The 72089-nt window shown below is 40.9% G+C and overlaps 2 protein-coding genes and 2 pseudogenes across 2 annotated transcripts; 3 read left to right on the top strand and 1 right to left on the bottom strand.

Annotated features, from left to right (window-relative positions):
* The first annotated feature begins 21320 nt into the window (after positions 1-21320).
* LOC122435600 lies at positions 21321-21875 on the top strand (annotated as a pseudogene).
* A 14043-nt stretch (positions 21876-35918) lies between these two features.
* LOC122435373 (melanoma-associated antigen B2-like) lies at positions 35919-39722 on the top strand. The gene is made up of 2 exons (XM_043459513.1): positions 35919-36012; positions 38273-39722. Exon 2 carries the CDS (start codon positions 38334-38336, stop codon positions 39612-39614), a length of 1281 nt encoding a protein of 426 aa, XP_043315448.1. The 5' UTR covers positions 35919-36012; positions 38273-38333; the 3' UTR covers positions 39615-39722.
* On the top strand, positions 35941-66070 carry LOC122435375 (melanoma-associated antigen B3-like). Its single transcript, XM_043459515.1, has 3 exons — positions 35941-36012; positions 49548-49625; positions 64585-66070. Exon 3 carries the CDS (start codon positions 64638-64640, stop codon positions 65616-65618), a length of 981 nt encoding a protein of 326 aa, XP_043315450.1. The 5' UTR covers positions 35941-36012; positions 49548-49625; positions 64585-64637; the 3' UTR covers positions 65619-66070.
* LOC122435376 lies at positions 42141-42666 on the bottom strand (annotated as a pseudogene).
* Positions 66071-72089: the final 6019 nt, after the last annotated feature.

The following is a 72089-nucleotide window of genomic DNA, read 5'->3' as shown; positions in this document are numbered from 1 at the left end:
GATTTCATCTTTTCCACATATATGCTCAGGAGTGGGATTGCTGGATCATATGGTAGCTCTGTTTTTAGTTTTTTAAGGAACCTTTATACTGTTCTCCAAAGTGGCTGCACCAATTTACATTCCCGCCAACACAACAGTGTAGAAGGATTCCCTTTTCTTTACACCCTCTCTGGCATTTGTTACTTGTAGAGTTTCTTTTATATATATGTATATATAAACTTTTAATTTTATATTAGAATGTAGCTGATTAACAATGTTGTGATAGCTTCAGGTGAACAGCAAATGGGGACTCAGTCATTCATATACATGTATCCATTCTCCCCCAAACTCCTCTCCCATCCAGGCTGTCAAGTAACATTGAGCAAAGTTCCCTGGGCTATACAATAGGTCCCTGTGGCTGTCCATTTTAAATATAGCAGTGTGTACATGTCTATCCCAAATTCCCTAACTATCCTTTCTCCTCATCCTTCCCCTGGCAACCATAAGTTTGTTCTCTAAGTCTGTGAGTCTCTTTCTGTTTTGTAAGCAAGCTCATTTGTATCTTCAGATTTCATATATAAGGGATGTCATACAATATTTCTCCTTCTCTGTCTGACCTACTTCACTTGGTATGACAATATCTAGATCCATTATTAGTATTTCATTCTTTTTAATGGCTGAGTAATATTCCATTGTCTATATGTACCATATCTTCTTTGTCCATTCCTCTGTCAGTGGACATTAAGGTTGCTTCCATGTCTCATCTATTGTAAACAGTGCTTCAGTGAACATTGGGGTGCATGTATCCTTTTGGATCATGTTTTTCTCCAGATATATGCCAAGGAGTGGGGTTGCAGGATGATATGATAGCTCTGTTCTAGTTTTTAATGAACTTCCATATTGTTCCCCATAGTGGCTCTACCAATTTACATTCCCACCAACAGTGTAGGATGGTTCGCTTCTCTCCTTACCCTCTCCAGCATTTATTGTTTGTGGATTTTTTGATGATGGCCATTCTGATAGGTGTGAGGTGATATCTAATTGTAGTTTTCTTTTGCATTTCTCTAATAAAGATGCTGAACATCCTTTCATGTGCCTCTTGACCATCTGTATGTCTTCTTTGGAAAAAGGTCTGTTTAGGTTTTCTGCCCATTTTTTGACTGGGTTGTTGTTTTTTTTTTTTTTTTAGTATATATTAGCTGTATCAGCTGTTTGTATATTTTGGAAATTAATCCTTTGTTGGTCGCATCATTTGCAAGTATTTTCTCCCAGTCTGTAGGTTGTCTTTTCATTTTGTTTATGGTTTCCTATAATATGTACTTTGTAGTCCACACTAGTCTGGACCTCTGAAGAGAAGGAAATTCCGAGAAGCATAGTTTTGACCTGGCTAAGCTGACATAGTGCACATACACCACAGCCTTTAAGGGCACTTGCTCAGGTGTCTGTCTCTGCCCCTAGAACGTGGCTACTGGAGAGCAGGGACCATGTCTGACATAAGGTATCTCCAGGGCTTCATGCAAAACCTGACACATAATAGGCACTCACAGATTTTTGTTGAGTGATGAATGAATGAAGAGACAAATGAATGACTAGGAAAAGATGTTGAGCATCATGAGACATTATACAGATAGTAAATATCTGCTCATATAGCAAGAGAATTGACTTGTTACCAAAAGCAAATACTTAACATAGCTTACACAGTCTAATCCCTTTAGGATGAGATGAATATAATTAAGCCTATCAAAATTTTATCATGTATATAGAACTTCCAAATTTATAGATTATGTTTATAGAGGCTCACTTGGTAACTTATTATTTAGTTAAATATAACTGAATCACCACTTTTCTGGACATATATGACAACAAAAATATTCTTTAAGACAAGCCACAATTAAATTATAAAAATAAGAATAAACGTTGACTTACTAGTTAAATACCAATGTTTTTATTTAATTTCTTTTCATTTATATACCTCATATTTCGGAATCCACTAGCACAGAAATCACTGAAGATAAATATTGCCAACCTATCTCTGTCTGCATTTCTATTTATCACAACTTCTCCTGGCATCAATTCAATCCCAAGTCCTATTTTTCAGAGTGTTTTGGCCTGTTTTAAGCTCCAAACCATCACTACTATGATCATTCCTTAATTTTCTATCTTCAAAGGCATCATCATATATAGCCTACACTCATCTGTAATCACATGATTAATAGGCTACAGCAAGATAGAACCCCAGTTCTACATAGAACTGTATCCTTCATAGAAAGGCTTTAAGAAGAAGCATAGAAGTTAAACTTACTCTGATCCCTATGGAAGCAAAATCCAAACCTTGCCTTGCTATCATTATGCGTAGGATGCACAAATATGTCTCACTAATAATCCCCAGAATATAAGTAATCTTTCACTTTTGCTATTGGCTCATTACAAAATAATAAAAATTTAAAATAATAAAAAACTTATTAAAATAAAAACTTGATCCTTGACTTTTGTTTATATCTTAAGGTATGTGAAAACTTTTACAGATATGACAAACATATAAGAAATTCTATTTTACTAAGAACAGCCTAACTCTAATCTTGGTTATGATGGAATCCTCTTTTTTTTTTTTCATTTCTCTAAAAGCCTATTGTATTTTTTTTTCATTTATTTCTATTAGTTGGAGGCTAATTACTTTACAATATTGTAGTGGGTTTTGTCATACATTGACATGAATCAGCCATGGTTTTACATGTATTCCCCATCCTGATCCCCCCTCCCACTTCCCTCTCTACCCGCTCCCTCTGGGTCTTCCCAGTGCACCAGGCCCGAGCACTTATTTCATGCATACAACCTGGGCTGGTGATCTGTTTCACCTTAATTTAATGAATCAGTTGTTCTAACCCCTGGACAACTTTTCAAAATCCTTAGCAAGTAAACTTCTTTCCTAAAAGTTTGTCTCTGCATCTTCAAATAGCAAGAGGAAATAAAACTTATGAGTGACAATTCTGTGCTATAAATAGGTTATGAGGCAGTCATTCTTACTCTCATTTACAAGTGAGAACATTTATGATTAGAAATGTTAAAAATTTCCTTAAAAGTAAACAGGTAATAAATTCCAATTCCAGGATTTTAACTTAGGATTTTAACCAGTTGAAGAGGACAAAGCTTAAATTCCCTCCATTATGTCATAATGCTTCCCTACCCACCATTACTATAAAGTGATTTCCAGAATTGAGGGTAAGTTTTAAGGAAGCATAGCATTTCCTTTCCTAATGTTTCACATTATCCTTGGGCACAGTCATTATTCATTCATTCTTTGATTCAACAAATATTCATTGAGTACCTTATATATACCAGTCACTTCTCAACATGCTAGAGACATGTCGATGAACAAGACAAAATCCCCCATCTTAATTGAGTTTCTGTTCTAGTGAGGAATACACATATAACCACAGAAATATAGTGTCAAGTAACTAAAGAAAAACATCACAGGGTTAAGGGATGAAAGATGATAAAAGTTAGGGTGACAAAATGGGCTTTATAAATAAGGGGCAATGGGGTGCCTATAAATATCAACACAAGTATAATAATGTAGCTTCTCCAATTATATAGAAATAAGATGAAAAGGATATTCCAAATAAGATTTTCATCTATGCTTAATTGCTTTAAAAATGGGGATTAATTACTGTTACCATGAAATAATCAAGCTAGACTAGAAAAGTATGAGATTTCAGAGTAATAATAATGAAAAGTCTTTCAAGACTTCTATTGACCTGTCAGTATTCTGCCTCCAGTATCATCTTAGATCATATTTAAGTGTAAGAACTCTGGCCTTCCAAGTTCAGATATCCTCACTCTCCAACTTTTACAGCCATCTTTCCCATTGATCCTGTCCTGAAATACGATTCCCTTTAAAAAATTTAAGGACACTTTCTTTCTACTTCTGTTACAAATGACAGATCCCTAAAAGTCAGACACATTTTTTATTTTCCTTTTTTCTTTCCATAACATTCTAAATATTAACACAGAGAACCACATATGAATTAAACATTATTTTCATCATGACTGGGCTTAAAAGGGATCAGGAAGAAAAAGAAAAATATAACCTTGACACTGTAGAGGAAAGAAGATTGAAAACAATTTTTATTTTAATGTTGTTTACCAAGAAGGCAATAGAGCGAAGTGATCAAAAGTCAAGTGAGTCCTAAAGTCAGATTGCTGCTGCTGCTGCTGCTAAGTCGCTTCAGTCGTGTCCAACTCTGTGCGACCCCATAGACGGCAGCCCACCAGGCTCCCCCGTCCCTGGGATTCTCCAGGCAAGAACCCTGGAGTGGGTTGCCATTTCTTTCTCCAATGCAGGAAAGTGAAAGTGAAGTCACTCAGTTGTGCCCGACTTGTAGCAACCCCATGGACCACAGCCCACCAGGCTCCTCCGTCCATGGGATTTTCCAGGCAAGAGTACTGGAGTGGAGTGCCATTGCCTTTTACCTGTGTTCAAATCCAAGGTCTGGAGTTGACTTCTTAAATAATTTGAACAAATTACTATACCTTTTAGATTCCTCATTTCTCATCACAATTATATATAGGCTCCATATGTTCATTGTAATGAATGAGTAAGGCAAAAATGTAATATTCTTTTTTTAAAAAAACATATTCAGTATAATATTTATTTTTTAATTTTTACTCACTCTTTATAACTGGGGTATAGTTACTTTACAGCATTGTGTTGATTTCTGCTGTACAATGAAGGGAATCACTATACGTTCACATAAAGATGTAATATTCTTACTGCAGTACTAGGAACTTATACCACACTACAAACAGATATTGTGCTGTACTTAGTCGCTCAGTTGTGTCCAACTCTTTGTGACCCCATGGACCGTAGCCCACCAGGCTCCTCTGTTCATGGGGATTCTCCAGGCAAGAACAATAGAGTGGGTTGCCATGCCTTCCTCCAGGGGATCTTCCCAACCCAGGGATCGAACCTAGGTCTCCCACATTGCAGGTGGATTCTTTACCATCTGAGCCACCAGGGAAGCCCACAAATATATTAGTTAATATTATTTTCACCATTGATAAATGGATGGATTTAAAGACAAAATATATCTTTCCCCTCTCTTCTGGAAAACTCCTTTGTACATTTCAAAACTGTTTTTAACATCACCTTCCCTATCAAGTCCTCTGGGGTTCCCCAGGAAGACTTCGGTGTCCTTTTCTTGTGCTCCCATCATATTTATTCCTAATTCTATGTTCGAATTCTAAAGAGATAAAGGTCCATCAAGTTAAGGCTATGGTTTTTCCAGTGGTCATGTGTGGATGTGACAGTTGGACTATAAAGAAAGCTGAGCACAGAAGAATTGATGCTTTTGAACTGTGGTGTTGGAGGAGACTCTTGAGAGTCCCTTGGACTGCAAGGAGATCAGTCTTGGGTGTTCATTGGCAGGACTGATGCTGAAGCTGAAACTCCAGTACTTTGGCCACCTGATGCAAAGAGCTGACTCATTTGAAAAGACCCTGATGCTGGGAAAGATTGAGGGCAGGAGGAGAAGGGGATGACAGAGGATGAGATGGTTGGATGACATCATCTACTCAGTGGACATGAGTTTGGGTAAACTCTGGGAGTTGGTGGTGGACAGGGAGACCTGGAATGCTGCAGTTCACAGGGTCACAAAGAGTCGGACACGACTGAGCGACTGAACTGAACTGAACAGGAAACTCTCTTTCCAGTGGCTATAAAATCAATTTTCTGAAGTTTCCTAAATGTAAACCCTAAGATAAAGATTTCGGTGCAGCTGGTTTATTTAGGGAGTGGTCCTGAGAGAAACTCGAAAAGGGCATGGAGAGACCAGAAGAGGCGAAGCCAAACGAAGGTGTGATTTCAGGTGATGTGTCCCACTCAGTCTGATCCCATAGTAAGCTCTGGAGCTTGCATCATAACTCAAGAGCTCAACATCCCATAATGTGAGAAAGCCGGGCTTTCATGCCACCCTATCAGTCCGTCATTGGCTCAGAGGTTGGTATGGGGCATAAGCTCAAAGGTACTTCTGGCTTTCTGCATGCAATGCTTTGAAGAGTATCTCAGGTGAGAGCCATCAAAAACAAAGCACACAGAACATGAGACATAGGGGCACACAAGTTAAGGAGGGAAGGAATCTGGGTGTAGGACCAGCAGTATCCTGACTCACAGTCCTTTCTTAATGAACTCCCACTATTTTAATGACTTAGCTCCCCTATACCACCATATTATTTTTGGTTCCTGTCTCAGGGCCAAGAGGGATTGGCTTTAGCAGCCCCTTTGTATAGTAAATAGCATTCTAACTTAGGGTAGTAACCAGAATGCCTGTGGCCTCAGCCTTAGAATAAAGCTGACACAACACACAGGAGTCTCCGATGGCTGGCTTCACTGTTGTTGATACTGAGCAGCAGCCATGGCCTGATATTATTGCCCAAGTGTCACAATCCTTAGACAGGCACTTTGCCACTCCTCCTGACCTACTCCACCTCCTTTCCAACCTCTATATCTGCGTCTATGGTAACCATTGCCTCTTTTAATCTACAGTAGCTTACACAAGTTTGAACGTCTGATTTCCTTCCAACCCTACTAACCACATACACCGAGAGAGCCACTTACCTCATCTTTGTTTGAAGACTTGCTGCCCAGTACTTCTTCCTAAATCATTCTATCCATTTCACTTTAGCAGTTCCACTGGGGAAAGAGAAATTGCCTTTGTCCCTTCCAATTAAAAATTTAAAAGCTCTGTCTCCTTTTCTTATGTTCTTGCCATTCCACATGGGGTTGCATCATCAATTTCTCAGAGTACCAAACTCTGTCACCCATGTCTTCCATGTCACAGTTGGAACCTTTCCTACTAATAGAATATTCTTATAGTTAGACAATGTTTTAAGAATGAAAATTTGTGTTCATAATTCCACAGTACTGTTTTCATATATATATTGTATCCATATTCAAAAGTTTTTGTCAATACTATTCAAGATTCAATGAAATTTTCCCACTATGTCATGATTCTTTATTATAAAATTAGAGACTCTCCTTAATAGTTTGTAAGAAAGAATAGAGCTGTTCAGTGACAGAAATTTAGTGTATAATTTTCAAATACCAAAAGGAGAAATCTTATGTGATACTTCTGCTTGAATCAGATTCTCTAGTCAGACATAGGTAACTTCCTGGTGGCTCAGATAGTAAAGAATTCGGCTGCAATGCGGGAGACCCAGGTTCAATCACTGGGTTGAGAAGATCCCCTGGAGGAGGGCACGGCAACCCACTCCAGTATTCTTACCTGGAGAATCCCCATGGACAGAGGAGCCTGACAGGCTACAGTCCATGGAGTTGCAGAGTCAGACACGACTGACCAACTAAGCACAGCACAGATAGAAGGGTAGATTAGATAGATTGATGATTTATAGGCTAGATTATGATCATTTCTTTCTACTTTGTTGTTCATTTATTCTTTAATATTTATTGATTTCCTACTACAATGATAGGCCCTGGGAATAAAAGATGATAAAGAAATCAGAACTGCCCTTAAGACATCTAGTGGGAAAAACAGACATGAAAAGAAATAATTATCTTACAGTGCTAATGAAAAAAAAAAAAAAGCAAAGACAAGAGGTAGGAATGCCAAACATTTTCCAAAACACCTTTGTCTTGAATTTGCACCATACTCTGTTCAATTACTGAACTAATTGAACTGAACTGATTCTGAATCAGATCAAACCACCCAGGCCAAGTTAGATTCTCCCTCTTTGTGACTCCCTTAGAATTCATCACATAATCCTTTATTTTTTGCTTGTCTGCCTCCCTAACTAGACTCTGAGCATCTTGAACACAGGATTTTATCTAATTATCTTTGTATTCAAAGCATCAGTTATATTTTTGGCACATGGTTGCTCCTCAATAAATGCTTGTAAATGGAATGAATGAATGAATGGATAAACTAAACAAAAGATTCGAAGGGAAGAATTTCTTTGAAGTCTTTGTATATAAATTGATATTTAAACTACTAAGGATCTCATATTGTGCAGCTAAAATTCTGAAACTGCAGGTGAGGTTGAGAGGATTATCTAATGTCATGTGCCAGTCTCAATTTTGTTTTCTTGTCTGAAACTCCAGACTTCGCAAATAAGATAGCTGTCTTCATCCACCATGCTGAAGCTCTATAGGGTCAAAAAACAGCTGCACATTCCAGAGCAGCTTGTGAGATGTACTGAAAAGAGCTGAATATTTTTTATATCAAGAATATACTTATTGGATCTAATTCAGTAATGTTTGTCGTTGTTTTTTTTTAAATCTTCTAGATGGTTATTATTTGCTGTCTCTGTAGTGCCATTACATGGCTGCTGCCTCAGCCTTTTGCAAGCAATTATGGTGAGTTTTAAAATCAAGTAGCAGTGCAGGGGTACAATTCTCCTGGTTCTCTAATGTAGTTCAACTTCATGTCTTAGTATTTTTTAAATCCATTGTTATGTGATCCTTTTTGGGCTTTTGAAATAGTGTTTAGGAATAAGAGTCTCCTGCTGTTGACTTTCAACATTCGAATATTTACCCCCATTTTTTGAAATGCAATCTAAAAATTCGGACTCCTCATTAGAATTAACTCTATTAACTTCAATATTCCCTTTGCAGATGCTTATACAGATAAGCATCTGGTCCCACTAGTTCCATAAACTATATTTGCCCCAGATGCCTCTTTAGAAGGTTCTAGAAAAGTGTTACTTTGAAAGACAGACACCTTCCTGAAATTTTTTCTTAATGACTCTAAAGGGGAAATTAAGTTTGAGAACAACCAGATAACTCTTCTTTCCTTTCCCTCCAAGATAATCAGGATGTGGATTCCAAAAATCTGGAGGTTTAGTAATCTCAACTAGAGACAAAGCTGCCTCGCATTCTTTCTGGGGCAGCCGCTTCTGGGATACCCACATGTGCAGTATCAAATGGAGCAGAACTCCAACTAGCTTGTCCTTGACTCATTCTCCTGTCACTTCTGAGTGCTTCATCTCCTCTCTTTCTCTGTATTCTTGAGCACCTTCATTTAACCCTGCCACTCTCCTGCTACTAAGCTCTATCTTTCTGTGAAGAAGTCAGTTTGACTTCTTTCAATTCTTGTTTGGCAGAAGAACTTCCAAATGTTCAAAAGAAACAATGGTCTAACTTTCCTAAGAAGTTCAGTTGGATCATTCCTCTGGTGCAAGTGACCTGCTGTTATTGTATTCCAAGCTGCTAGGTTGTCTCCTTGTTTTATAAAAAATAAAAATGAGTAGAAAATAAGGTAAGATCTAAAAGTTAAACGCAGACTAAAATGTTATTTAGGAACAGCTGGTGTTCACATGGGGATTAGAATGCAATTAGCACCTGTCTTCTAAATATTTGGTAAGCATAAATTGAAATATGTATCTCATAATCTGTAAAATGGTCTGTTGCTTTTTGTGAGAAGAAACTTAAGGATAAAATTAGGAATACAAGTAGAAAATAATTACTTCAGTGATAATGTTCTTTATTGGCTTTTTAAGTAGAAACATAGCATGTAACAGTTAACTAAAAGGGACCTAAAAGATAATTTAGACTCATGCCTTTGAGGAAGATCATAGTATTTTTTCATGATAACACAGTCGAACTGAGAGAAGTGAAACTAGGACTCAGGACTCCTCATCCTATTATGCTCTTCTCAATTTAAGTGTCAGGTCAAGGAATTCACAGGCTGTTTGCTACATTAGGGCTTCTTACACTGGGCTCTTTGGAAGGGATTTGTAGATCTTCCCTAATTTCAGGTAAGTTTCATTGTCAATGTGCACTTTCCTCTGGGTGGCTGGCAGTTGGGGAGCATAGCTTTCAAAAGACTTAGAACAGCCCATACTATACTCTCCCTGCAAAAAAAAAAAAAAAAAATGAGGTATAAAAACCTTTGAACTAAATAAATATTTGTCTTCTCTTAATGTAAAAATCATGGATAAATGTTTTAGTGCTATATCTTCCTTCTCTTAGTTCTCCACATATGAAGTTAGTATAGTTTCAGTTCTGGTTCAGTCGTCCATGGAGAAGGCAAAGGACCGTGGAGTGGGGAAAAAAAATGAATCTTATACCTAGACCTTACATAAACCATCTATTCAGAGATTTTTCATTTACACACTCTGTATATATATGTGGTTTCCATTTCCTCACCACTTATCCCACTAACCTCCCCCCCCAACTCCTTCCTGGGGGAACTATCAAAGTATCTAACTTACAAATATAATATATCACAGTAAGGCAGCTCTCTTAGGCAACCTAAGACCTGTTGGAAAAAAATAGTAAAGGGGTTTGTTTGCCATTTTTAAGTTACCCATCTAGATTCGTCATTATATGTTGTTTATTACTGTAGTAGTATGGTTTCCTTTTTGACAATTTTCTTTTCTCAGCTAATATAACACTATTTTCTCTTTTGCTGACTCAGATTCCACCTTCTTCTCCCATCTGCTGACTCCAGATATCCTAAAAATCTTTAGTTTTTGATCTTCATATACATAATATGTTATACACATTTCCTCAGGGGACTCATTCATTCTGAAGATTTAAATCTGTTCTATCTAGGAATCCCCAATCTGCATCTCCAGCTTCTTTCCTAACATCTTATGTTTCGAACCAGTTAGATTTTTTTAATTTATTTATTTTAATTGGAGGCTAATTACTTTACAATATTGTAGTGATTTTTGCCATACATTGACATGAATCAGCCGTGGATTTACATGTGTTCCCCATCCTGAACTCCCTCCCACCTCCCTCCCCATCCTATCCATCTGGGTCATCCCAGTGCACCAGCCTCGTGCACCCAGTCTCATCCATTGAACCTGGACTGACAATCTATTTCACATATGGTAATATACATGTTTCAATGCTATTCTCTCAATCATCCCACCCTTGCCTTCTCCCAAAGAGTCCAAAAGTCTGTTCTTTACATCTGTGTCTCTTTTGCTGTCTCACATATAGGGTCATCATTACCATCTTCCTAAATCCCATATACATGCATTAATATACTGTATTGTTTTTCTTTCTGACTTACTTCACTCTGTACAATAGGCTCCAGTTTCATCCACCTCATTAGAACTGATTTGTGTATCCTTTTTAAAGCTGAGTAGTATTCCATTGTGTATATGTACCACAGCTTTCTTATCCATTCATCTGCCAATCAACATCTAGGTTGCTTCCATGTCCTGGCTATTGTAAACAGTGCTGCGATGAACATTGGGGTACACGTGTCTCTTTCAATTCTGGTTTCCTGGTTTCCTTGGTGTGTATGCCCAGCAGCAGGATTGCTGGGTCGTATGGCAGTTCTATTTTCAGTTTTTTAAGGAATCTCCACACTGCTCTCCATAGTGGCTGTACTAGTTTGCATTCCCACCAACAGTGTAAGAGGGTTCCCTTTTCTCCACACCCTCTCCAGCATTTATTGCTTGTAGACTTTTTGATAGCAGCCATTCTGACCAGCGTGAGATGGTACCTCATTGTGGTTTTGATTTGCATTTCTCTGATAATGAGTGATGTTGAGCATCTTTTCATGTGTTTGTTAGCCATCTGTATGTCTTCTTTGGAGAAATGTCTGTTTAGTTCTTTGGCCCATTTTTTAATTGGGTCGTTTATTTTTCTGGAATTGAGCTGCAGGAGTTGCTTGTATATTTTTGAGATTAATTCTTTGTCAGTTGCTTCATTTGCTATTATTTTCTCCCATTCTGCAGGCTGCTCTTTTCACCTGGCTTATAGTTTCCTTCATTGTGCAAAAGCTTTTAAGTTTAATTAGGTCCCATTTGTTTCTTTTTGCTTTTATTTCCATTACTCTGGAAGGTGGGTCATAGAGGATCCTGCTGTGATTTATGTCAGAGTGTTTTGCCTATGTTTTCCTCTAGGAGTTTTATAGTGTCTGGTCTTATGTTTAGATCTTTAATCCATTTTGAGTTTATTTTTGTGTATGGTGTTAGAAAGTGTTCTAGTCGAACCAGTTAGATTTAAGCCCAGTTTATTTTATATTCCTCCTACAAATGTGGGCCATCCCCATATATTCTCAAAGGAGTTGAATCTCTCATACACAAATTGAATCTCCCTTCTGCATTCCAAGCATCTGACAAAAGCACCAACTTTTTCATAACCTCTAAATTGAGGCATTTAAACTAGTTTTTGACATCCATTTGACATTCTTTTTTTTATTGACAGCATCCAAGAACTACCTACATTCTATTTGTTTTTTTCCACTGGATAGCATTCGCTTTCAGTTTATTTAATAAATAAATGGTTTTTGAGAATCCACTAGGTGCTAGATGAATTGCTACAGTGCTATGGGGGAACCAAGATGAGTGAGATTCTGTTTTAGCCCTCTAAGGAGTTGCTAACAAGGAGTACAAAGCATATTTACAAATAGCTACAATGCAAGGCCTTTATAGCATTGGTAGTGGCTACCCTTGACTCTAATTATACCGTGCTATTATTGACTTTTGTCTGAATCCATACCCATCTATAGGATTTATTTCAGACTTTTCCATTCTACACACCCGACTTCATTTTTATTTTCTTACTTTTCCACCCATGGTCATTCCAACTACATGACTTTTTATTTTCTTTTCTCTCTTCTGGGCCTATGTGTAGAAGAATATGACTCCATAATCCTCCTGTTGATCCAGTGAAAATTTTGGGGGCTGTGCCCTTTGGCTCCCGGCATCAACCAGAGGATAACCTAGACATTCACATTCCTACCTGAAAAGCTGATTTTAATTAACCGGAGCTCCCTTTCTCCAAGTCTCATTGCCTTTGGAAAACTGAGATCATTTGCTGCTTCAGTTCCAGCCACATTTCTCTCACTGCAGGAGACCTGCCTTTTGTAGTTATGCTTAGGATGACCTTCTAGGCCTTGTAAAACACCTAAATCACTTCTGAGTATCCTTCTTTTCCCACCTGAACACTTTGATATGCTACAAGCTATGATAAAGTGATCCCTAGGCCCAAATTAATGAAAGGGGACACGACCGCCCAATAAACAAAATACTGGGCCCAGCATTTGGATACCCAGGGTGAAAACTACCAAAGTCTTAACACCCATGCCCATTCATTTCCTGATCTTTAGATATTCATATTCTACTTCAGGTAATGTAACTGAGTACTCCCTCCCCTGAAATTCCTATACTGCTCTCAGGAATGTTTTATACAGCTTCCCAGCCTGGATGCTAACTGCTGTGTCACACAGTTGTGTGCAAAGAGGACAACAAATCACTCGTGCCTAGTTTTTGAGCTTTGGCCTGTTCCAGTTTTCAGGCAAAAGCTGCCAAAGCAAAAATACCTATTCTTAAAACTAGGCATCTTTAAAAAAAAAAAAATTTCTTCTGTCATTAATTAATCCACGAAAGCATCATTTTCACATTCTTTAAAAAAAAAAACAACAAGAAATCCATTTTATTCAACTCCTCTAAGATCTGATGAGAGAACAGTTGTTGAAACATGATTTTCTTCATTTTTAGGCTAAGATTTTATAGCTCATTTGTAAATAGCGAAGAAAAGAGAGGTAGTAGTCACATTCCTGCTTTGATCATGTTTCTAACCTGAAAGGTTATTCAAGTGATTAATGAAACATAGGTGGTAAATATAATTTTCTACCTTTGAAAGCACTCCCTTTGTTGTATGCGTGTGTGTGCATGTATGTGTACATTTGTCTGTCTGCTGTCTGTCTGTTTCTCTGAGATTGCTTGATTTGCAATTTTGTATTTTACATTCCAAGAAACCTCACCTTTCAATGCTCTGTTTAGAAAACAGAAATTCAACATCTCTTCAAATATTCATTCCTGTAACTGTGAGGTGGGGGGTATGGAGGGGAAGGAATAGGTCACTGCACTGAGAAGAATTATGAGGACATAGTGACATCTACAGGTGGCACGGATGTTGTTAACTAGCATGTGTTCGCCGTCTGCTGAAGAAAGGACTGTTCTAACAAGCCTCTCTTTGCCTGAAGTTTGTCCAAAATGCCTTGCCCAAGGTGATCAGCAGGAAAGGTTAGAACAATTAATCTGGAATAGCTGATGTAAGGGGATTTTGCTAAAATTAAAATCTCTGTACTAAAGGGGCCTTATTTTACCTACTTTCTTAAACCTTCATTTTTGGCTCTCAATGACAAAAGAGCCAAAATAAAACCTTTCTGTTCCAGTAGTAACAACTCAGGTTAACATGATGTCAGAAATTATTCTTACATTTCCTTAATGAAAGGAGCGAGAACAGTGACAGTAGGGGGTGTGGCTAATAATAAATTATCATTGAATTAGGCTCATTAGTATCAATTATTTTGCTATCTGTGGAAAAACACAACCAATCAGGAAAAGGGAAAGATAAAATTAAAGCTCCTTATAGGGTGACATTATGTTACAATTTTGTATTTCTCATGGTGGTTAGACATACACAGTGAATAGTTGCTCAACTGAGAAAAAAATAAAAAGTTGTAGAATTGTTAGTTTCTCAGTCATGTCTGACTCTTTGGACTCCATGGACCATAGCCCACCAGGCTCCTCTGTCCATGGGATTTCCAAGACAAGAATACTGGAGTGGGTTACCATTTCCTTCTCTAGAGAATCTTCCTGACCCAGGGATCAAACCCTTGTCTCCTGAATTGCAGACGGATTCCTTACCACTGAGCCACCAGGGACGCCCCCAAAAGATGTAATGCTACTTTCAAAGCTCTTTATTCTAATATCTATTAATTGGAATTTAGCAGTCATGTTGCTAAAACATCTTTTCACTATCCACTGTGTGCAAAGTGCTACACAAACCTGCTTAAAGGTTTAAAACCCCAACTGCTTAATAAGTTCCTTGTCACTCCTTCATGCTTTCTTTTTATTTCTGTACTTTCTATTTCCAGTATTTACTTTAACATTAAAGAGGGATATGCTATATATATAGAGAGAGAGATAGATATAGATAGATAGATATAAAAATAGAGATATAGATTTAAGTTATATATATATAATCTATATATCTCTTTCCCCCAACAATTTCAAATGTTTTTTCCATTTCAGTGCTTTTCTTTGTATGTTTTTGTTTTATAATCTAGAATATCTTTTCTTTTTCTGAATATACAACTCCTACCCAGTTCAAATGTCCTGTTGTCTAAGTCTTTCCTGGATAAATCAAAATAGAGTTATTTATTCCTTTTTGAATTTTCTTAACACTCTCTTCGCATCTCCTACCATCTTGTGGGGGCAATTCCTTTGCCCTTGGACATGGGGTATCTTTTTTTGGTGGTATTCAACATTCTTCTGTCGATGCTTGTTCAGTAGCTAGTTCCAATTTTGGAGTTCTTGCAGAAGAAGATGAGCACATGTCCTTCTATTCCACCATCTTAATCACAGCAAAAACAGTCAGCAAAAACAAGACAAGGAGTGGACTGTGGCTCAGATCATGAACTCCTTATTGCAAACTTCAGACTTAAATTGAAGAAAGTAGGGAAAATCACTAGACTATTCAGATATGACCTAAATCAAATCCCTTACGATTATACAGTGTAAGTGACAAATAGATTCAAGGGTTTAGATCTGATAGACAGAGTGCCGGAAGAACTATGGTCAGAAGTTTTTGACATTGTACAGGAGGCAGTGATCAAGACCATCCCCAAGAAAAAGAAATGCAAAAAGGCAAAATGGTTGTCTGAGGAGGCCTTACAAATAGCTGAGAAAAGAAGAGAAGTGAAAGGCAAAGGAGAAAAGGAAAGGTATACCCATTTGAATGCAGAGTTCCAAAGAATATCAAGGAGAGATAAGAAAGGTTTCCTCAGTGATCAATGCAAAGAAATAGAGGAAAACAATAGAATGGGAAAGACTAGAGATCTCTTCAAGAAAATTAGAGATACCAAGGGAATATTTCATGCAAAGATGGGCACAATAAAGGACAGAAATGGTATGGACCTAGAGAAACAGAAGATATTATGAAGACATGGCAAGAATACACAGAAGAACTATCCAGAAAAGATCTTCATGACCCAGATAACCACGATGGTGTGATCAGTCACCTAGAGCCAGACATCCTGGAATGAGAAGTCAAGTGGGCCTTAGGAAACATCACTATTAACAGAGCTAGTGGAGGTGATGGAATTCCAGTTGAGCTGTTTCAAATCCTAAAAGCTGATACTGTGAAAGTGCTGTACTCAATATGCCAGCAAAATTGAAAAAGTCAGCAGTGGCCTCAGGACTGGAAAAGGTCAGTTTTCATTCCAATCCCAAAGAAAGGCAATCCCAAAGAATGTTCAAACACAATTGCACTCATCTCACACACTAGCAAAGCAATGCTCAAAATTCTCCAAGCCAGGCTTCAACAGTACATGAACTGTGAACTTCCAGATGTTCAAGCTGGATTTAGAAAAGTCAGAGGAACTAGAGATCAAATTGCCAACATGCATTGGATCATCAAAAAAGCAAGAGAATTCCAGAAAAACATCTACTCTGCTTTGTTGATTACACCAAAGTCTTTGACTGTGTAGATCACAACAAACTGGAAAATTCTGCAAGAGATGGTGATACCAGACCAAATGACCTGCCCCCTAAGAAATCTGTATGCAGGTTAAGAAGCAACAGTTAGAACTGAGCATGTAACAACAGACTGGTTACAAATTGGAAAAGGAGTACATCAAGGCTGTATATTGTTGCCCTGCTTATTTAACTTATATGCAGAGTACATCATGGAAAATGCCAGGCTGGATGAAGGACAATTGGAATCAAGATTGCCGGGTGAAATATCAATAAACTTAGATATGCAGATGACACAACCCTTATGGCAGAAAGCAAAGAAGAACTAAAGAGCCTCTTGATGAAAGTGAAAGAGGAGAGTGAAAAAGCTGACTTAAAACTCAACATTAAAAAATGAACATCATGGCATCTGGTCCCATCACTTCATGGCAAATAGATGGGGAAACAATGAAAACACTGACAGACTTTATTTTTGGGGACTCCAAAATCACTGCAGATGGTGACTATAGTCATGGAATTAAAAGACGCTTGCTCTTTGGAGGAAAAGTTATGACCAACCTAGACAGCATATTAAAAAGCAGAGACATTACTTTGCCAACAAAGGTCCATCTAGTCAAAGCTATGGTTTTTCCAGTAGTCATGTATGGATGTGAGAGGTGGACTATAAAGAAGGCTGAGTGCCAAAGAATTGATGGTTTTGAACTGTGCTGTTGGAGAAGACTCTTGAGAGTCCCTTGGACTGCAAGGAGATCCAACCAGTCCTTCCTAAAGGAGATCAGTCCTGGGTGTTCATTGGAAGGACTGATGTTGAGGCTGAAACTCCAATACTTTGGCCACCTGATGCAAAGAGCTGATTCATTTGAAAAGACCCTGATGCTGGGAAAGATTGAGGGCAGGAGGAGAAGGGGATGACAGAGAATGAGATGGTTGGATGGCATCACCGACTCAATGGACATGAGTTTGAGTAAACTCCAGGAGTTGGTGATGGACAGGGAGGCATGGTGTGCTGCGGTTCATGGGGTTGCAAAGAGTCGGACACCACTGAGCAACTGAACTGAACTGAACTGAACTGAACAGGAATCTCTCTTTCCAGTGGCTATAAAATCAATTTTCTGAACTGAACATTCTCTTCACCTATCATCTTTTCCTTTGAGATTAAAAATATTTATATATCTGTTTTAGCTCTCCTTAGATATATTTTTAAAAATAATTTAACTTATTTATTTTTGACTGTGTTAGGTTTTTGTTGCTGTGTGAGATTTTCTCTCTTTGTGACAAGCAGGGGCTACTCTTCATTGTGGTGCACAGGCTTCTCATTGCAGTGGCTTCTCTTACTGAAGAGCATGGTCTTTAGGCATATGGGCTTGGTAGTTGTGGCTCCCAGCATCTACAGCACAGGCTCCATAGCTGTGGCCCACAGACTTAGCTGCTCAGTGGCATGTGAGATCCTCCTGGACTGAGGAATGAACCTGTGTCTCCTGCATTGGCAGGCAGATTCTTCACCACTGAGCTACCAGGGAAGCCCCTCCTTAGATATCTTGAAAGTAGGAACAGTCTTGGACATTTTTATTTATGTGCCTTGAGCACCTTGGGTGCTCAGAAAATATTTATTGAATGAAGCAAAAGATTTATCCTGTGGGTGTTGAATAATGATTTAAGAGTTAGAGGATAAGGTAATATTTACAAAAATGAGTCCACCAGGTCATTAATTGGTCTCTGTTTTAAGAAGTCTTCATTATTCCTAAAGATTTCTTTGAGTATAGATTAAAACCTTAAACATAGTGTTGAGTTTCATTTGTGTGCTTATGTTAGAAGGAAGAAGAGGGTTAAGCACAGATGGATGGCTGAAGAGACAGGGAGGCAATTGAGTGGCCTGAATCCCCTCCTTTTGGCATGGGGAAATGTAGGAATTTCCAGTGGTCATGGCCAGGATTACCTGGCTAGAGCAATTTTGCTAATAACCCAATCAAGGAGGCTGGCTATCAGATGAGGCACCTTAGCAACAAGAGGCGACAGGATGTTCTGCTACATGGGGGCCTCTTTTGTCAGAGAGCAGCAGAGGAATAAGGCTTCTTGGAGACTCATGAAGAACTTCAATGTATGTCCAACAAGCAGATCAGTATTTAGGCATTGTCGCACAGAGGGCATCTTCAGCCTGTCAACATGAGAGAAACTGGAATAGCCACAGTGAGGATTAAGCTTTAAAGAGAGAGGAAGGGGACTTCCCTAGTGGTCCAGGGGTTAAGATCCCATGGTTTCAATGCAGGGGATCCAGGTTTGATCCCTGGTCAGGGAACTAAGATCCCACATGTGGCGTGGTGTGGCCAAAAATAATTCTTTTTTTTTAAAAAAAGGAAGGAGGTGTCTCAGAGCCAGACCCTGCCAACACCTTTCATCTCAAACCCCATAGTCAGGACCACCACTCAAGCCTCACCTGAAGATAAGAAAAGATGATGAGATTTTTTTTTTTAAACTTGGAAGTTAATGCTTTAATTCAAACCAAATTTTAAACCCCAACATGGCCACAAAACTAGGGAATCTTCATGAGATCATATTGCTGTACTAGAAAGGGAGATTCAACAATCCCCTAGAGAAGACAGTACAGTAACTGGCAACACTGCAGCCACTTTATTTTCAGATTCCACCAAGCTGAAACTTCTCAGTAAAGCCAGTTACATTAGTCAACAAAGGACTGTCTTAGTCTTCTAGGGCCATACACTGGGTGACTTAAACAACAGATATTTATTTTCTCACAGTTTTTGGAGGCTGGGAAGTCCATGATCGAAGTTCTGGCAGGTTTGGTGTCTAGTGAGGGCTCTTTCTGTTTTGCAGAAGGCCACCTTCTTGCTGGTGGGGTGGGTGGGGGTATGGGATGAGATGAGATGAGGTGAATCTCTAGAGTTTTTACCTTTTTTTTTAAGTCACCAGTTCTATCAGATTAGAGCTCCAACCTGATGACCTCATTTGACCTTTCTCACCTCTTTAAAGGCCTTATCTCCAGTACAGGCTCATGGTGGGTTGTAGTGCTTCAACATATCAACATATGACTTTAGGGGTACACAATTCATTCCACAGCAAAGACCTCTTACCATGAGGCAGAAACTATTTACCAAGACAACAGAACAGAGCAAACCAGGCTAAAAATGATTTCCCATTCTATCCCAAATGCCTGTGTGCTAAGTTGCTCCAGTCGTGTCTGACTCTCTGCAACCCCAAGGACTGTAGCCCACCAGGCTTCTCTGTCCATGGGATTTCCCAGGCAAGAATACTGGAGTGGGTTGCCATTTCCTCCTCCAGGGGATCTTCCCAATTCAGGGATTGAACCTACATCTCCTTTGTCTCCTGCATTGCAGGTGGATTCTTTACCTGCTGACCTATCAGGGAAGCCCCAAATATCCCAAATGCCTGGATATTGCAATGTCAAATGGAAGCAAGAGCTTTCAGACCTTCATTAAATAAATCTTGGATATATGGTCATGATTAAGACCAAAGGAACTAAAAAGCTGATTGGAAATTCAGAGGCTCAGTCATTTGTCTCCAATGCCAAGGTAGTTGATGCTGCCAAATACTGGGCGACTTGGGGGAGTGAATTTTCAGAATAATTTATCATGGCTTAAAAGTCAAAATATGTTCTTCAAAAATTAACATGTGCCATTGGCAATCTAGAACTCAACAGCAGCAAGCCAAAACCTACAATCAACAATACATTGGAGAATACAGATAGTAGGAGTTAAATTGAAATTTTAAGGCCAAGTCCCCTCCCACCTAAAAAGGTTGCAACTGAAATCCACTTGTTAAGTCGGAATAGAAAGTCTGCTCTTAAGAGATGTTTCTGACTTCCAGTTTTAGGTCTGACATGTAAAGAGCTTAGAAGTACTCACAACAAGAAAACAACTGTTCTCAAGGAAAAAATCAACAATTTTTGTATTCATCAGAGAATGGAGCTCCTTAGCAAACTCCTGCCCTCCCAACTGGCGAGACAGAGAAAAAGCCATAACACTAGAGGAAATTTTAGCCGCTGACATCACAATTACAGCAAAAAGTGTACACAGCCTACCCCTTCCTAGTCAGATAAATTTAAATTTCACACTCTCTCAGATCCTTTTACCCAATACATCATGTTTGGCTTTCAATTTTTAAAAATCACAAGTCATACAAAAAGACAAAAAGCACAATCTGAATGAACAAAGGAAGCATCAGAACCAGACTCAGATATGGCAGAGAGTTTGGAATTATCAGACTGAGAATTTAAAATAACTACGATTAATATGCTAAGCGTTCTCAAGGGAACAGTAGACAAATGCAAGAAAAGATAGGGAAGGTAAGAGACATGGAACTTTAAGAAAGAATCAAAAGAAAATGCTAGAAATCAAAAACACTGTAACAGAAATGATGAGTGTGTTTGATGGATTCATAAAGAAAAGAATCAGTTAACTTAAGGATATATCAATAGAAACTTTCAAAACTGAGAAACAAACAGAAAAGAATGAAAAAAAACTGAGCAGAATGTTCAAGGACTGTGGGACAGTTACAAAAAGGGTACATATATGTAATATCAATACTGAAAGCAGAGAGAAAGGAACAGAAGAAATATTTGAAGTTTTAAAGGCTGAGAATTTTCCAAAAATAAAGACAGACACCAATCCACGGATCCAGGAAGCTCAGAGCACAACAAACAGGATAAATAACCCCCAAAATCGATATGTAAGCATATCATATTCAAACTGCAAAAAAATCAAAAAGAAAATCATGAAAGAAGTCAGAGAAAATAATGCTTACCTATAGAGGAATAAGAACAATTCAACTGGACTTAACCTTCAGAAACCATCCGAACAAAAAGAGAATAAGGTAAAATGTTTAAAGTATTGCTGACTGTGAGGATGGCGGGAAGGGGAAAGCTAATGGCAGTAATGGGAGATGAGGACACCATGACTGGCTTCCTGCTGGGTGGCATAGGAGTGCTTAACAAGAACTGCCACCCAAATTTCCTAGTGATGGACTTCCTTGGTGGCTCAGATGGTAAAAGCATCTGTCTACAATGCGGGAGACCCAGGTTCAGTCCCTGGGTCGGGAAGATCTCCTGGAGAAGGAAATGACAACCCACTCCAGTGTTCTTGTCTGGAAAATTCCATGGATGGAGGAGCCTGGTAGGCTACAGTGCATTGGGGTCGCAGAGAGTTGGACACAACTGAGCAACTTCACTAGTGAAATTGAAGACACAGACACTTTCCAGCAGTTTCTAAACTGGGATGACATCAGCAGCATCCTTATCCACCAGTACATTGCAAAGATGGTGCAGGCATGCACTTGATGCCCTCTGGCACTGCATGCCAGCCATACTGGAGATCCCATCCAAGGAGCACCTCTGTGATGCTGCCAATGTCTCCATCCTGCACAGGGCCAGGGGCATGTTCATGGCTGAAAACCCGCACTAAGGGATTCTCCGCAGCCATGTAGCCTCTCCCTAGGCTTGCTATCAACCCTTGTCTAAGATGTGAGCCTCTGAGTTCCAATTCCCTGCCCCTTCCCACTCCACTGAGAGGCTAGGTGAGGTGCTTCCAGGTACCAGGGCTCTGCCATTAAAATCAAGGCTGGTTAGGGTAAAAATAAATAAATAAATGAAAATAAAGAGAGGAGACACAAATTACTGGTGTCAGAAATGAAAGAGAAACCAGCACTACTGATCCCATGGACAGTAAAATGATAATTAAAAAATACAGTTGACCCTTGAATGACGCTGGTTTGAACCATGAAAAAATTTTTCCAATAAATACAACAGCACTACATGATCCACAGTTCATTGAATCTTGGATGCAGAACCATGAATGTTGAGGGCCTACTATAAAGTTGTGCATGAATTTCTTACTGCACAATGAATCAGTGTCTCTAACCCCCATGTTGCTCAAGGGTCAACTATGTTTTGAACAACTCTACAACCACTAATTTAATAAAAGATGAAATGGGCCAATTCTTTGAAAGACAAAATCTGCCAAAACTCACACAAGGGGAAATAGATAATCTGAGTAAATCTATAACCATTAAAGAAATTGAAATCAGTAATTAATAACCTTCCAAAACAGAAAACACCAGGCCCAAATGGTTTCACTATTTTTTTTAATAAAAAAATTTTAACACCAAAAACATTTTGTATTGGGGTATATATGTACCACATCTTCTTTATCCATTCCTCTGTCCATGAACATTTAGATTGTTTCCATGTCTTGGCCATTGTAAACAGTGCTGCAATGAGCATTGGGGGTACATGTATCTTTTTGGGCCATGTTTTTCTCTGTATATATGCCCAGGAGTGGGATTGCAGGGTCATATAGTAGTTCTAACTGTAGTGTTTTAAGGAGCCTCCATATTGTTCTCCATAGTGGCTGTACCAATTTACATTCCCACCAGCAGTGCAGGTGGGTTCCCTTTTCTCCACACCCTCTCCAGCATTTGTTATTTGTGGATTTTTTGATGGTAGCCATTCTGACTGGTGTGAGGTGGTATCTCATTGTGGTTTTGATTTGCATTGTTCTAATAGCAATTTTGAACATCTTTTCATGTGCCTATTGGCCATCTGTATGTCCTCTTTAGAGAAATGTATATTCAGATGTCTGCCCATTTTTTGAGTGGGTTGTTTGTTTTGATGCTATTAAATGTCATAAGCCGTTCATAAATTTTGGAGGCTAATCCCTTATCAGTCACATCATTTGCAAATATTTTCGCCCAATCTGTGGGTTGTCTTTTTGTTTTGTTTATTGTTTCCTTTGCTGTGCAAAAACTTTTGAGTTTAAGTAGGTCCCATTTGTTTATTTTTGCTTTTACTTCCATTATTCAGAGAGCTGAATTAAAAAAGATGTTGCTGTGATTTATATCAGAGAGTGTTCTGCCTATGTTTTCCTCCAAGAGTTTTACAGTATCCGGACTAACATTTAGGTCTTTAATCTATTTTGAGCCCATTTCTGTGTATGGAGTTAAGGAATGATCTAATTTCATTCTTCTACATGTGACTGTCCAGTTTTCCCAGCACCATCCATCAAAGAGACTATCTTTCCAACATTGTGTAGCCCTGACTCCTTTGTCATAAATTAATTGACCATAGGTGCATGGGCTTATTTCTGGGTTTTCTATCCTGTTCCATATCTCTATTCTTGTGCCAGTATCATACTGTTTTGATGATTGTGGCTTTGTAGCATAGTCTGAAGTCAGGGAACCTGATTCCTCTAGCTCTGTTTTTCTTTTTCAAGATTGCTTTGGCTATTTGGGGTCTTTTGTGTCTCCACACAAAATGGTTTCACTATTGAATTTCATCAAACGTCTAAGAAACAAATGATACCAATTCTCTGCAGTCTGTTCCAAAAGATAGATGCAGAGTGAACACCTCCTAACGCACTTTATGAGGGTCAGCATTATCTAATACCAAAACCAGGCACAGACATTACAAGAAAGGAAAACCACCAATCAGTATCTCTCATGGGCATAGATTCAAAAATCCTCAGCAAAATATTAGGAAATCAAATCCAACAATGTATAAAAAGGATATGACCCCACAACTCAGTGTGTATTCTAGATATCCAAGGGAAGTTCAAAATTTTAAAGTCAATTAATGTAATCCATTACATTAATAGGTAAAGAAGAAAAATCACATGATCACAGTAATAGATGCAATAAAAGCATTCAGTAAGATACTACACCCTTTCATAGTAAACTCTAAGTCAACTAGAAAGAGAGGAAATTTCTTCAACTTGATAAAAGAAATCTGCAAAATGACTACAATTAACATAATTCTTAATGATGAGAAATTATAAATAGATGCTTTCCCCCCTAAGATGGGCAGCAAAGCAGGTATGTGCCCTCTCACTGCTCTTTATCCAAATTATACTGTAAGTCCTATCTAATGTAATAAAGATAAAAAGAGTAAGGAAAAGTGTACATATTGAGAAGAAGGGAATAAACTCTTTGTTTGTAGGTGATATTATTGTCCATATACAAAATGTCAAAAAAATTAACAAAAAAACCCTTTCTGGAACTAATAAGCAATTGTTGCAAGGGCGCAAAGTCCAAGGTTAATATATGAGAGTCTGTTACTTTCCTATATGTCAGCAGTATACATTTGGAATTTAACAATAAAAAGCATAATATCATTTATGTTAGCAGCAAAAAATTAAAATTAGTCAGTTAATACTTAGGTATAAATCTAATAAAATTTTATAAGGTCTATATAAGGAAAATTGATGAAAGAAATCAAAGGTCTAAATAAACGGAGAGATATTCCATGTTCTTGTACAGGATGACTTGATACTGTTAAGGTGTTAGTTATCCCTAATGTAATCCAAAGATTCAACTCTAAAATCCCAGCAGTTTACTTTGTGGATATCAACAAACTGGTCGTAAAGTTTATATGGAAAGGCAAAAGATCCAGAACAACCAATTAAACACTCTAAAGAACACAGTTGGGGGACTGAAAATCCTCTAATTCAAGACTTACTCTAAAGCCACAGTAATCATGACAGTGTGGTATTGTTAAAAGAATAGACAAATCAATTTAATTGGCCAAAGAGCCCAGAAATAGACCCATACAAATATAAGCAACTAATTGTTGACAAAGGAGCAAAGGCAATCCAGTGGAAAAGAATAGTCTTTTCAACAAATGGGGCTTAACAGCTGCAGATTCACATTCAGGAAAATGAATCTAGACACTGACCTTGCATCTTTTATGAAAATTGACTCAAAATGAACCATAGACCAAAATGTAAAATGCAAAAATATAAAACTTCTAGGAGATGATAGAAGAGAAAATCTAGGCGACCCTGAGTTTGGCATGAGTCTTTAGATACAATGCTAATTCTTTCTTTCCATGAAAGAAAAAATAGCTACGTTGGATGTCATTAAAGTGAAAAACTTTTGCTCTGCAAAAGATACTCTCTTAAGATAATGCAAAGACAAGCCATGCCCAGGGAGAAACTATTTGCAAAAGCACATCTGATAAAGGACCTGTATCCGCAACATATAAAGAACCATTAAACCTCAACAACAACAAATGGACAACCCAATTTAAAAGCTGGTGGACAGTTTATCAAAATAAATATACAGATGGCAATTATGGCACATATGAAAAGATGCTCCACATCATATGTTGTTAGAGAATTATAAATTAAAATATTAGTGATATACTACTACATACCTACTAGCATGGCCAACATCCAAACCTCTAACGACATCTAATCCTGGTGAGGATATGAAGCAACAAGAATTCTCCTTCATTGCCGGTGGAGATGTTAAATGGTATAGCCACTTTGGAAGACAGTTTAGACATTTCTTACAAAGCTAAACATAGTCTTGCCATATTTTAGCGTTCATGCTCTTTGGGACTTATCCAAATGCATTGTTAATTATGTTCACATAAAAACCTGCACAGGAGTATTTGTGGAAGATTTACTTATAAATGTCAAAATTGAAGGCAACCAAGATGTTTTTCAATAGGTGAATGTAAAAACAAATTGTTATGCAGTCATGCAATAGAATATTATTCTGTGATAACAAGAAATGAGGTATGAAGCCATGAAAAAACATGGTGGAAACTTACAAGCATAGTGTCACCTGAAAGAAGCCAATCTGAGAGAATTCCCCAGTGATCCAGTGTACTTCCACTGCATGTGGCCTGACTTTGATCCCTGGTCAGGGAACTAAGATCCCATGTGCTGTGTGGTGGGGCCAAAAAAAATTGTTTTTAATTAAAAAAGAAGAAACCAATCTGAAAAGGCTACATACTATGTAATTACAACTATATGACATTTTGGAAAAGACAAAACTATGGAAACAATAGAAAGATCAGTGGTTGCCTAGTGTTGAAGAAAGGGGAAAGGATGAATAGTTGGAGCATAGGGAATTTTTTAGAGCAATGAAATGCTTCTGTATCAGAGACAGAGGAACAAGAGGGAGGGAGGAAGGAAGTGGGGAAGGGAAAGGGGAAACAATTCATGCAGATCAACATTTTCTACATAAATGGACATGTTCTATGTGCTGTCCAGTATGAGAGCCCTATATAACTACTGCCCCTGGAGAAGGGATAGGCTACCCACTCCAGTATTCTTGGGCTTCCCTTTTGGCTCAGCTGGTAAAGAATCTGCCTGCAATGCGGGAGATCTGGGTTTGATCCCTGGGTTGGGAAGATCCCCTGGAGAAGGGAAAGGCTACCTGCTCCAGTATTCTGGCCTGGAGAATCCCATGGAATCTATAGTCCATGGGTTCGCAAAGAGTCAGACATGACTGAGTGACTTTCACTTGTAACTACTGAATACCTCAAACGTGGATAGTGCAGCTAAAGAACTGAATTTAAAATTTTATTTAATTTTCATTCATTTAAATTTAAATAGTCCCATGTGACTAATGGTTAATATATTGAATAGCACATGTATATATACTTTTCTCAACTGAGAATATTCAGTGTTTAAAAAAACTCATTGGGTAAGTCATTTTGAGAGTGTACTACACTTAAAATATTACCTTTAAATATTTTGGATATTAAAAGTAGATTTATGTTCCATCTCCTGGAAATTTATTTGAGGGAAAAATGCATGAACAATGAAATAACAACTGAAATGTAACCTATACACATAAACTACAGACACTACTTTCAGCTCTGTGAGGATATAAAGACAATTATAAAGATAAAAGTAAAAAGAGGTTAATAAATATTTTTGTTGTTGTTCAGTTGCTAAGTTGTGCCCAACTGCTTGTGACCCCAAGGACTGCAGCACACCAGGCCTCCCTGTCCTTCACTATCTCCCAGAGTTTGCTCAAACTCATGTTCATTGAGAGTTGCATATATAAATATAGGGAGAAGTCTTAAAAAGGAATGGAAAAAGAATATTTTGTGTGACTTAAAACCTGTTTTTATTCTTACCTACCAAAAATTCTAAATGTTGATAGTGCCCTAGGAAGGTTTCAAGTAACATTTTGAGCCATTCTCATTTTATTCATCCTGTCACAATTTGGACAGTTTGAGGCTTGTATTTTAATAAATGTCCATAGCTAGCTAGAAAATATTCATTACTGAAGGAAAACTCAGCAGTTGAAAATGATCACCAAAAATGTTCATAGAAGTTCCAGGATAGCTATGGACTTCCAATTATTATATTTGAATTTAAGTGAAAAACACCTTATCTTCTGGGAAAGCCTTATCCTCTAAAAGTTTAACACTTCATTGAAACATGTCTTTTTAAGAACTCGCAATTTCTGTTGCCCACTGCTTTTCCTCACCTAATGCTGAGAGACTGGAAAGAGCCCACCACTGCCCCAGTGTCTGGTCATTTTGTTTACTTCCAATGTTCTCACTTCCCATCCTACTCGCTCCAGCACACAAACTCTGCTTTCCCTACATCATTTGTGTGAGTCTCTGCAGCATGACTGTGCATTCTAGACATGTGAATAGACTCTGAATTCAACGAAACTCTCCTTTAATTTAAACAGAGCCCTAATTAAAATGGTGCTGCTTTAATTTCAACACCTATTTATCTATATTGGTGGCTCAACAGTAAAGAATCCACCTGCCAATGCAGGAGACGTAAGAGACGTGGGTTTGATCCCTGGGTAGGGAAGATCCCCTGGAGGAGGAAATGGCAACCCACCCCAGTATTCTTGCCTGGAGAATCCCATGGACAGAGGAGCCTGGCAGGGTTATAGTCCATAGTCCATGACGTCACAAAAGAATTGGACACAACTGAGCGACTAAAACAACAATATCTTTGTATCCTTCATTGATCATTGGATATTGTTCTAGATATTGACTACTTAGTATTTTTTGTCCTTACTCTTCATGTGGACTCCATTTTGTTCTTTAAATAGCTTACCTGTGTGTTCATCTTCAGCAAAGAGCTGAAAGCCAGGGAAGTCTCGGTTCTATCAATTTGGACTTGAATGCACATTTGATAAAATCCAGAATTTAAGGCCCCACCTCTTTGGATCACAGACACTTGATGTAGATCTCTTGCTTTCAGTCACAAATGTCACATTCAATCCAACTCATTAAATAAATCTAACAAATATAGGCCCCTTGGTCATTGAGTGTTTAGTAGATATTAAAGTCTGAAGAAAAATTACATTCTGCATTCTATATTACATTCCTCACATCCATCACTGACAAAGCCTGAAGTTCAAATCCTGATACTGGATTTTTGTTTTCCTTTATTGTTGCTCTCTGAATAGCATATGCAATTTTCAAGTTATTGTCTCTGTAGGATTCTTCTTTTCAAAGAAAAATCATTGTCAATGGTTTAAGGAAAACCCTGCCATGATCAAAGCAGTCATAGTCATTGGATGACAAAAAATAGGGAGGAATAATTTGAAGTGCAGCAATCTTTTTCTGAGAGCTGAATTTCTTTAGCCATCTGCAAACTGAAAGGAACTAACTAGGTGGTAGAATTCCACCATTGTTCACTACGTGGTTTGTGTATGCCAAGCTGAGATATTTTCAGAGTCTTTCAAAACTGCCTGATAACAAATAGAAAGAATAGTTTGATGACAGCTGACGTCTCTGAGTAGTGGAGATTATATTGTTGTCTTCCTTTGTGCTGTTTCTATTTCCCTCCCTCTCTATTAATGATCAATTGAAACATTAATATTCTGGGATAGATTTTTATAACGAGATGGAAAAATCAACAGAAACTTAAGAATGATTTTTCTAAAACTAAACTGGGATTTTGAAAACCTGATAATCCACTTAAACATTGATGGAGATGTTTTTATTTTGATCTGGGTTGCTTGCTCTATAATGAAAGAATGTTATATGGTAGCACATAATTATAAAACTTGAAGTTGTCTCCCAGTATCAGTGGATACCTAAAGATGTGCTTTCAAATGAAGAGAACTTTAGTAAAGTCACAAAGCCTTGTTTCAGTTCATTGATGAATGATTTTATAATATTATAAAATCATATATACATCCAAATGTCATAGAGGGAAATATTAAAATACTAAAATCCTATTGAAGAGGCTTTGCTAAAATATATGCTGGAGGCACAGATTTCAGAAATGGTTCTATTTAATATCTTTATTAATTAGCTAGTACATGACTAAAACAATATATTAACGACAGGCATGAGTTTTGTTCCACTGAAAGAAGACGCTAATGAATACTAAAATTACCCAGGAGATGCATTATGCATTAATATAGCTCTAAATATGTTACTCATATGCTGGTTTTTTTTAATGTTAGCTATCTTGAACCCCCACCTTGTTTGAAATCCTTTGAAATGCAGCATTTAAGAAAGTAACTTGATCAAATCAATGCATTTCTAATTACCTGGCTAGCCTAAGTCCAGATCACAAGATAAAGACTGGGTTTGTGTTATAGCTTTGCCTGGGAAACTACTTTTGTTTTTAAATTTATTGGAACTGTAAAGAGGAAAGTGGATAAGTGCTTTCAGCTGTACTCTACACTTCTACAGGCATCTCTGGGTCATGGCTCTGAAACCCTGTCTCTACTGTCTTTGCCCTTCCCAGATCTACTATGTGTGTCTTCTGCAGGAACTTGGCCTGCTCCAGTTTCTGAACTGGTCATTGTAAGAATAGCAGAGACGATACCAGTAACTTCAACCCTCACATCTGGAGAAGTCCAGAATCAGGTCTTTTGAAGGACACAGTACACTGTACCACTTGGATGAATCACAGACATTCGTGTAACATCCTTATTACCACATTCCATTGCCACTCCCACTATGCAAAGCTGGTTCCTAACATGGAATTTCTCTCTTGTGGTTTCCAAACATTCCCATTACCCACTGAACCTGAATGCCTACCCTGGATTCACACCTTTTTTGAGTAGGTCCCCTACAACTGGGCTGACTCGAGCATATTATCCCCCTTAGAGCTTTGGATGCTTACAAAATATGCATCTACTTTCCTTTGAGTAGCCATAATATAGCATTGTTCTTTGGTGAATTTGGGATGACCTATAGTTAACATGGGTTTCCCAGGTGGTTCAGTGGCCCGCCTGCCAATACAAGAGACAAAGGTTCGATTCCTGGGTCAGGAAGATCCCCTGGAGGAGGAAATGGCAACCCACTCCAGTATTCTTGACTGGGAAATCCCATGGACAGAGCCCGGTGGCCTATAGTCCATGGGGTTGCAAAGAGTCGGACATGACTGAACAACTGAGCATAGTTAACATATGACCCTTAGAGTATGTCTCTCAGTGATCAAATATGTCAAGCAAGTTTTGGATGTGGTTTGGAATTCTGGAAAATATAGACAGTTAATATTTCATGTCACTTATTAAGCTCCTTGTGTCTTAGATATCATCTTTATTGGCACTAAAGAAGCTATTTTGTTTTGAAAATGTCCCTGGCCTGAATTTCTTGCCCCATCCAAGGGCCACTACACTGTCACTGAAAATAGCAGAAAAACATAAGCTGAAGATCTGCCAGGAACATTGCAGACAGCACCTCCAAAATGTTCAGTGCCGAAGTCCTGAGAATCAGTGTGAAAAAAAAAAAAATGGCAGGAGGACATGTTTTGATAGTCAAATATGTTCAGAAAACTTATCACGCTATATTATCCTTCTTGGAGTTTCTCAGTACATATTGGCATATTGAGAGGTTTGGGAAGTCTTGCAGTGAAAACAAAACTAGAACTTAACTTTGTTTAAATGATTTGTTGTTTTATGAATAGCACCTAATACTATTTAACAGGCCCTGTTTTTGAAAATACTGATGTCAGCACCACTCCAGCACTGTTTAGGGGATACATTTGATTCCCTGTAACAATGTCTCAGCAAGACAGGCTGGCACAGTATGATGTTCCACCCATCACTGCTGTCATTCCCTCCCCAATAGGTCCCTGGTACATCTTCAAACCTGCTTTGCACCGCGTACCATGATTTCTCCAAATATCTCCCATATGAACTGAGAATAATATAGCTCCAGAAGGGAGGAACTTCAGAGGTCTGCGCCAGCCCTGCTGTGAGACCTGGGAGGCCCAGGCAGAGTTTCAAGCTAAGGACCCTCACTTCCCCCACAGGTCGATTTGCCAGACATCCTGTTAATGAAAAAACAGGTCCTGTATTTCTTTGTCCGGTGTTATTTTCTCCTCAGACAACTCAAGGAAGTGAGGTCTGAAGGGGATGACCCTGTTAGGCAGAGGGAGGAATTCCATACTCTGTCAGGAGTCAGGGTAAGCAACCAGCATGAGCAGTGAAGGGACAGCTGCTGCTGCCAAGTTGCTTCAGTCGTGTCCGACTCTGTGCGACCCCATAGATGGCAGCCCACCAGGCTCCACTGTCCCTGGGATTCTCCAGGCAAGAACACTGGAGTGGGTTGCCATTTCCTTCTCCAGTGCATGAAAGTGAAAATTGAAAGTGAATTTGCTCAATCATATCTGACTCTTCACGACCCCATGGACTGCAGCCTACCAAGCTCCTCCATCCATGGGATTTTCCAGGCAAGAGTAGTGGAGTGGGGTGCCATTGCCTACCCCCAAAGAGAAGGTGTCCCCCAGAGTCAAGGACACACCATCAACCTTGGGAGGACCCAGATGGAGGTGACCATATGAGGTGCTTCCCTCACTTCCTTGTTAGAGGTTCAGAAAGATGAAGGCCTTTGTCTGAAGGGAGATGGCCTCGGGTCAGTACAGTGTCCCAGTAACTGCTAGGAGTCACAGGGAGGACCCCGAATGAGAACTGAGGGGACCACCCACTGTAATACAGGTGCAATTAATAGCGCCCAATTCTGCCCACCCTACTGTGAGCTCTGAAAGTGAAAGAAAGAGTTAGTCCCTCAGTCGTGTCCAGTTTTTTGTGACCCCATGGACTGTAGCCCATCAGGCTCCTCTGTCCATGGAATTCTCCAGGCAAGAATACTGGAGTGAGTTGCCATTCCCTTCTCCAGGGAATCTTCCCAACCCAGGGATTAAACCCGGGTCTCCTTCATTGCAGACAGATTCTTTACCATCTGAGCCATCAGGGAAGCCCACTATGAGCCCTGAGAAGTCTCCAATTGGGTTAGCTGGTGGAGCTGTGAAATGCCTTCTCAGTTTCTTCAAGTGCTTATGGGACAAACAGGCCAGGAGACCCATGAGGCCCTAGAACACCACACTTAGAAAAAGTCTGGTGGAGTTGGCCTTCATCAGAGCAAGCAAAGTTAGTTTACCAGCTGACACCACTTCTACCTCCCCCCTCTTCCTTAGCCTGCGGTGTCCCATTGCCATGCCTCCTACCCACACTCTTGCTTACTGGTACCAACAAGAGCCATCATGCCTCAGTATGAGAACCAGTGGTGCAGCACATATGAGCAGTGCTTTCAGGACCACAAGGAGACCCAAAGACTCAGCATCAGGAGTGTTCATAGGCACCTCATCAAGCATATCAGCCGAGGATTCCGGTGGTCAAGCAGAGAACAAAGTCAGAGAACCACGCAGCTTTGCCAGACACTGAGAAGTTACCCAAACATACTTTCAATTAGAAAGTGGTTTTGTTGGTGATTTTCCTGGGGCTCAGTTATCAAATGAAAGAGCCCCTCACAAATTCAGACATGGTGAATGTCAGAAAAAATGATAAGGAGCACTTCACTTCCTGGTATCCCTAGGAGAGCCTCTGAGCATATGGAGCTGGTCTTTGGGGGTGGATGTGAAGGAAGTGGGCAACTCCTGTGTCCTTCTCAGAAAACTGGACCTCACCTAAGATGCGAAGCTGAGTTATGTAAAGGGCATGCATGCATAAGATCAAGCCCTTGGTGACTGTTCTGAGAGTAATATTCATGACTGTATCACAGTGGGAGGGATGGGATGCCCTGTGCTCTTGTCCCAGAGCAGGTGAACACAGTATGCAAATTAGATATTTCATTCACATCGTTTCCCGGGAGCTTCTGAGAAATAAATGTGATTCTCCTTCGAGGCAGGATGGTAAGAAGCCACTGGGCACCTTTGCCCTGGGCGGGGAGGGTCAGAGCCCTCAACATCAGACTGGCATTTAAATTAGTTATTGTGTATAATTTGCCAAACCCTGTATGTTCTAGGTTTTAGGTGGTGATTAAATGAATGAAAACAAGGGTAGATTAGATGGAAGGACTTTTCATAGGGAGGGAAGTTGGTGATCCTTTACACAGATTTAGGGGATTTGTGTTGCATCTAACTGGGGATGTGTATCTTATACCCATATTGAATAATTTATCATGTGATAGGGAAATATTACATAGTGTTTCTTGCTAATCAGCATTTTGAGTGATTGGATTTTATTTATTTTTAAAAACATATTCATTTATTATTTATTTATTTTGCTGTGCCGGATCTTACTTGTGGCGTTTGGTATCTTTAATCTTCACTGCACCATGCAGTATCTTTAGTTTCAGCATGCAAACTCTTAGTTGTGGCATGTGGGATCTGGTTCCCTGACCAGGGTTTGAACCCAGGTCCCCTGCATTGGGAGCATGGAGTCTTTGTCACTGGACTACCAGGGAAGCCCCTAGATTTTTTTGGTTCTAGGATGCTACATATTTTCTGGCTTCTGCTGGAGTTAAAAAAAAACAACAGACTGAATTATGTCATCAGGGTCCAAATTAATCACAGTAATAAATGCCATGTTGAAGTCTCAACACAGGCCAGTCAATGTGCCAGATACTTAACACATTTTAACTACATCCTACCAGTTCTACAAGATAGAGCTTTTATCAAACTTACTTCACAGATGCAGAGCCTGGTGCTCACAGAGTTGTCATGTGCCCTAATTTATGTGACTGTTAAGGGACAAATTTGAAACTTGATCCAGGTTAGGATTAGTCAAGGGCCCAGTCAAGAGCCCACATTATTCCAGTTCTTCCAGTCTGAGGCCCACCTGTGTTTCTTATATTCATTTTTTTTCCTTCCTAAAAATGCAACTCAGGTAATTAAAAAAAAAAAAAAACCTGTGCTTATACTACTGGATTGGAATACTTTCCCAGAGCAATGTGAGTACCAAAATAAATGACAGGCATGAATAAAGAAAAGAAAGCTAGTACTCAGTAACAAAATGATCATCTACATATGCAATGTCAGCTAACTCAAAAAATCAGAGGCTCAGATAATCATGCTGGACAGTCCCTTCCCCATAAATATATAAATCTCTCAGAAAAGAATTTACATCAGAATCTAAGTCTGGCTGGTGAAGAGAAGGAAAATATGAGTGTATTTTTCCCACATGACAGAATACCACCTGTATGGAACTCCTGCCTTATGCTTCAGCTTCTCCATCTCACATCACTCCTAAGACAGGGACCAAGGTTTGTGGTAAGGACACTGCTCCGTGTTTGTAGGAATGAGGCATTTCTCAGGAAACCTTTAACCCAAGAGGAAAGAGCCAAGAGGAGGGTCTCAATGTTAGAGGGCATGGAAGACCAAGACCCCAGAATACAGGGGAGTCACACCTAGACAGTTTTCCATCTGCTATCGTACTTAGCCCCAGAGAGAGCTGGCAAGCTGAGCACATCCTCACGTATTCTTCAGGTTTCTCAGGGACTTAATAGCCTTGGCCTAAGAACAACAGAAAGAGGTAAGTAAAAAGAGTGCCAGTCTTTGATAGATATGAAGGTGGGGACCCTGAATGAGGAATGATGGAAGGACCCAGTCAGAAGAGTGGGGTTTCTGTGAAGTCTGGCTCAGGCCATCAACCCTTAGAAGTCCAAAACAGTCCTGGCTCGATGTGGCTAATCCTGGCTTCCAGTTGGAGGGTCCCAGAAGGGGAGTATCTTGATTTAATGGGAGAAGCTTCAAGTTAGCAGAGAGTAGAGTCCCTTGCCTGGTCAGGTATCTGACCAGAATCTGAACAAGAATAATGGAAGCACTCACCCCAGAACAGAGAAGCCCCATGAATTCCCCAATGCTGTCAGCCCTGAGATGCCCAGGACAGATGTTTGAGGTAGAGGAACCCCCTCAGTCTCCCTAGACAGTCTTATGGAGATGAGGACCCTGGACTGGTGGGACAGTCACAGATCTGCAGAGAGAAAACCCAGGCCTTAACAAGAGTCAAAGAAAGTATTAACAGGAGACCTCCAAAACTAGAGGGAGACAAATATAATTCAGTAAATTCTTAGCCCTGAGAGACCCAAAAGAGCTACTTGTGAGTGGTCCCCTCATTCCACCAGTGTGATCTCAGGGAGGGCAAAGCCTTCTCTAGCAAGATCGGACCCCAGTTCTGCAGAGTGGGTTATCTTGACCATAACCGGCCTTAAGGTGAGGACCATCAGTATAATGAGAGGATCTCTCCACCAAAGAGGGAGGCTCACAGAGTGGTGCCCCTCCTGACAAGCAGAGATGCTCAGAGCAGCGCCCTGACTCCCCCCACTAGGGACTCAGGGAGGCGAAGGCTTTGGGGACTGGAGAAAGGTTCATAGGTGGAGGCGTCCCAGGCTCTGCACAAGGAGGACTCAGGGACGGATGAATATTGAGCTACCAGGGTTCCCGTAGCACGCTGCCCCTGCCGTCATCCCTGGAGACCGCACGTATGACCTTACGCAGCTCCCTTCCACTTCCGCTTCGAAGGCGAGAAGCTTGACCGGTAGCCGCAGCGACCGTTTGGCGGAGACTTAGTGTCCAGGACTCGTCCGGAACCAAGGTGAGGACCTGAATGTAGCTGAAAGGACTTTCCCAACCCTCCCAGTAATAAAAGTGACCCATCCACATCCCACCCCTGTGATATGGCTCTTGTGGGCCCCTCAGAGCTATCGGCTGAGTGCGGTCTAGCGTGTCTCCGGCGAAGGCGTTGGTCTGTGGGGGTAGGCCCGGATCTACCCACGCAGGAGCTCTAGGTCCTAGATAACGGCCCTGAGGGCCAATGAGCAGACTTTGACACCGCAAGGGGGCCTCAATGAGCGGCTCCCCTATACTGGGCTCTAGGAGGCCCCGGGTAGAGCTGGCCGACTGTGGTGCCCCCTGGTGTCCTCTGGAGGTGGTATCGGGGAGGTGAGAGCCTTGCTCTAATGGAATAAACCCAGTTTAACAGAGGGACCTAGTCCCCAACAGGATTTATGGCTGTGACACTGAGTAAGGATGGGGGCCCCTCCCAAAAGAAACGGGGCCGCGTAAAGCACCAGCCCTGTTTTCAGGCCTGGGAGAATTGGACATTTTGACACTTCCCAGGTCACCTCAGGGAAGTGACAGACCAGGTCAAAGGGGGCAGCCTCAGGTTGGCAAGCGAGGGTTTCGGGTTTACCAGGTGTCATGGTGAGAAACTCGGAGGCTGTGGGGATGTTCCACACCACGTCATTCTGACACATCCTCCGTGTTGTCATCCCTGGCAGACTTCAGGGATACATGTCGGTTCCCACTGCGGGCTAATGGGGAAGTAAGGGTCTTGGTCTGAGGGGAGTGGCCAGCAGAGGGAGAAATCTTAGACTCTGTCATGGAGTCAAATGTAGACCATGGTTGCTTCTACGTCCTGGCTATTATAAATAGTGCTGCAATGAACACTAGAGTACAAGTGTCTTTTTCAGTTACTGTTTCCTCAGGGTATATGCCCAGTAGCGGGATTGTTGGCTCATGTGGTAGTTTTATTCCTAGTTTTTTATGCAGAGTGAATTAAGTCAGAAAAAGGAAAGCCAATATCATATATTAATGCATATATATGGAATCCAGAAAGATGGTACTGATGAACCTATTTTCAGGGCAGCCTGGAGATGCAGACATAGAGAACAGACTCATGGGCACAGTGCGGGAAGGAGAGGGAGGGGCAGATTGAAAGAGTAACATTGAAAACACACATATTACCATATGTAAAATAAATAACCAGTGGAAATTAGTTTTACGACTCAGGGAGCTCAAAGCCAGTACTCTGACAGCTTAAAGAGGGGTGGGATGGGGTGGGAGGTTGGGAGTGAGTTTCAAGAGGGAGGGGACATACAGTATACCTATGGCTGATTCATATTGATGTGCGGCAGAAAATGACACAATATTGTAAATAAATTTATTTTTAAAAAGACATATAGAAGGAAAGAGAAGCAAAAAAACATATTTTAGACTTTGAATTGGGATCTTGTGTGGGACCACAGGAACATCAACCTGCCTGCAACAGCTTCCATTCTTAGGAAACGGTGTTTGGTAAGATGAGGTCATCTTCACTTCCTCCTGTTGGGACACAGGGTGGTTGGCTTTTACTATCACTCAGGCATCAGTTCAGGAGAAAGTAGAGGTTCTCTACCAGGAGCCCAATTGAGGAACCTGAGTGAGGACTCAGAGCGTCTGTCCCAACCCTTGCATTTCAGCCCAGGAAATCTCATGGAAGGGCTGTGAGGTTGAGCATCTGTTTCACTTCTTTATACCAAGTCTGGGGGAGGGGAAATATCTAGTCTGAAGGTGCAGCCACCAGTTAGCAAATGGATAATAGTGCCCAACGTTTTAAGGAGCCAAGGTAAGACCATGAATGATGATCCCAGTGAGCTCAGGATAGGAAAGACCCTACTGAGCTCTCAGCACTGGGTATCCCCTCGGAAGGAGGTGGACTGAGGCATCCTTTCACTTGCTTCTGGATCATGTGGAGGTCTAAAGTGTCTGCATCGGAGTAGCAGAGGGAAGGGTGCCCAGGCTCCGCCAGGACTTGATGTAATAATACTGGAAATGAGCTGAGAGGACCCCACTGCCAGCACCTGCTATCACCTCAGTAAATCCAAAGCAGGGCTGAGAGGATGCAGAGGAAAAATCTAAGGCCTCTGTTCTTCCTCTGTGGGATTCTCAGGGGACACGCTGACCAGGAAAACAGGAGCCTTGTGGGTTCCTAGGGCAGTGTCCTCAAGGACGCCTGCAGAGGCAGCCTTTGATTAAGCCAAGGTAGAATCTCCCTGTTTTAAGGTGCTCATGTCACCTCATTCTCCATCCTTCAGGTGCCCCAATCCCCTGTCTATTGGCCCAGACTCCTGCCTACGGTCCCTGAGCACGGCCGTCATGCCTCGTGGGCAGAAGAGTAAGAACCGTGCTCGTGAGAAACGTCGCCAGGCCCGGGCTGAGACCCAGGGTCTTCATGATCAGGCCACCACATCTGGGGGAGAAGAGACCACCCCCTCCTCTCCTCCTGATTCAGAGAGTGCTCCCTCAAGCTCATCTGCTGCTGGCACCCCCAAGGGGCCTCAGGGAGCCCAAGGCACCACCAGTGCTGCTGCAGGTGCTATACGCAAAAGATCTGGTGTCGGTGGCAAAGCACACTCAAGATCTGGTGCAGGTGGCAAAGCACGCTCAAGATCTGGTGTAGATGCTGAGGGCCAAGTTCAGGAAGGTGAAAATTCCTCCCAGGCCTCAGCTGCTGAGAGTGCTCGCACAGATCTTCTGACGAGGAAAGCAGAGATGTTGGTGCAGTACATGCTGTTTAAGTATAAAGTGAGGGAGCTCATTAAGAGGTCTGAAATGCTGAAGGCAGTCAATAAAAGGTACAGGGAGCAATTCCCTGAGATCCTCAGCAGGGCCTCTGAGCGCATGGAGCTGGTGTTTGGCCTGGTGCTGAAGGAAGTCAGGCCCAACAGTCACTCCTATACCCTGGTGAGCAACGTAGATTTCGGCGACAGTGAGTCTATGAGAGGTGATTGGGGGCTGCCGAAGAATGGTCTTCTGATGCCTCTGCTGGGTGTCATCTACCTCAGTGGCCGCCGCGCCTCTGAGGAGGAGGTCTGGAAGTTCCTGAATATGCTGGGCATCTATGATGGAAAAAGGCACTTCATCTTTGGAGACCCCCGGAAGCTCATCACAGAAGATCTGGTGCAGGAAGAGTACCTGGAGTACCGCCAGGTGCCAGGCAGCGATCCCCCTCGCTATGAGTTCCTGTGGGGTCCGAGAGCGCTCATGGAAACCAGCAAGACGAAAGTCCTGGAGTTTTTGACCAAGGTCAAGGATTCAGTCCCCGATGCCTTACTGCCGCATTATGAGGAGGCTTGGAGAGAGGAAGTAGAGAGCACTGGAGCCAGAGCTGCAGCCAGTATTGGCCTTTCTGCCTCAGCCAGACATGGCACTTGTGCCTCAGCCAGTGCTGGCCCTTCTGCCTTGGCCAGACCTGGCACTTCTGCTACAGCCAGGGCTGGCACTTCGGCCTCGGCCAGGGCTGACATGTCTGCCTCTGCCAGTGCTGGCCCTTCTCCCTTGGCCAGTGCTGGCCCTTCTGCCGCAGCCGGGGCTGGCACTTCTGCCTCAGCCAGTGCCCACTCCAGGGCCACATCCAGCCACTCATCTTGCCCCTAGTGTGGTCTGAAGCCCATTCTTCACTTTGTGGTTGGAAAAGCCTGTCAACCTGTGTTCCTGATATGCATCAATAACTTGTTGACTTTTTATTCCTCAATTTTCAATTGTTACTTTTTTCAACAAAGTTTATTTTAGGTTCATGATAGAAGTATATGAAGTAAATGGGTCACATGCAGTTTGCTGTTTGTCAGATTTAGGATTAAGAGTTCTGTTTTTTGAAATACAGATTGGAAATCCTCAAATCATTTTGTGATCCAGGATGAGAGTAACTACACTTTAGGATAAGGATATGCTTAGAAATGTGAAAGACACCACACTAATAGAGGCTCAGAACATTGATACATTAGTAAAGAGCTGAAAGTTTGTCATTTTTTGGTTTGCTTTACTCTCTGTTTAGTTTCCCTTTATGTAAATGTAAAAGATATATACTTTGATCAGATTATATTTTTCAAGAATGTTTGAGAATATAAATTATAGCAAATGATTTATACGTGGTTCTTCTTTTACACAAACATTAATTGAGCATCTGCTCTTAAAGCTTCATGCTTGTACTGGCAATGTTTAGTCAAAAAAAAAAAGCATTGCACACCTCTGCCCATGCAGTTATAGTTTCTCAGAGAAGCTGTCATTATTTGGAAGAGGCTGAATTACTATCTAAATCAGGAAGAACAAGAAAGAAGCAAGGTAAAGAGGGAGTGGCGAGAACATATTACTTTGGTTTCATTGCTAGGCAGAAGTTTGGCTGATTGGGGAGGTTGGATCATTTTTTGTTTTGTATTTTCTTCAGTTGGAACACTGCATAGTCCCTGACATCTTAGATGCCAAAAAAAAAAAAAAAAATCCCAGCTGATGTAACATCTGAGGTCAAGGTAATCATAGTAATAGCTGCCATTGCCCCTAATGTCTCAATAGAGACAGGTGTCATGCCTGATGCTTTCCAAAAATACATATATTCCACCAGTCCAACCAGACAGAGCTTATCAAACTCACTTCACAGTGGAGAGCCCGAGGCTCATAGTTAAGAGTTTGGTTTTGTGCCGAAATACTTAAGGCTGGTAAATGACAGAGCTGGGACTAGACTCCTGCCCTAAACTACTTTAGCACTCATACTATTCTCTCCCCACCCTGAGACATACATTTGTCTTTTTTTAAACAAGTACTTTTAACATTTGACATTTCATTTCCTTTTCCTTATTTATTTACTATTTATTTGGCTGTGCTGGATCTTACTTGCAGCACGTGGGGTCTACTTCCCTGACCAGGGATCGAACCTGGGGCCCCTGCAGTGGGAGCCTGGGGTACTAGCTAGTGGACCACCAGGAAAGTCCCCACCATGTATCTTTTATTTTAGTGTTTTTCTCAGTACTTCAAAATTTGTCCTAGGTGATAAAAAAAAGAATGCCCTTGTGCTCAAGCTACTGGATTGGAATGTGTAGCCAGAGCAGTAAGAATACCAAATATATTTAACAAAAAATACAAATACCTTATTCATTACTCACAGATAAATGAAAGAGACAGTATTCGGTGCCAGTATAAGCATGTACATTGGCCATGTTAGATAACCTCTGAAGACCAAGGGCTCTCCATATCATGCCTACAGTCTCTTGCCTATAGAAAGTAAATCTATCAGAACAGAAATGACATGAGAACCTTAATCTGGCTGATGAGGAGGTAGAGTGATGTACTTTTTTTTCCCCTGATGGGCTACCACCTCTCCTGGGACTCCTTGGGCTATAGCTTGTCCATCTCCCATCACTCCTGGAACAGGGACCCATTCATTCTCTGTAGCATTACAGAGCAAACATGGCTCAAGAGTTTGCAGAGATGTGGAATTTCCCCAGAACCCTTTGATCCAAGACACAGAAAGCAAAATGAGGACCCCATGTAGGAGGATTGAGGAGAGCAAGACCCAAGAATATGGGGGGAGTCACTGGGACAGCACTCTCGTCTGCTCTCAGACACAGAGGATCTCAGAACTGTTAGGCTAAGCATGCCTTGCTTATTCTTCAGGCTTCTCAGAGATCTAAGAAACTTGGTCTTGGGGCAGAGTTCTGAGGTTGGATAGTAGAAAGGGTCAGTCTCTCAGAAATGATGGTGATTAACCTGAATGAGGGTGATAGAAAGACCCAGCCACAACAGTAGCAACCTGTAAAGACCCATCGTCCTTGGCGATCCCATGAAGTCAGAACAATCCAGGCTGCTGTGGCTAACATTCTCCTCAGGTCCCGGGAAGGTGGGGACATTGGGAATCAGCAGAGTCCTCAGCCTCAGATCATCAGAGACTAGAACCCCAGGAAGGGTGCAGAGTCAAATTGAAGACCCAGGACCCACCAGAAGTCAAATTGTGAAGCCCGAGTGGAGACTGAGGGGTGTACCCATCCTTGAATAGAGACAAAGAGTGTCATGCTGTACCCTTTGATATCAGTTCTAGAAAGCTCAGGGGAGGACTGTCAGGCAAGGCTCTCCCTCACTTCTTTATATCAGGCATTCTTCTTTTTGTCGTTGAATCACTGAGTCGTGCCTGACTTTTTTTTTTAATGTTAGCTCATATCTTTATTAACCAATATACAATTACTTGTCTTCTGGTTTGTTGAAACAATAGGTCAGACAACATTTGCCACAATAATGTCTGTCGAAGTGACTGGCCATAAAAACTCCAGCACCACGTTCATCTGAGGGACACTCCTGGCGAAGGTGGCTGATTTTGCCATTCTCATCCACCTTATAGTATTTCAGAACAGCCAATTTAACCTTCTTTCTCTTATGCTTGTTCTTCTTGGGAGTAGTGTAAGACTTCTTCTTTTCTTAGCACCACCATGAAGTCTCAACACTAGATGAAGAGTGGACTCCTTTTGAATGTTGTAGTCAGACAAAGTACGTCCATCTTCCAGTTGCTTGCCAGAAAAGATCAGTCTTTGCTGGTCAGGAGGAATTCCTTCCTTATCCTGGATCTTGGCCTTTACATTTTCTGTTGTATCCGAGGGCTCGGCCTCGAGAGTGATGGTCTTCCCCATCAGGGTCTTCACGAAAATCTGCATCTTGGCGGCTCCACTGCAGATGGCGGATCTGAAAGCTGTGCCTGACTCTTTTTTGACCCCATGGACTGTAGCCCCTCAGGCTCCTCTGTCCATGGGATTCTCCAGGGAAGAACTGGAGTGGGTTGCCATTTCCTCCTCCAGGGAATCTTCCCAACCCAGGGACCGATTTAGGTCTCCTGCATCTCCTGTATGTACCACAGGCAGATACTTTACTGCTGAGCCACCAGAGTGGCCCTATATCAGGCCTAAGGGAGGTCAGATCTTTGCTGTAAAGTACAGCCACCAGTCATGAGAAAGGAGGGATATGGTGCCTGCCAGGCACTGCAGTAGATGCTTTACAGTTACCACCACATGCCATCAGTCCTTCCAGACGGGGTTTGTCAAACTCACTTCACAGATAAAGAGCCTGAGGCTCTCTCAGAGAGTTTAATGACGTGACAAACTTCCCATGGCTGGTAAGTGACAAGGATGGTCGTAGGCCCTTGAGTTGAGTTAGTCTAAAGCTCACCCTCTCACTCCTGCAAGCCTGAGCTGACCTTGTGCCCTTAATTCCCTTTTTATTTTCATTACTGTGAAATGAATCGGAAGCAATAAGAAGGACTCTCATGTCAAACTATTATATTGTAATACATAGCTAGAGCAATAATAATAATAAAACTAAATGTGACATATGAAGAGAGGAAACAAAGCAATAATGTTTGCTGACAATAGGATCATCTGTCCATATATATGAGGTCTCGGATAAGCTTAAAAGATCCGAAAGCTTTAAAGTTACACATAAGCTCAAAAGATCAGGATTCAAAAACAAATCGTCTCACAGCCATTTCTTTGTATAAAGAAATATCTATTAGACATAAAATAAAAAGTTTATTTATTAGAACAGAAGTTGCCTGTGAAGTCTGGCTGAAGAAGAGAAGGGACAGGTTACCATGTTTGTTTCTCTCACGGGTCTCTACTGGGCCCCCTTACTTAGGCCATGGATTTCCCATCTCTCATCACTCCTAGGACAAGGACTCCTCCTCTGCAACACTTGCAGTAGGGAAACTGCTTGGGGCTTTTCAGAGATGTGACATTTCCCAAGAAGCCATTTATCAAAGGGCCTATAGGAAGATACCCATGCATCTGGACTGAGGAAAGCAACACCCCAGAATATTAGGTATAAGAAGGCTCCAGGCAGAGCTCTCAAGCTAAACATCTCGCTCACAGTACAGTTGTCAGAGACTTGATCGCTCACAGTACAGTTGTCAGAGACTTGAGACCTTTGGTCTAAGGAGGGCAATCTCAGGTCAGAGAAGGAATTGTCAGATATATATGTAAAGCCCCTTAAAAATAAGTGAAAGAAATAGCCACCCAGAACCACTGGGGTTCTGTAGTGTCCAGTCACTGATATCAGCCCTGGGAGGTCCTGAATTCCATCATAGAATGAGGAACAGAGAGGCTTTGAGAGCTGAGAAAGAGAGAGTGCTACTGCCATGGGTAGGGCACGTTCCAGATCCAAATACAGCAGCTCCTCCCACATACTGACATCTAGGGCAGATCCTTCATCTTGTAGTTGAAACGAGAAGTAAGTCTTTGAAGTAATTGAGTGCCAAGGTGGAGCTGAAGGGAACATATTTCATGACTTTTTTTGTTCTCGCTTGACCTCAGTAACTGTGAGATGTATTTTTGTTTGTTTGTTTGTTTGTTTAGGGCTTTCTTTTTCTTTTTTGGTACTCTTAAAATACTCTTCCTTGTAATTGAAAGTTTATTTGACTTCCATATCTGTGTTTATGAACAAAGTATATCCCATTTATTGCTGTATTTCAGTATAAGTATAAAGGTTTTGGTATTTTGTATAATGAATCAGAAATCCTTGAATCTCCTTCTGTGGTTCAGAACAAGATAATGTGTCAAGAGAACTGGCATTTCCTTGCCAATATGAATGAACACAGAAAAACTGTTGGTATCAGGAAATAAAGAAAAGGGTCCTGACTGAGTGGCATCTGTAATATAGTTGAATGGGAATTCCCAGCCCCTGTATACCCTCAGCAGCCCAGATTTTAACATTGTATAAGTAACATAATACCTTTATAGAAGGTCCAGAATGCAATTAAGAAATTGCAGTACCACAGGTAAGCATATAACTTAGATTAGCTACACTTGAAATGGGTAAGAACAGCAATTTGACTTTATTGGCATCAGCCCTTGTCTCAGGCTGGCACAGTTCAGTACCAAGAGAGATTGTTACCTTTCTTGGTGGGGGAAAGTGAGAGTGTGGTGAATGTTCTGAGTGTCCAGGAAAATGTTAGAATTAAGAAATGAATTCAAGAAAGCTGCAGGACACAAAATAACACACAAAAATGAGTTGTGTTTGTAAACACTAACAACAAACTATCTGAAAAAGAAATTAAGAAAACAGTTTTATTTCAAAAATGTCAAAAAGAATAAAATACTTAGAAATAAATTTAACCAAGGAAGTAAAAGATCTATACACTGAAAACAAGGAGACATTGATTGAAGAAAGTGGAAAAGACACAAATAAAATGATGTCCCAAGTATATGGATTGGAAGAATTCACATTGTTAAAATATTCATACTACCCAAAGTGATCTACAGATTTAATGTAATGTGTGTCATAATTCCAGTGGAATTTTCCAGAGTAACAGAAAGGCTAAAATTCATATGACACCTCAAAAGACCTTGAATAAATAAAGTAATCTTGACAAAGAGGAACAAAGGTGTAAGCATGGTGCTTCTTGATTTTGAACTATATAGTATAAGACAGTGTGATACGAGCATAAACATAGACACACAGACCAACAGAACAGAATAGAGCCAGGTATAAACCCACTCATATTTAGGCAAGTAATCCTTAACAAAGGCACTAAGAATACAAAGGGGGAAAAAAGTATCCTCAATCAACAAATAGTGTTGAAAAAACTGAAAGTCTGCCTGCAAAGAGTAAATCTAGAGTCTTATCTTACATCATACTCAAAAAAATGGATTCAAGACTTTAAAATGAAGCCAGAAATCATAAAATTCTTAGAAGAAAATATGGGGGAAAGCTCCTTGTCATTGGTCATGGCAATGTTTTGTGTTTGTTTGTTTTTTTTTTTTAATTTGACAACAGAAACACAGACAAGAAAAAGAAAAATCAGTGGAGCTACATCAAATTAAAAAGATTCTGTATAGCAATAGAAACAATCAACAAAATGAAAAGGTGAAATAGAAAAAATTTGCAAGCCATATATCTGATAAGTTTATATCTAAATTATAAAAGGAACTCATACAACTCAATTACAGACTAATTAATTAAAAATAACTAAAAAATGAGCAAAGAACCTAAATATTTTCTAAGGAAGACATAGAAATAGCCAACAGCTATGTGAAAAGGGGCACAGCATCACTAATCATCAATGAGATGGTAATCCAGACCACAATAACAGATCACTTCATACCTGTTGGGAGAGCTATTATCAAAAAGCCAAGTGATAACAAGTGTTGGCAAGGGTGTTGAGAAAAGGGAACCTTTGCACACAGTTGCTGGGAATATAAATTGGCACAGCCACTATGGAAAACAGTATGGAGGTTCCTCAGAAAATTACAACTGTAACTATCGTATGACTCAGCATTTCTAATTCTGAGTATGCAGTTGACACTTGAACAACACAAGATTGAACTGTTCAGGTCCACTTATAGATGAATATTTTTTCAATAAATACATTGGGAAACTATTCTGAGATTTGAGATAACCTGAAAAAACTCACAGGTGACTCGCATAGCCTAGAAATATAAAAAATTAAGAAAAAGGTGTCATGAATGCATAAAATTTATGTAGATACTAGTCTATTTTATCACTTACTGCCATGAAATATATACAAATATGAAAAGGTTAAATTTATCAAAAGTTGTGCACACAAACACAGACACACACACACACTTATGGACCATTGAATAGCACTATTCATCTCTGATGAGCAGTTTCTGTAGTAAACTGTGATCTCAAAAAAAGTGATCACCAATGATTCTCAGGTATTTCTCACTGTGTTTAGTACGATACCATAAACCTTGAATAACACCATTGGACTCATATGAAGTGCTGCTAGTGGTACTGGAAGTGCTCTCAAGAAACAGAAGTCATGATGTTATACGAAAAAGTTGAATTACTTGTTGTGTACCACACTTTGGGTCTGCAGTCATGGTTACCACCATTCCAAGATGACGTACTCCTTTCCCTATTTGGAACCAGTCTGTTGTTCCATGTCCCCTTCTAAGTGTTGCTTCCTGACCTGCATACAGATTTCTCAAGAGGCAGATCAGGTGGTCTGGTATTCCCATCTGGGTGATTCACATAGTCAGAGGCTTTGGCATAGTCAATAAAGCAGAAATAGATGTTTTTCTGGAACTCCCTTGCTTTTTTGATAATCCAGTGGATGTTGGCAATTTGATCTCTGATTCCTCTGCCTCTTCTAAAACCAGCTTGAACAACTGGAAGTTCATGGTTCACGTATGGTTGAAGCCTGGCTTGGATAATTTTGAGCATTAATTTACTAGTGTGAGATGAGTGCAATTGTGCAGTAGTTTGAGCATTCTTTGGCATTGCCTTTCTTTGGGATTTAGAATGAAAACTGACCTTTTCTGTCATGTGGCTGTCTAGGTTGATCAAAGCTTTTCTTCCAAGTAGCAATCGTCTTTTAATTTCATGGCTGCAGTCACCATCTGCAGTGATTTTGGAGGGCAAAAGTAAATAAACTCTCACCGTTTCTATCGTTTCCCCATCTATTTGTCATGATGTGATTGTATCATGTCATCTGCAAATGGTGCCAGTTTTACTTCTTTTTCAACTTGGATTCCTTTTATATCTTCTCTACTCTGATTGCCACAGCTAGGGCTTCTAAAATCATGTTGAGTAAAAGTGGAGACAATGGACATTCTTGAGATTTTCATATTAAGTGAAGTCAGACAAATATCACTCATGTGGAAATATAATTTTAAAAAATGATACAAAGGAACTTACTTAAAAAATAGACTAAACAGATATAAAAAATGAACTTATAGTTACCAAAGAGCAAATAGGGCAGGGAGCAATAAATCAGACGCTTGAGGTGAACATATACACACACTGTATATAAGGTAGATGGCCAACAAGTATCTACTCTATAGAGCAGGAAACTCAATATTCTGAGATAACTTATATGAGAAAAGATTCTTTAAAAGAATGGATATATGTATATATATAACTGAATGACTTTGCAGTACACCTGAAACTTATACAATATTGTAAATCAACTGTACTCCAATAAAATTTTTAAAAAGAAAATTACTGGAGAGAAAGGAGATCTGTCTGGACATGTTTTAAGGCAGATGAAAGTGCCCTATTCTGGGGGAAATGCCACAAAGTACATGCATTGGTAAGGAAGGGAAGTGAGAGCCAAGATTTGAGACAGAAATAGATAGGCAAATTCTCTGATTTTGTGCAAATGCTGTCAGGGTTTTGTGCAAATGATCAGGACTCCCCTAATCTATAGAGCTGCTAACCCTGAGCCTTCAAGGGAAATTATAAACACCATCTGCCAGTGTTTCAGTTGTACAACAAGAAGGCCGGACAGCAGGAACCTTTGAGGGGATTGGTTTCATCAGTGCTTCGTCCCTGAATTCAGGAAGTACCTTGCCAGTAAGGGACTGCCTTTTAAAATTCTTTTGATATTGGACAATGCCCTTGGCCATCCAAAACCCCGTGAGTTCAACACTGAAGGCGTCAAAGTGGTCTCCTTTCCCCTAAACACAACATCTCTAAGTCAGCCTATAGATCAGAGGGTCAGAGGGACCTTTAAGGCTCAGTACACATGGCACTCTATGGAAATGTTTGTCAATGCTATGGAAGAGAACCCTGATAGAACATTATGAAGTCTGGAAGGATTGCACGACTGAAGATGCAATTGTTCATTGTGTGTTCACACACACACACAAAGCCCATGAAAGCCCAAACAATAAATTCCTGCTAAAGAAAACTGTCCAGGTGTAGTACTTGCCTTCATAGAATTTGTGAAAGGGTCAGTCAAGGAAATCATGAGAGAGACTGTGGATATGACATGAAAGGGTGGGAGGGGGTGAAGAGTTCCAAAATATGGATCTTGGAACAATCCAAGAGCTAACAGACACAACAGCAGAGGAATTAACAAAATACGACTTGATGGAGATGAGTGGTTCTGAACCAGAGCTGGATGATGAAGAATAAGACATAGAAGAAGCAGTGCCAGAAAACAAATTGACATTAGACAATCTGGCAGAAGTGTTCAGAGTACTCAAGACTGCTTTTGACCTCTTGTATGGCATGGACCCTTCTATGATAAGGGCACCGAAACAAAAGCAAATGGTGGAAGGAGGACTGGTAATACACAGAAACATTTTTTAGACAAATGAAAAAGCAATATGTTTGGAGAGAAATTACAATGTATTTCCATAAAGGTACACTGAGTGTGCCTGCTTCTCCTGTCTCCCCTTCCACCTCCTCTGCTCTTCCATCTCTGCCACTCAGGAAGGTCATCCCCTCCTCTTCCTCCTCCTCCTCAGCCTACTCAGCATGAAGGTGATGGGAATGATGACCTTCATGGTGATCCACTTCCACTCAACGAGTAGTAAATAATCATCATGCCATACAGGTAATAATCTTATCTGTTAAGTATGTGTTTGAGTGTCTTTGTGCTAAGTGCTAATAACTGTATGGCAAGGACTGTATGAGATGCTTCTGTGTCATCATCTTCATCATCACCACCAGCTAAGTATTCATCATGTAGAACATTGCGTGCAAGACTTGTATTGAAATGGATAGCCTACCATTGCATAGGCAGAAGGTGAGTGATATTTAATATAAAATTAATAATGTTTTCATTTTATTATTGTTTTATAACTTTAGTTTCAAAGAATTATATTACTGCACACCGTCCCACCTCTCTCGTGAATGAATAAACTGCACATCAGCCTGTCATCACAGGTAAGTGTTTTCTCTTAAAGTAACAATGTTTTCAGTACTGTATTATAAATATTGCCATAATAGTATATGCTATAAAAGTTTTTAGCGATTCATTCCTTACTGTATATGCTTGGCTACCATGAAGCAATCCTATTGATTGCACTGAAGTCGCTCAGTCATGTCCGACTCTTTGAGACCCCAAGGACTGTAGCTTACCATGCTCCTCCATCCATGGGATTTTCCAAGCAAGAGTACTGGAGGGGGTTGCCATTTCCTTCTCCAGAGGATCTTCCCTACCCAGGAATTGAGCCCAGGTCTCCCACATTGTAGTCTGATGCTTTACCGTCTGAGCCACCAGGGAAGTCTTGATTACACTAGGCTACTATAAAGCAGTCATATTGCTGCTTCTTCATTATCAAAGCTTGAATCATTATACCTGTAAATAAATATGAATTTATTTTCATATTATTTTTTCATGTTTGATATTTAGTGTCTTATATGTATAGTCTTTTGTGTCATATAAGACAATATAGATGTTGGTACTTACAGCCAATTTTTCTTATAAATGGATGCTGTAAACTTACAGTGTTGATAAATACAGTACTGTGAATATATGTTCTCTTATGATTTTCTTAATAACATTTTTTCTCTGGCTTACTTTATTGTAAGAATACAGTAGAAAATACTTCTAGCATACAAAATATGCATTGACTGTTTATCAGTAAGGCTTCCAGTCAACGATAGGTTATTATTAAGTTTGGGCAGAGTAAAAATTTTACAGGGATTTTGACTGCATGGGAGTTGCATGGTTCTAAACTCCACATGGTTCAAGGGTCAATTGCATATCCAAAGGAAGTGAAGTCAGTATCTTGAAGAGACATCTTCACTCCTGTGTTCATTGCACCATTATTTACAATAGCAAAGATATGGTAACAACCCAAAATCTACCAACAGATAAATGGATAAAGAACATGTGGTAGATACAGACAATTGGACATAATTTCACCTTAAAAATTAAAGAAATCTTGTCATATGGAACAACATGGATAAACAACAGGGACATTATTCTAAATGAAATAAGCTAGTCTCAGAAGGGCAAATGCTGCATGGTTTCACTTATATGAGGCATCTAAAGTTTTTAAACACATAGAAACACAGAGGGGCCATGGGAGGGAGAAATGGGCAGTTGCTTTTCACTTGATATAATGTTTCAGTTATTCATTGAATAAATTCCAGAAATCTGCTGTGCAACATTGTGCCTGTATTTAACAGTACTATATTGTGTGCCTAAAATTTTGAGAGTAGATTTGATGTTAAATGATTTTACCACAACAATAATTTGACAAGTTAATTGTTTTGCTCTCTCTCCAGTAGAGAGTAAGCTGATTAAGTGCAAGCATTTAGAAAACAGAACTCTTTTATACTGTTAATGAGAATGTCAATGGGTGAAACCACTGTGGAAAACAGTATTGAGGTTTCTCAAAAAATTAAAAATCAAATTATGATATGATTCAGCAAACCCACTTCTGGGTATCTATTCAAAGGAGTTAAAATTAGACTCTCCAAGAGATATCAGCATTCCCATATTTGTTGCATCATCATTCACAATAATCAAAACAGGGAAACAGCCTAAATGTCCTTTGATGAATGAATGGATATATATATATTTGGATTTATATATAAATATAAAATGGAGTGTTGTGTGTGTGTGTCCTCAGTCACTCAGTTGTGTCTGACTCTTTTTTGACCCCATGGAATGTAGCCTGCCAAGCTCCTCTGACCATGGGCTTCTCCAGGCAAAAATACTAAAGTGGGTTGCTATTTCCTCCTCCAGAGGATCTTCCCAATCCAGGGGTCGAACCCGAGTCTCCTGTGTGTCCTGCGTTGGCCGGTGGATTATTTACCACTGAGCTACCTGGGAAGCCCATAATGGAGTAGTATTCAACCTTAAAAAGAAGGAAACTTTGTCATTTGCAATAACAGAGATGACCTAGAAGACATTGTGCTAAGTGAAATAAGCCAGACACAGAATGACAAATACATGATACCACTTAAATGAGGAATCTAAAACAGGCAAACTGATAGAAGCAGGGTAGGATGGTGATTGCCAGGGCCTGGGAGGAGGCGTAATGAGGAAGTGATTGTCAAAGGACACAGATTTTCAGTTATATAAGATGAATAATTTCTAGAAATATAATGTGTAGCATAGAGCCTATAGTTAACAATTCCATATTGGATACTTAAAGTTTTGCTAAAAGGGTAGATATTATGTTAATTGTCCTTGGTCCTCCTCACCTCCACAAAAATAAATGAGTAAATCAATAAAGAGTGTAGGAGGAAACTTTTGTAGGTAATGGACACGTTTATGGCATAGATTGTAGTGATGGTTCAGAAGTGCATATTTATTTCCAAACATGGAGTTGTATACATTAAATGAGTACAGCTTTTTTATATGATAATCATATCTCAATAAAGTGTTTTTTTAAAAAAGAGCAGATATTTGGTCTTATTTGGGGTTATAGTCTGAGCATAGTGCAAAATGTACAGTGGGCACTTTATATTTAATCAATAAAGGCTGAAAGAAAGAGTATAAATAAGGAAAAGATTCTTAATTTTTGGTTTACCTAACTCCTCCTTGTGCTTTTTTTCCTAAAAATTAAAGTTATATGCTTGTATTTGCTTATATTATTTAGGAATGTAAGATAAATTCTAATGGATTAGGCCACATGCTTATTCTCTTGTTTATTTCCCAATTATTATTTGAGAAGGAGCTCTTTTTTTTTTCTTTTAGCTGTGAAGCATGCTGGACCACCCCCAACCAGGGATCAAACCCACCCATGCCCTGTGCATTGGGAGCAGGGAGTCTTAAACACTGGACCAAAAGGGAAGTTCTGAGAATGAGCTTTTTGGTAGGCTGACTAGTACTGTGGATGCTTTTTAAAAAACTGGAACAATAGCAACCTCCAAAACAAGATCTAGCCCCTGTCCATTGAATTTTAGAGTCTAGGAGGTACTATAATATGAAAATATGGTGAGATATTCTCTATGACCAAAAGCAGGGGTCCCCAAACTTCAGGCCTCCAACCAGTACTTCCTGTGAGATCAGCAGAAGCATTTAGATTAGAAATAAAATTCATAATAAATGTAATGTGCTTGAATTATCCCAAAACCATCCCCCACTCCCAGTCTGTGGAAAAATTGTCTTCTAAAAAACCAGTCCCTGGTGCCAAAAAGGTTGGGGACTGCTGAAAGAACAAGTAAAAAGCAGGGTAAAGAGGGCAGGCAGTTGGAGTTGAAAGCAAGTGTAAATGGCCTGTGGTGAGGCAGTTTGGAGCCTTGTTGTTGCTCAGTCATTAATTCATGCCCCACTCTTTGTGACCCCATGGACCGCAGCTCACCAGGCCTCCCTACCCTTCACTATCTCCCAGAGTTTTCTGAAACTCAAGTGCATTGTCAGTGATGCCATTGAACCATCTCATCCTCTGCTGCCCCCTTCTCCTCCTACCCCAAATCTCTCAGGGTCTTTTCCAATGAGTTGGCTCTTTGCATCAGGTGGCCAAAGTATTGGAGCTTCAACTTCAACCATCAGTCCTTCCAATGAATATTCAGGGTTGATTCCTTGAGGATCTCCTTGCTGTCCAAGAGACTCTCAAGAGTCTTCTCTAAGACCACAGTTAGAAAGCATCAATTCTTCAATACAGCTTTCTTTATAGTCCATCTCTCACATTTGTACATGACTACTGGAAAAACCATAGATTTGACTATAGGGACCTTTGTCGGCAAAATGATGCCTCTGTTTTTTAATACAATGTCTAGGTTTGGAGCATTAGGAAAATGCAGAGCCTTCAGTGAGAAGTCATTTTACGTGAAGTTGCCTGGTTGGCTAGAGAGACAGTGGGAATGGTGGGCATGGCCAGATTCTCAGATGGAGGGCCTCAGAGAGTCCAAAGTCTCCTGTACTGGTGACCTTTACCCTGGGTTGAGGGAGCCAGAGACCTTTCCATCAAGAAGGTACTCAATTATTTTATCTTGTGTGTAATTGGGAAAATTCTAGGCAATTTCTAGATTTTTAGTTGGTACTTAAATACTTGGAAATACTGGTTATTTAGATGAAATGGTAGCTAGGAGGGAAGATATTGATCAATGACAAAAATTCTAAAAATTTTGAGTTGTTTCCAACTGGGAAAGATTCTACCTCACACACATTCTATGTTATATCCTCTGGTGTGACTGTTACATGATTGTCCTTGCTAGGCAACATTTTAGTTCAATGTGATTTTCTTTGTCTTGGAGTTTGGCTAATGTGCTGGAGTTCAGGAGGCTAGTGAAACAGCATGTGAAACAATTGACCAGCTTAAACTGTTTTTGCCTCCTCAAAGAGATTGTTGATTAATCACACCTTGAATCATTTTGCAAAGAAAGAACTGCATGTGTCCAAGAAGGAATGCATGACCTCAGGATGACCCCGGAGCAAAGATCTTCAATCTGGGGAACTCAGAGAATACAAATGTTGCTCCAAGGGCCATTGCAAAATGAGAAGTCCTTCAATAAGGAAAGCCTGGCTTCCTGTAACCTGAGTAGCTGATATGGACTAATTAAAGACTAGCCAATTAGCTTCCAAGTTAGAAATTCCCGTGACCCCTTAGATTTCACCCAGGCTGCTGGGTTGAAGAGAGATTTGAAACCTTACCTCCTGCACTGGTTGGCCTTGCAGTAAAGCTCTTTTCTCAAAAGCTCTTGCCATAAGTACTGGCTTCTGTGTGCATCTGTCAGTGAGCCCATGTTCAGTGAGTTTGGGCAGCCTAGTTGAGATTTAGGACTTGTGACCATCTGCTTGACTCACTGTAGCCCCTGGTGGCTTCTCAGCATCAACCCTGAGTGGCCATCTCGACTGAGTTTGTCTAGAAAGTCAGCTCTCAGGTTCCTGTTTCCTAGCCATGGCACTCTGGGCTCCTTGGGCTTCTTTGGCTCCTTTCACTTTTAAGAAAAGAAATAGCTCCTGGATCATATATCTTTGGGGTGAGTAACCTCATTATAATGTTCCTATAGCTAAATGTGCTATATGTATTTAGAATGTGTCTGTAGTCTAATAATCTCATCAGGACTGTGGGTTAGAGAGGATTGGACTGTTGGATGGCATCACCGACTCAACAGAAACAAGTTTGAGCAAACCCCAAGAGATAGTGAAGGACAGGGAAGCCTGGCATGTTATAGTCTATGGGGTGGCCAAGAGTCAGACACACCTGAGCAACTGAACAATGACAACAACACTGTGGGTTAGGGTCCCGCCTAGGGGAGTTCCTTCCATCTGGATAAAATCCAAAGGCTAGGATGAGGGGTTGGTTAGGGACCCTCCTAAAGGGACAGTGCAAGAGGTTAGAGCTGCTGAGATATTCAACGATTGGGTTAGAGCCCCAAATGGCTATGTTAAGGTTGCAGGTCTTTGGATTTATTTGCCTATGTTTAACTATGTCTGACTGCTATATGTGTTGGAATTGGCTAATAGGAAGTTGGCTATTGGATGACTGTGACAAAATTTTATTAAACCTGATCCTCTGAATCAGAGATAAACACCTTGCTCCTGGACTGGAAACCTTGCTTTATGGAGGTGATGGAGTGTTTTACTCATGCCTTTGGCCAGCTGATGCAAAGAGCTGACTCATTTGAAAAGACCCTGATGCTGAGAAAGATTGAGGGCAGGAGGAGAAGGGGACGACAGAGGATAAGATGGTTGGATGGCATCACCAACTCAATGGACATGGGTTTGGGTGGACTCCGGGAGTTGGTGATGGACAGGGAGGCCTGGCATGCTGCAATTCATGGGGTCGCAAAGAGTTGGACATGACTGAGCGACTGAACTGAACTGAAGGTGATTTCCTGTAGGTATTGTTATAGATGGATATCCTTTAAAAAAAAAAAACTTTTACTGGAGAATTGTTGATTTACATTCTTGTGTTAGTTTCAGGTGCACAGCAAAGTGATTCAGTTACATATATATTCAATCTTTTCCAGATTCTTTCCCATATAGGTTACTACAGAATGTTGAGTAGAGTTGCCTATGCTATATAGGAGGTCCTGTTCGGTTATCTATTTTATATATTGCTGGTTTGTGTATGTTCATCCCAATTTCTAATGTATCCATCCCCCCATGTTTCCCCTTTAGTAATCATAAGTCTGTTTTCAAAATGTGAGAGTGTGTTTATATATTTTAAATAAGTACATTTGTGTCATTTTAAAAAATTAGATCGTACCTATGAGTGATATAATATGATATTTGTCTTTGTCTGACTTACTTCATTCATTATGAAAATCTCTTAAGTCCATCCAGTGCTGCAAATGACATTATTTCATTCTTTTTTATGGCTGAGTATGATTCCATTGTATGTATGTATCACATTTTTATTCATGGACCTGTAAGTGGTTTCCATGTCTTAGCTATTGTAAACAGTGCTGCAGTGAACATGGGTGTGCTTGTACCTACTCAAATTATGGTTTTCTTCAGATATATGCCCAGGTAGTCTATTTTTTAAATTTTATTGGGGTACAGTTGATTTACAATGTTGTGTTAATTTCGGGTATATAGCAAAGTGGTTCAGTTATACATATATGTACATTCATTAATTTTCAGTTTCTTTTTTCATACAGAATATTCATTAGAGTTTCCTGTGCTATGTAGGAGGTCCTTGTTGGTTATCTTTCATATATAGTGGTATGTTTATGTTCATCCCAAGCTCCTGATTTATCCCTCCCTCACTATGTTTCCCCTTTAGTGTCCATCAGTTTGTTTTCATCATCTGTCTTTCTGTTTTGTAAATAAGTTCATTTTTATCATTTTTTAAAATTAGATTCCACATATGAGGGATATATTTTTCTTTGTCTGACTTAATTCGCTTAGTATTACAATCCCTAGGTACATCCATGTTGCTGCAAATGGCATTCTTTAATTCTTTGTTATGACTGAGTAATACTCCTTTGTATTTACAGACCACATCTTTATCTACTCCTCTGTTGATGGACATTTAGGTTGCTTCTGTGTCATAAGTATTGTAAATAATGCTGCAATGAACATTGGGTGCTGTAACTTTTTTGAATTATGATTTACTCTGGATATATTCACAGGAGTGGGCTTGTTGGATATTATGGTGGTATTATTTGTTTGTTTTATTTTCTTGGAGTATACCTGATTTACAGCATTGTGTTAGTTTCAGGTGTATAACAAAGTGACTCAGTTATACATACACATGTATTCCTTCATTTTCAGATTCTTTTCTCATACAGTTTATTACAGAATATTGAATAGAGTTCTCTCTGCTATACAGTAGGTCCTTTTTGGTTATCTCTATTATATATAGTTGTGTATGTGGACTTCCCAGGTGGTGCAGTGGTAAAGAATCCACCTGCCAATGGAGGAGACACAAGAGAAGCAGGTTCGGTCCCTTGATCAGGAAGATCCCCTAGAGTAGGAAATGGAAACTCACTCCAGTATTCTGTCCTGGAAATTCCATGGACAGAGGGGCCTGTTGGACTACAGTCCATGGAGTCACAAAGAGTCCTACATGACAGTTGTATATGTTTATCTCAAGCTCCTAATGTATCTCTCCCACAAAATTTCTCCAATGGTAACCATAAGCTTGTTTTCGGTATCCAAAAGTCTCTTTCTATGTTGTAAATAAGTTCATTTGTGTCATTTTTAAAAATTAGGTTCCACATATGAATGTTGTCATATGATACTTGTGTTTCTGTGTCTTACTTAGTATGACATTCCCTAGGTCCATCCATGTTGCTGCACATGGCATTATTTCTTTTTATGGCTGAGTAATATTCCATTATACCACATCTGCATTATTCATTTCTCTGTAGATGGACATTTAAGTTACTTCAATGTCTTGGCTAATGTAAATAGTGCTATAATGAAGATTGGGTGCATGTGTATCTATGAATCATAGGTTTCTCTGGATATGTGCCGGGAGTGGGATTGCTGGATCATATGGTAACTCTCTTTTTAGTTTTTCATGGAACTTCCATAATGTTCGCCATAGTGACTGTGTCAATTTGCATTCCCACTGAGAGTGCGATAGTGTTCCCTTTTCTCCACACTCTCTCCACCACTTATTGTTTGTAGATTTGGGCATGATGACCATTCTGACTGGTGTGAGGTGATACCTCATTGTAGTTTTGATTTGCATTTCTCTGATAATTAGCAATGTTGAGTATCTTTTCATGTGCTTTTTGGCCATCTTTATGTCTTCTTTGAAGGAATATCTATTTATGTCCTCCACCCATTTTTTTTTTAATTAGGTCATTTATTTGACATAGAGGTGCATGAACTATTCATATATTTTGGAGATTAATCCCATGTTATTTGCTTTATCTGCAAACATTTCCTCTCATTCTGAGTTGTGTTTTTGTTTATGGTTTATTTTGCTGTGCAGAAGCTTTTAACTTTAATTAGATGCCACCTGTTTATTTTTTTTTTTTTTATTTTCATTACTCTAGGAGGTGGATCAAAAACCATATTGCTAAAAGAAAAAAATACTGCTGCAACTTATGTCAAAGAGTGTTCTGCCTAGGTTTTCCTCTGAGAGTGTTATAGTATCTGGCTTTACATTTTGGTCTCTGATCCATTTTGAGTTTATTTTTATGTATGGTGTTAGAGAATGTTCTAATTTCATTCTTTTCCATGTAACTGTCCAATTTTCACAGCACCACTTATTGAAGAGACTGTCATTTTTGGTTTGCGAGTATTCTGTTCAGGATTTTTGCATCTATGTTCTTCAGTGACATTGGCCTGTAATTTCCTTTTTTGGTGAATCTTTGATTTTGCTATCAGGGTGATGGTGGCCTCATAGAACAAGCTTGGGAGTGTTCCTTCCTCTGTAATTTTTTGGAAAATTTGAGATTGATAGGTAATAACTCTTCTCTGTTTGATAGAATTCACCTGTGAAACCATCTGGTCCTGGACTTTTGGACATTGGGAATTTTTAAATCACTATTTCAATTTCAGTACTTGTGATAGGTCTGCTTACATTCTCTATTTCTTCCTTGTTCAGTCTTGGAAGGTTGTGCCTCTCTAAGAATCTGGCCATTTCTTCTAGGTTATCCATTTTATTTGCATATAGCTGTCTGTAGTAGTCTCTTATGATACTTTGAATGTCACACGAGTGCATTCTTAATGAAATCAGCCCTGATTACCTTGGTGTGGTGAGAGCATAGAGGTAAAAGGAGGGAGTATAAAGCAGGAAAATCTGGCCCCCCTGCCATAAGAATATACCCTGATCCCTGGTTAAAGGAATTTCATACAATTGGACACATTCTGGTGTTTCCTAACTGAAAAGTCTAGTCCTCTTCTGTATGAGTCAGAATAGCAGGTAGGTAGCATTGAACTGCTTATAAATGTGTGTGCGTGATGTTAAAAATGAAATTTTACCAGGAGAAATAACCGTTGGTTGTGGTCTTAAAGGTAATGGGCTACATAGAGGCCTGGAAATTGCCAAGGCATCTAGAATTGCTTGTCTGTGTGTGATCTCTGCTGGAGTGGTAAAATGTTTTGGTCATCTACCAGAAAGATTAAAACCCAGCATGCTGAGAAAGGAAGTGAGGAAATCAGTGTTTAAACATGTGTGCTCCTGAGTTGTTCTCTCAAACTCAGCTCTGACTGAGTTTAAGACAGCTTCCTCTTTCACTTTCTTCAACATGATGCAATCACTCTTTCACCTGCATCCTCACTAGGTAAGTTTTTCAAGGTAGAGAGTGAGACAGAGTCTAAATTTCCATATACCCCTCTTCAGTAGACAAGCATGCCCTCAGCACGTGGCAGAGTGGAAATATTAGGAACTTCTGACCAAATGGGCTCCAGTCTTGGAACTGGTGGGACAGATTCCTTGGAAGCTTGGTAGCACACGTGCCTCTCAAGCTACAGTTTGACAACCACATATAATGGAAAACTTTTCAGGGTTCTTTAAGTGAACCCTCAGATCCGAGCTGCTCACCTTGAGACTGTCCATTCTTCTCAGTGGTTTCTCCAGGGAATTCATACAGCCAATTCCTCCCAGAAACCAAACTAGGAGATGGAATTGGGTCCTAAATTAAGGGACGATGGCTCTAGTTTGCCCATTTTCTTCCTAGAAAGGAACAAAGCACTCTGAGCCACAGATAGATAAGTCCTGATGGCTTTTCTACAGCTCCCATGAATGCAGGGGTTTTCTGGGGGAAGCCAACATTTCTGCCTCATCCAGAGACCTCAAGTTCCTGATAAGAGTGCTGGTTGATGTTGGCTGCAATCCATGAAGGCTGGGAAGAGGCAGCAAGCATTGGTTAAAGGCAGTTGGTCCAGGATCTGTTTGCTGGCCAAGATGTAAACTATTTTGAGCACTACAGTGGAAGAAATCAGTCAGTCAACGGCAGAGTTCAGTTTGGGCTGATGAGTGGCCAGGAAAAGCCAGGACAGCTGACCCAATAGTAATAAAAGTCCATCCAGGCACCAAAACTCCAAACTTAAAGCAATAGCCTATAAAGAGACATGTGAAGGAAGTTAAATCTGATAATTACCTTTCTTAAATACCAATTAATCCAACCTTGTCAGTGCTTATATCATACTCCAGTCTGGTTGGTACACAGATTTGAGACCTGGGATTATCATTTTGTACAGAATTTGAGAATCATTAACCAAATTGATTTCCCACAAGATTGAAGAATGTACAAAGAGAGATGGTGGGGATTGAAACATAAAACATCAACCAATTTAAACTTGTTTTGCTTCCTTAAAACAGGTTGTTGGTTAATGAAACCTTGAGTTATTTTTAGAGACAGCACCAGGCATGTACAAAAAGGAGCCCATTTCCAGGATGACCCCTGAACCAAGAGGGTTCAGTCTGTGGAACTCTCAGAGTAGGAATGTTGCCATGGGAGAACTGTATGAAGTCCTTCAGTATGGAAAATCTGGCTTCTAGCAGCATGAATAGCTTAAATGAACTAATTCAAGACTAGCCAATTAGCTTCCAAGTTTGCAGTTCCCCTAAGCCCTTTAATTTTACCTCAAACTCTGGATTGAGGAGACAGATTTGAGAGCCCTGCCTCGTGTCTTCTTGCCACTCCACCTTGGAATAAAATTTTTCTCTCAAAAGCCCATTCCATAGTATTGGCTTCTATATGCATCAGGCAGCGAGCCCTTGCTGGGGAACATTCGTGACTGATAGGCCTGGAATTAGATTCTTCTCTGAATTCCTCTAGATTCCACACTGTTAGACTCCCCTTGACCTAAAGCAGAGCTTGTGTTCCTTAACATTCAGATGTATCTTGGGATAAAAGTAAGGACTCTGGATATATTCCAATGCACTTCTTTAGGCACAAAGCCTTGAAGGCTACCTCAGGAAATGAGAGCAATGAGGAGGAGAAACAGATGATAGTGACAATAAGATCGTCTCTCTGTGCAGTGTCAGATAACCTCAATTAGAATAGCACAAAGCCATCTTAGATGGCTCCTCTCCTTTAGAAGTGTGCGCATATCTCAGATATCATGGGTTTGGTTCTAGATCACTGCAATAAAGTGAATATTGCCATAAATTAAATCACAGGAATTTGGGGGATTTCCATGCTTATAAATGTTCTTAATCCTATTGTATACACTTACTAGAAAATCTCTAAAAAATGTACATAGCCTAATTAACATATATAAGACAGTTACAATAGCAACAAAGAAAACTGATCAGAGCACCATAAGAAATAAAATAAGGAAAGAATTTAAAATATTTAAAGAATTAACAATATGTGGAACAGGGACCCCACATAAACACTCGGTTTTGGAAAAACGGTGCCATAGATATGTTCAATGCAGGGTCATGTAAACTTAAAGTTTGTAATGAAGCATGATTAAGTGAAGTACAATGTTTTAAAGGTATGCATGTAAATCAATTAAAACAAGTCACAAAAGAGACTGACTATGGCTTTTGAAAAGGATCGGTCAGCATTTTTCTCTGGGAGCACACCCGATCCTGTCCCCTGCCTTCTGTGTTTTTTTCCCCATCTCAGGTCCAGTCTGGGACATGAAACTGTAAGGTTTGCATTAGGAACACTGCTCAAGAGTTTGCAGGGGTGTGGTCTTCCCCAGGAATCATTTAATCCTTGAGATAGACAAAATGAGGGCCCCCATGAGTGAGGACTGGAGAGACAACAACCCTAAAATACAGGTCATTCAGAGACCTGCCCAAACTTGCTCTTGGACTTAGAGTGCCCAGAGTGGACATTGTCTCTTATAAGCCTTGTAGTTCTCTGTGAGGTCAAAGTCTCAGGCTAAGAAGAATGGCCTCAGTTCAGTGGAGGGATAATCTCAGGTTGGAGGGTCAGGTCCCAGGACTGGGCAGGATCATGGTGAGGTCACTTAGTGGATAGAGAAGTATCAGTAGACCCACAAATGAGGAGACTTTACAGACCCCTGCCCCATTCTTAACCCCAGAGGCTCCAGGGAGAGTTACAGGGATGAGAAGCCTCTTCATTTTTGTCTGGTCTCAGGGAGAGAAGGTCTTGTCTGTCAGGATCAAACCCCAGTTCTGCAGAGGGGGCTGTCTTGGCCATCACCACAGTGAAGGTGAGGACCATCAGTGCTAATGAGAGGGTCTGTCCCCCAAGGATGGAGTCTGGCAGAGTGGTGCCCCTCATGTTAGGGAGAGATGCTCAGAGCAGTGCCCTGACACCCCACTAGGGACTCCAGGAGGCGAGGGCTTTGCGGGCAGGAGGACTCAAGTCCGTAGAGCAAGGGTTCCCAGGCTCAGATAGATGGTACGGGGAGGACCCTAAAGGATGACCCACGGACAGCTGAACACTGAACAACTGGGTCCCCACAGAGCCCCGTCCCTGGAATCATCCTTCAGAGATCCCACACAGGGCAGCCTTAGCTGGAAATGGTTCCCCCAACAATTCGTGCTGGTGGCGGGGAGCTCTGACTGCTGTTCAGGGTGTTCATTTGGACGAGAGTGGATTCCCAGGACTGATCTGAAGGCATGGTGAGGACCTGAATGTGGACTCAAGGGACCATTGCCCCCTCCTGTAACAAAGCAAAATCCACAAAGTCTCACCTCTGTGGTCGACAGGGAATGGTTCCTACAATGCTGTTAGGCTTCCTTTTTTGGTAATTCTTGATCTAAGAGATTCTTTAAGATCTAAGAGATTTCTTGATTCTGGAAATGAAGGAAATCTAGGCTCTAACTCCAGTCACAGGGAGAGCCCCGAGTGCTAAAAGGGCACGGGCAGTAAAGATGGTGACAGAAAGCAGCCCCCTTGCACTCAATTCCCGGACTTCTCCCCTGCTGAACTCTAGGAGGTAAAGCTTTGTTTGGATGCTTGTGGACACAGTTCAGTAAAGGAAGGTGTGTTATTCTCTGATAGATAGGAAGATGGGGATGCCGAATGAGAACCCTAGAACAAGCAACCCCCCCCCCGGCCCTGGATTTTCCCCCACCCCTATAGTACTATCTGAGAGCCTAAGCATCATGGTGGGATATGAGTCATCCTCACTTCTGATCTACAGTGACTAGGAAGTAAGGACTTAAGTTTGAGGGCCTGGCCTCTGGCCGGCAGAGGGTGGATTCCCAGCGCTGATCCAGATTTGAGGTGAAGACTGAGTTGGGACTGAGGCCGGGGACCACTCAGCCCATAACAAAGAGGGCTGCACCAAGTCTCACTGCTGCTGTAAGCCCTGGGAAGCCCTGACAGAGCCATCAAACTGAGTTCTGCCTGGGAAGTCTCAGGGATGGGAGGGCTTTGGTCAGGAGGAGTCCCTGCTTGCAGATGGAGGATACCTCTGTCCTAACTGCAGTGAAGTGAGTGCCCTAAGTACTGATTGGGGCCCCCTCCCCATTTAGGGGTGGTATCACAAAGTAGAGTGCCTACATATCTGGGAGGCTCCAGTGAAGGGTAGTCACGTATGTAGTACCCTGACTTTGCCCCTCCAGGGACTCGGGGAATTGAGGACTTTGCTCTGAGGCTGAACAACCCAGGTTATTTGTGGGAGGAGTCCTGAGTTCTACCCAGACCTGAGTGAGGACTAAGGTGAACACCAACTCTAAACTTAAGTTCTCATAAATATTGGCCCCTTTCCATGTAGAAACCTAGAGTATCTGTAAAGATGAAGTCTTCTCACTTCTGTCTGGAGAGTTCAGAGAAGTGAGGATGTTAGACTAAGTGAATGACCTCAATTCTGCCAAGGTAGGAGGCCCAGGGCTTCAGAGGAGTCAGGGTGAGGACCCTGAAAGAACTGATATTTGCACTCACCCACCTACAGGGGATCAATATAGAGTACCCTCCGCACCACCCGCCTCCTGGCTCAAAGCACTGAGAAGCCCAGGCATGAAGTCAGGTGTATGTGAACCCTCCTTTCCTTCTGATGGTATGGGATTGGAGAGAGCCTTTGTCTGAGAGGAGGTACACCAGGGCAGCAGACACGGGTGTCCCAGGCTCTACCGAGAGCCAAGGCAAGACCGTGAAAGAGGATGGAGAACCCCAGTGAGCCCAGGATAGAGTTCCCTAGAGCTGACTGCTGTGGGTGCCCCCTGCCAGGGACACAGGGCTGAAATGCCCCTTCACCTCTTAAGGTATCATAGGAAGATGAAGACTGGGCTTTGGGGTATAAGCTTATACCACACAGAGGAGGGGGCCCTGCACCTGCCAAAAGTTGATACGATTGTCCTGAATATGTACCGAGAGGACCCCACCCTCCAGAATGGAGGGGGGTGTCCACAAGGACTAGACTGGCCCATTGCTCCTCAAGCCTCAGGAGGCAGGTGGCAGGGCTGGCAGGCTGAAGCCTGAGTCTCACCTTAATTATTTCACCAGAGTTTTCAGAGGACAGGGCAATCAGAACAGTAGTCCTTTGGGTTCGCAGAGCAGGGCAGGCATGGAAACCTGCAGAGGGGGCCTTCTTAAAGGCAGAGTGGTGCCTCCCTGCCACAGGTGCTTCATCCTCTCATCCTCTCTCCTCTCTGCCCAGATCACGTGCTGTTCTACCTGCGCTCCTGCCTGTTGTCCCTGACCACAGTCACCATGCCTCGGGGTAAGAGGGGTAAGAAGGGTAAGCCCCACACCTGTAAGAAACGTCGCCAGGATCAGCATGGCACCCAGGATCTGAAGGGCGCTCAGGTCACTGCCACCACGATGGAAGCACACTCCTCTTCCTCCAGTCCTGGTCCAGGGGTTGATGCTAAAGGAAAGCCCAGTGCTAGGTCTGGTAACCATCTCAAGCGTCCTCGGGGGGCGCTGGCCACCACCACTGTGCCTGCAGATGTTTCTTCCACAAGATCATCCAAAAGAGCCATTGGGAAAATTGGGAAAACACATAATTCCCCTCAGGCCCCTCTCTCCAACGTGCGGTCTAGAAAACGCTCACTAGCCAGGCCGACGTATCTGTTGGTGCAGTTCCTGTTACGCATGTATAAGACGAAAAAGCCCATTACGAAAGTGGATATGCTGAAGATCATCGATAAAAAGTACCAAAATCGATTCCTCAGGATCCTCAAAAGAGCTTCTGAGAGCATGGAGGTGGTATTTGGTATTGACGTGAAGAAAGACAACACTGCCAAGCATTCTTATGTCCTTGTCAGCAAGATGAATCTCCCCCGCAACGGGATTGTGCACCGTGGCAGGGGTTTTCCCAAGACCGGTCTCCTGATGAATCTCCTGGGTGTGATCTTCATGAAGGGCAACTGCGCCACAGAGGAAGACATCTGGAATTTCCTGGGTAAGATGGAAATCTATGCTGAGAAGAGGCACTTCTTATTTGGGGAGCCCAAGAAGCTCATCACCCAAGATTTGGTGCAGCTGAAGTATTTGGAATATCGGCAAGTGCCCGGCAGCAGTCCAGCATGCTATGAGTTCCTGTGGGGCCCAAGAGCGCATGCTGAAACGAGCAAGATGAGAGTCCTGGAGTTCCTGGCCAGGATTAACCATTTGGATCCCAGTGCCTTCCACTGTCGTTATGAAGAGGCTTTGAAAGATGAGGAAGAGAGGGCCCAAGCCAGTGGATGACCCAGCGTTCCTCCAGCAATTGCTTCCACACCTAGTGAAGTTGAGGCAAATTCTGCCTTTTGTGGCTGAAGAGAGTATTCACAGTGCTCCAAGTACTATAGGACTGGACGTCACTGAGGGTTCACAGTGTAAAATACCCTGGTGTTCCTGTTCTGTATGGGGAATTGAGAGATAAATCTGTGTTTTTATGTTCTTGCTACTTTTCAACTGTTGCTCCTAAATGAAAGCTTATCTAGCATATATGTGTACAAATTCATCAGTCACACTTAACCATTCTTTGTTGGTCTTAAGGATAAGAGTTTTTCTGTTGTGTAAAGCAAATGGGGAAGCTTCCATCTTATTTAGTAAGCCAGTGAAAGATAACATGGCATTGCAATATGTTATTTCCTTGAAAATACAAAAAAAGTTAAGCAGTAAAATATGTGGGATCAAGAAATAGAGGAAAAGGAAGATGGTCGGTATTTGGTTTCCTCATCCCTTGTACTCTGTGTTTTACAAAATTATAAACAACAGTTTATGCCTGGTTAATTCAAAATATTGAAATAAATTCTAATAATTTCAACCTCATGCTCATAGGCTCATTTATTCCCTAAACATGAACTGAGCCTCTGCTCATTGTAGGCTCCATGCTAGTACTTGGAGAGCTGAGAAAAAGATCTAGCCAATGACCATAAAATTATAGAGTCGAGAAGCAGCTGTCATATAAAGAAAATGGTGACATGACAGCAGTCAAATGTGAATTCCCTGATGCAAGGTGGTGGTGGACCTTGGGAAAATATAAGTCCTTCAGTGGTAAGTAATTATAAGTTGAGTGTATGGTGGGCTGAGTGAGGCTGTGGTAATCCTGACCAGGGACCAGGTTCTCACATGGCGGGCCCCATAGTTTAAAGACAAAGCCTGGGATGGGAAACTGCCCTTAACAGTTATAGGCACACCTCACTCTGTTGCACTTTGCTTTATTGTATTTCACAGGTACTGTTTTCCTTTTCTTTGTTCTTTTTCTTTAACAAACTGAAAGTTTGTGTCAACTGTGCTTCCAACAATTCTTCCAGCTCCATGTTTCCAACACCATTTGCTCACTTCATGTCTGTCACATTTTGATAACTCTTGCAATGTTCACACCCTCAGCAGCAAAAAGATGAACTCACTGAAGGCTCCGATAATGATTAGCATTTTTTTTTTTTAGCAAATGGGTGTTTTTAATTAAGATATCTATATTGTTCTGAGGCATAATGCTATTGCCCACTTAATAGCCTACAGTATAGTGTAAACATAAATTTTATGAAAACACTAGGAAACCAAAAATTTCTTGTGACTCAGTTGTGATATGGACTTTCCTTTGGGGGTTGAGAACCAAACTTGTAGTATTTTTGGAGTCTGCCTGTGCTTTGGGATTGTGAGTAAATCAGAGAGAAATCATGTGACTGGCATGGAATGTACCCTGTGCTCTTGTTCCAGTACAGGTAAACACTGTGCAGATGAGATGTTTTATTCACATTGCCTTCTCTCCACGGAGTTTCCCAGAAATCAGGGTGGCACTCCCCTGAAGTGGGATGATGCCTTGAAGCCGCTGGACTGCCACACTCTGCCCTCGCTGGGGGAGCCAGAGCCCACACCACTAAAAAAAATAATCATTCTAATCAAGTTATCGTGACTGTAATTTGGCAAACAATAGGCAAGGAATAGATACTCGTGGGTAGTTAAATGAATGAAAGTGGGAGTGGTTTATAAAAAAAGGGCAAGTGAGAGATAGGTAAGTTTGGGCCCCTTGAAACATTTTGGAACTTTGTGTTACATCCACTGAGGATGTCTACTTCATGGTGACCTTCAGTGACATACTCTTAAATGGGATATACTAGTTTTCCTTGCTAACCAGGATTTTGCCTGATAGGGGTTCTTTGCCCTAGACCCCTGCTTATTCTTTGACATCTCCTGGGTTGAAAATTGAACCACAGTGTAGTGGGTTGAATCTCCGGGGGACAAATTGATCACAGTAAGGACTGGCATCTTTGACAGTCTCAGGACAGGGCAGGCAATGGGCCAGGCATTTTACAGGTATTATTCTCAGTCCCCGAGACAGAACTTCTGAAACCCATGTCACCGATGAAGAAATTGAGGCTCGCAGAGTTTGGTAAGGTATTCAGTTTCACACAGTTCCTAAATGACAGAGTTGGAAGTAGACTCCTGGCCTAAATAAGTCTGATGCCCACACTTTGCCATTCCTCCTAGCTGGAGGCCAGCTTTGTGTCCCTTCAATTCGCCTTACTTCTTATCGACTGGTCCAACGTGTATGTCAGGTGATAAAAAGAACTCTGTGCCCAAAATACTGGATGGAAATATGTAACCACAGCAATAAGCATATCAAAATAATTGAGAAGTCTGAATAAAGCAAAGAAAGGTAATATTTAGTGACAGTATAATCATCTGCATATCCAAAGTCACAGAACCGAAATGATCAGGGGCCCAGAAAATCATGCTGGACAGCCCCTTGCTTTTGGAAGTTTAAACTGTTCAAAGAGAAGTTCCATAAAAGGTGAAGCGTGGCTAGTAAAGAGAAGGGGTAGATGAAGGTGTTTTATCCTTTGTCAGCACATCCATCCTGCCTTGCCTTACAACTTCCCTACGTCACATCACTCCTGGGACGGGAACCTGGTCTCTGAAGGGTTTTCAATAGGGAAATGGGTCGAGAGGTTGCCAGGATGTGGCCTTGCCCAGGAAGACTTTTAATAAAGAAACAGGAGCCAGGAGGAAGAGGCCCTTACAGGTGGGCTGGGGAGGGCAACATGCCCCAGGCAAAGTTCTCAGCCTGAGCACTCACTCACTTAACTTTCAGGTCTCAGGGACTTGTGACTCCCGCCTAGAGGGTGCCCAGGTCAGCAGACCTATATCTGAGATTGGCCGGCTCAGGTCAGTAGAGAGAAATATTTCTAAGGTGTGCCAGGAGGAAGGAGGGCAGCCCTGCCAAGCCCATATCAGCAGAGACCTCACAGAATCCTCCCTGTTGCCATGGCAGATCCTTGCAAATGTCAGAAAGAGATGGCCTCATATCCTTCTTGGGGTAACAGAAAAGTGATGAGCTTGCTTTGAGGCGGAGGTCTCAGGTCAGCAGGGGGGGAACTCTTAGGCCTTCACCTGAGTCAGATTTAGGGTACAGAGTCAGCACCCCCAGTGGGATCACCATCATATGCATACTCAACCTGCCTGATGCAGTTGTCACTCATGGCATGGCAGGTGTGGTCAAGCGATGCCACCGTCACATCATTTTGGATCTGAGGAAGTGTTCTCAGATCCAAAAAGAGGGGAGCCTCGGGCTCTGCCAGCATCCAAATCAAGCAAACTGAATGAGGATAGAGAGGCCCACCCACTTTTGGATAGAGGGGAAAGGGGGCCTGGCCCTGCACTCAAGACTGAAATCCTGAGAGAAGGATGTGGGACTGAGCCACCACCCCAGGCCCAAAAGTTTTTTAAGTTTACTTTTTTAAAGCAGTTTTAGATTCACAGCAAAATGGAGCAGAAAGTACAGAGAGTTCCCATATGTCTTCTTCCTGGACATGTGTACAGCTTCCACCACTGTCAATGTTCCCCAGCAGAGTCGGCTGTTTGCTACAATCTAGGAAGCTACTTTAGCAAACAAAGTCCTGACCTAGCACACTTACTTGCATTACCTTCATTCTTGGTATTGTACCCTCTGTGAGTATAGACAAATGGATGATGACTTGTATCTAGCCTTATGAGCTTCTCTGGTGGGTCAGTGGTAAAGAATCCACATGCCCATGCAGGAGACATGGGTTCCAACCCTGGATGGAAAGATCCCCTGGAGAAGACAAAGGCAACTCACCCCAGTGTTCTTGCCTGAGAAATCCCATAAACAGAGGAGCCTGGCAGGCTACAATCTGGGAGGTCACAAAGAATTGGACATGACTGAGCGACTAAACAACAGCATCCACCCCTATAAGGTCATACAGAGCAGTCTCACAACAGTAAAACCTCTCTGTGTCCTGTTCATCCCTCCCTCCGCCCACCCCCACCCAGTCCCAGGCAGCCATTGGTCTTTTTACTGTTTCTGTAGTTCTGCTTTTTTTCCAGGAGTCATGTGGTTGGAATCATGCAGTGTGTAGGCTTTTCACCTTAGTTTCTTTACTTAGTAATACACATCTAAGGTTCCTCCATGTCTCTTCAGGGTTTGGAAACTTATTCATTTTTAGCACTGAACAGTATTCCATTACTTATCCTGTTACCTACTAAAGGACACCATTGTTGCCTTTTAAGTTTTTGAAAATATGAGTTAAGCTGCTATAAACAACTGCATGCAGGTTTTTGTGTGGATGTAAGTTTCCAGCTCGTCTGGCTAAACACCAAGGAGCATGACCACTAGATTGTAGGGTAAGAGTATGTTTGTTGTTTAGTTACTCAGTCATGTCCTACTCTTTGTGACCTCATGGACTATAGCCCACCAGGCTCCTCTATCCATGGGATTTCTCAGGCACAAATACTGGAGTGGGTTACCATTTCCTTTCCCAGGGAATCTTCCCAACTCAGGGATCGAACCCATGTCTCCTGCAATGCAGATGGATTCTTTACCATTGAGCCACCTTGGAAGCCCAAGAATATGTTTAGTCTGTTAAAAAATTATTAAAGTATGATTGACATACAATAACCTGTACATATTTAATGTATACAAATTGATGAGTTTGGAGTTAAGTCTACTGTGAGACTACCACTGCAATTTATGCCATAAACATATCCATTACCTCCAAAATTTCCCTCTCACCCTTTTTTAAGTTTATTTTTAATTGGAGTATAGTTGTTTTACAATATTGTGTTGGTTTCTGCCATACATCAACACGAATCAGCCATAGGTATACATATTTCCCCTTCCACTTGAAACTCCCTCCCACCTGCCACTCCTTCCCACCCCTCTTGGTTATCACAGACCGGTGGTTTGAGCTCTACGTCTGCGTCTCCATTCCTGACCTGCAAATACATTCATCAGTACCATCTCTCAAGATTCTGTAAGTATGCGTGAGTATACGATATTTATATTTCTCCTTCTGACTTACTTCACTCTGTATAATAGGCTCTAGGTTCATCCAGCACATTAGAACTGACTCAAATATGTTCCTTTTTATTGCTTAGTAGTATTCTGTTGTATAAATATGTACCACGGCTTCTTTATCCATTCATCTGTCAATGGACATCTAAGTTGCTTCCATGTCCTAGCTATTGTAAATAGTGCTGCAATTAACATTGGAGTACATGTGTCTTATTCAGTTATGGCTTCTTAAGGGTATATGCCTAATAATGGGATTGTTGGGTCATGTGGTAGTTTTATTCCTAATTTTTAAGGAATCTCCATACTCTTCTCCATAGTGGCTATTTCAATTTACATTCCCACCAACAATGCAAGAATGTTCGTTTTTCTCTACACCCTCTCCAGCATTTATTGTTTGTAAATTTTTTGATCTATTCTAACAGTTGCCTTCTCACCCTTTATGTTTTCTGTGTGTGATAAGAACATTTACCATAGTGTTTGCCCTCTTAGAGAGTGTACAATATAGTATTCTTAACTGTAAGCTCTATATTATATAGTGGTTTCCTAGAACTTATTCATTTTGTATAATTAAACTTTGTAACTTTTGATTAATAATGAGAATTGGAACACTGCCTGCCATATCAGTGAATAAACATTGTCATTTATCAACAGTTGCAGCCCCCACAGATGGTAAGCCTTGAGGGAACACAAGATGTAAAACTATAGGATACAGATAGGTGAGGTTCATATCAAAGGAATGATTTCAGTGAGCCCAGATTCTTGCATCTTCCCATACAAGGAAAAGCGCTAAATTCCTCAACTTGGGTTATCTGGTTTTCCTTCATTTATGATAATCTTTTGATATTCAGACTACCTACCCTTTGTTCCAAAACTTCTATATAACCTGGCTCCTTCCCTCCCTTCCCCAGAGCAGTTCTCTCAGGGTTACTCAAGATGCTGCCTCCTGGGTAGAAGTCCTAAATGTTTCTACCAAATAGAACATAACTGTCAACTTTGAGGTTGTGAATGTTTTTTAAGTCTACATTTCCTTCCCATCCACCCTCCCATAGCCTCTGGCAACCACCACTCTATTCTCTGCTTCTTTGACTTTGACCATTTTAGATTCCTCATATAAATGACATGCAGTATTTGTCCTTCTTTGTCTGGCTTATTTCACTGTAGCATAAATTCCTCTAGTTATATCCATGCTGTCATAACTGGAGAGGTTAGCTTCTTTTTAAGGCTGAATGATATTCCATTGTATGTATATTTTACATCATCTTTATCCATTCATCTGTCCCTGGACACTTAGGCTACTTCCCTCTCTTGGCTATTGTTAATAGTACTGCAATGAACATGGGAGTGCAGAATTCTCTTCAAGGTCCTGATTTCAATTCCTTTGGATAGTAGTGAAATTGCAGACAATATTATATATTATT

This window comes from Cervus canadensis, chromosome X (assembly GCF_019320065.1).
Source record: "Cervus canadensis isolate Bull #8, Minnesota chromosome X, ASM1932006v1, whole genome shotgun sequence".
In the NCBI taxonomy this organism is placed as follows: Eukaryota; Metazoa; Chordata; class Mammalia; order Artiodactyla; family Cervidae; genus Cervus; species Cervus canadensis.
This window is presented reverse-complemented; position numbering and strand designations above follow the sequence as displayed.

What these genes read in the sequence shown, in the direction of transcription:
- LOC122435373 (XM_043459513.1), top strand. Translation starts at nt 38,334, where the DNA reads ATGCCTCGTGGGCAGAAGAGTAAGAACCGTGCTCGTGAGAAACGTCGC.
- LOC122435375 (XM_043459515.1), top strand. Translation starts at nt 64,638, where the DNA reads ATGCCTCGGGGTAAGAGGGGTAAGAAGGGTAAGCCCCACACCTGTAAG.